The sequence below is a fragment of the Bidens hawaiensis genome, unplaced genomic scaffold (assembly GCF_021521415.1).
Source record: "Bidens hawaiensis isolate Kalapana, Puna unplaced genomic scaffold, B.hawaiensis_p1.1 tig00004003_1, whole genome shotgun sequence".
Lineage (NCBI taxonomy): Eukaryota > Viridiplantae > Streptophyta > Magnoliopsida > Asterales > Asteraceae > Bidens > Bidens hawaiensis.
Window position 1 is genome coordinate 1,944,794 of NW_027491234.1, and position 72,089 is coordinate 2,016,882.

Sequence of the window (72,089 nt, forward strand, 5' to 3'; positions counted from 1 at the left end):
GAAAGGTGGACAACTCAGCAAAACCCATGTGCTACCACGTGATTATAACCAATGAAAAAGCACCAGGTGTCCCAAGGACACGTGGCGCAAAGCAATTGGAGGAGGCCAACAAGGCCCTAATTAGGTCTGAGCCCAATCATGGGAAACCCTAGCACTATAAATACCACATCAACTCCACAAGGAGAGGACATCCAATTACAGAGTATTCAGCTATATTAAGCAATACACTCCAAATTCCTTACTCTCATATTATTATCTTCTCCTACAAACACTTATTCTCACACCGGAGGGTTACCCCAAAGAGGACCCCTCTGTCCCTTTCTGAGGGGTAAGTTTACGGTGCTGTTCATTTTGTAGGTGGAAGAATCCAGATCCCAGAGAACCATCGGTGAAATAGCATAATCACACCCGAGGAAAGTAGATCGTCTACCAGTGAGTCGATCCACGTTTCTCCATCACCTGTTACAACGGCAACAAGATCTCATCAGATCTCTAAAAAAAAATTTTCACCATGGTTTCTGGCGTTCGTAACGTTGATCAAGTTCTGGAGGATATTGAACGTGAGGATGTTAATGAGGGACAGCAGTTTCAGAGGGTGCCGCGTGATTCTACGCGCGCCACCAGTAACCGTCCCTTCATCACAACTCCTCATGGCCAGACTGAAACTCCTCCAGACGATCTCACGTTACAAAATCTTACCGGCGCGAAACAAAAAGGACCAATGGGTCCATAAGATGAAACCAATGACCCCAAAGAATGGCTCATAAATGAGCAACGACGTCTAATGGACAAGTACAATGAGCTGGTCAAACACAAAAAGTCAGCCGACTTAACACAAAGGCTAGCGTTTGACAAGCAAAACGTTCATGCAACAAAAAGGGCGCGCGCGCCGGAAGATGGTCATTCTGTTCACACTGCACACACTGAGTTTAGTGATGAAGAAGTGCACAGCATGAGGAAGACGCGAGATACTCATGCAGGAGGCTCACAGCTCCGCGCGCATGTGAACATGGCGCTTGGAGCCAAAGCCGATCTGGATATGCACATACCGTACAGCCCACCAGTTAGAGGGCAAGTGGACGTAACCACACCGTACAGGCCAGCCATCTTGGTGAAACATTCAAAATTCACTGAGCGCATCGCGAAGGCCCCCATTCAGCACAAAACCAAGATGCCAAGTGGTTTGGGCAAATATGACGGCACAACAGATCCAGACGATTTATTACAAGGTTTTTACAACACTGGAAACCTAGAAAGCTGGACGATGCCAACATGGTGTCACATGTTTGCTCGCTGCCTTACGGGCGCGGCGCGTGTCTGGTTCGAGAGCTTGCCGACGGGGCAAATCGATGGGTTCGAGGAACTATTGGAAAAGTTCCAAGCCCACTTCGTACAGCAGCGCAGACACACGCGCGACCCTGATGACATCATGCACTGCGTGCGCAGGAATGATGAAACGATTGAAGACTACATAACTCGTTTCAATCAGGAGTCTCTGGCAATCGGAGGTATCACTGAGCAACTCTTGCGCGTGGCCTTTATACAAGGCGCGCGCAGTGATCAACTCCGCCGAGCTCTCGTAAGCAGAGATGGCATGCCAACCACTTGGGCCAAACTAATGGAAGCATCGCGAGTCTTCGCGAGAAATGAAAAACAAATTGCCCAAGATAGGGCAAGAGAAAGAGCGCATCAAGCTGAGACACCGCGCAGCAACGAAAGGAGGGGCAAACAGAACTCTGTATGGTCCAGGTTGCAACCAACCAGTTTTTCTTCCGCAGAAAAGCAGGCGCAACCAAGCTCACCCCAGCCCCAAAAAGACGTTCGTAATCGCGGGGAGGGTGACAAGAGGGAAGGCGGCAGAGATCCTAACAGACCTCTGCCAAGAATATGGACTCCCCTCACTAAAACGCCTTCACAGGTGTTAAGCACTGAGAATGTCCAGTTCAAAAGCCCCAAGCCACTACACTACAAGGGACCATCAGACAGTGGCAAGTACTGTGAGTTTCACAAGTCCACAGGACACAACACTGATGCATGCCACCACTTGAAGGATGCAATTGAAAAAGATGTGAAATCAGGCAAGCTGGCTCACCTGGTAAAAAACTCAAGACCAGAAAATGAACAATCAGAAGGAGCCTCAGCCAGCAAAAAGTACAAAAGAATCTGTGTAGCCGAGGGAGGAAGGCAAGGGCAAATATCAAGAAAGAGAAGCGCGCAAATCCAAGGAGATTGGCGCGAGCAACAAGTTATCTTCCCAAGAATCAGGGGAGGCCCTTCCATCAGCAGTCCTCTTGTCATCACTACACACATTGCTCATTATGAAGTGTCAAAAGTCCTGGTGGACACTGGCAGCGAATCAGACATCATGTATGAGCAATGTTTCAGGAAACTGGATCCGGCAGACCAAGCAAGGCTTGAAATTGTGAATGCACCAATCTCTGGTGTTTCAAATGAAATCATTCATCCCCTAGGTCAAATACAATTTGAACTAACCATGGGGGATGAAAAACACAAGCGAACCGAAGTTGTCAACTTCTTGGTCTTGCCCACCACTTCATGCCACAATATGATCTTGGGTAGGGGAACGATTGCCCAATTCAACGCCATACCGTCGCCAGCGCACGGCGCGTTGGGGTTCCCAACACCAACAGGTGTAACTTTTGTATACCGAGATCATTTGTGTGCAGTGACAAGTACTCCGCGGGAAGGGAGAATGAAACTTCCAATGGCAGACAACGCGCCAGAGGAATGGATTCTCAACCCAAAATTCCCGGAGCAAACAATCACAATTGGCGCTACGATATCAGACGACACGAGGTTGAGAATGAAAAGATTGCTCACAGCATATATGTCGGTCTTCGCGTGGCAACACTCTGATATGACTGGGGTTCCGCTAGACCTGGCGCAACATTCTCTCAACACGTTCAAGTCTGTAGAGCCAATTGCTCAAAAGAAGAGAGTCATGGGGGATGAGAAGGCGAGGGCCATGAATGAGCAGGTTGAGGATCTATTGCGCGCAAACATCATCCGCCCGATACGATACCAGACATGGGTAGCCAATCCTGTGATGGTAAAGAAAAGTAACGGGTCGTGGAGGATGTGCATTGACTTCAAGGACCTCAACAAAGCGTGCCCAAAAGATTGTTACCCCCTCCCAAACATCGACGCAAAGGTGGACTCCGTGGCGCCATTCAAGCTCAAATGTTTCCTGGATGCCTACAAGGGCTATCACCAGATTCAAATGGCACCACAAGACGAGGACAAGACCGCCTTCAGAACCGACAAGGGTGTTTTTTGTTACACAAAAATGCCCTTTGGTTTGAAGAATGCGGGAGCCACCTACCAAAGACTTATGGATGCCGTTTTCAGCGAGCAAATTGGAAGAAACCTAGAAGTCTATGTGGATGATTTGGTGATCAAAAGCAAGGAGGAAAAACAAATGCTCAAAGACATCGAAGAAACCCTTGGGCGCCTAAAGGAAGTTAACATGAAGCTCAATCCGAGCAAATTCACTTTCGGCGTACAAGAGGGAAAATTTTTAGGTGTAATGGTCACCAAGGATGGTTTCAAGGTGAACCCAGAAAAGGTGGAGGCCATCCTTGACATGCCCTCGCCATCCACCATGAAAGAAGTCCAGAAGCTGAATGGTAGATTGGTATCAATCAACAGGTTCCTAGCGAACCATGCAAGCAAATCTACCCCATTTGTCAATACATTGAGAAACTGCTTAAAGAAAAGCCAGTTCAAATGGACTCCTGAGGCCGAGCAAGCTTTCAGTGAGATAAAAGAATGTTTGATAAATTTGCCCGCGCTCACAGCTCCACTTCCTGGTGAAACTTTGACATTGTACCTATCAGCAGGAGAGCGCGCCATCGGCGCAGTATTATTGGTGGATCGCAAGGGAATCCAAACGCCAATATACTATGTGAGTCGGGTGTTGACAGATCCTGAGACGCGCTACTCCATCATGGAAAAGTTAGTTTTGTCACTAACACACGCGTCGCGCAAGCTTCATATATATTTCAATGGTCATCCCATTGAAGTTCTGACTGGTTACAACATCCAGCAAGTCTTGCGGCGTCCCGCGCTCTCGGGAAGGCTGACAAAATGGGCGCTGGAATTAGGAGAGCACACGATCGCCTATAAGCCCCGTCCAGCAATAAAGGGACAAGTTTTAGCTGATTTCATTGCAGAAGTCCCAGAAGGAAAAATTGAAGAGGCTCAGCGCGAGGTAGACCCTCCGCGAGCCAATGATGAAGAAAATGTTTGGAGTTTGTTCACTGACGGAGCTTCAAACAACGAAGGGTCTGGCGCAGGCCTCAAGCTGGTGGATCCAGAGAATCATGAATATACTTACGCCATCAGGTTGGACTTCAAGAGCACCAACAATGAAGCTGAGTATGAAGCCTTGCTGGCTGGCCTGCGCATCGCGCACAAATTCGGAGTTAAAAAGCTAGAGGCCCATGTTGATTCATACTTGGTAGCAGCACAGGTCAATGGCCTTTATGATGCCAAGGAGAACACCATGCCTCTGTATCTAGAGCAGGCGAAAAAGCTCATCGAGCAATTTGACTGCTTCAGAATCATTCATATCCCGCGCAGCGAAAACAAGTCTGCTGACGCGCTGAGCAAGATGGCATCAACCAGCTTCGATCACTTTGGCAAAGATGTCAGGGTGGAAGTATTGAGCAACCCGTCGGTGGGAGCGAAGTCTGTCCTTGTAACTCATACAACCCCTTCATCATGGATAACTCCAGTAATGGAATTCTTGAAGGAGGGAAAAGTACCGGACGATCGCGCACAGGCGAGGAAGATAAGACACAAGTCGCAGAACTATGAACTGCTTGATGGTACACTATATCGACGCTCTTATCTTGGACCACTCATGAAATGCCTAGATGCTGAGGAAGCAAGCTATGTGATCAGAGAGATACACGAAGGAATCTGTGGAATACATGCTGGCCCGCGCATGGTGGTTGCCAAGGCAATGAGCGCAGGTTACTATTGGCCAGGCATGTACTTGGACGCTTTAAAAGAGATCAAAAAATGCAAAGCATGTCAGAGCTATGCGCCAAACACCATGCGGCCAAAGAACAACTTGATTCCGGTGACCTCCGCATGGCCTTTCCACAAATGTGCAATCGATATTGTGGGTCCCCTACCGCAAGCGCAAGGGCGAGTAAAATTTTTGGTAGTTGCAGTAGACTATTTTACAAAATGGGTTGAAGCCAAGCCACTAGCAAAAATCACAGCCGAAGCGATGAACCAGTTTATCTGGAGCCACATCATATGCCGTTTTGGCTTGCCCATGGAAATTGTGAGCGATAATGGCAAACAATTCACTGACAGGAAGATATCCAACTGGCTCAAGGAATTGCGCATCAACCAAATCTTCACTTCGGTATACCACCCTCAGGGGAATGGCCAAGTGGAGCGCGCGAATCAAAGCTTGTTAAATGGGCTGAAGAAAAGGTTGGAGGGAGAATCCCATTCTTGGGTCGAAGAGCTACCTAATGTCCTGTGGGCACACATGACATTAAGCAAAACCAGCAATGGCGAATCCCCGTTTAGCCTAACCTATGGAACGGAGGCTATGATTCCAGCAGAAATTGGATGCCCATCCCATAGAGTGCTCATGATGAACAAGATTGATAACGAGCGCGAAAGGAGGTTGGATCTCAACTTACTTGAAGGGCGCAGAGAGGCGGCTATCATCAGTGAAGCCAAGTACAAGAAAAAACTGGAAAAATATTACAATCAGCGCGTGAAAGAATGCCAATTCAAGAAGAATGATTTTGTCCTTCGAAACAATGAAGCTAGCCGCGCGATACCACCGGGAAAGATGTCCCCCAATTGGGAGGGACCTTATCAAGTCTCGGAAGAATTTGGAAAAGGCGCATACGCTTTAAAAGATTTGAATGGAAAGAAGATCCCGCGCGCATGGAACGCGGCACAGCTTAGAAAATGTTTCATGTAAAAATTGTCAAGTTTGTAATCAAGGCTTTTTAAGCCATTATGAATAATGATACGCGCTATCTTCTCTTAATGTGGATTATATTACCTTTTGCATACATGTTTCACACTTCCCTTTATTAATTTTGAGCAATATGACAACATAGTATTGACATCAAAACGAAATAAAACGAAGTAAAACATACATGCGCGAGCTTCAAGCTCAAACGCGTTAACGAGTCTTAACTCTAAAACGTCAGGGCCTTAGCCCAATAATATGAGCCTTAGCTCAGGGCCTTAGCCCAATAATGTGAGCCTTAGCTCAAATCACTCACAACATCCATCCTACATACTGCGCAGCCTGACCATAAAAATACCTAAGTACAACTAAGGCAAAGCAAATGCCAAAACATAGTTGTTAAGGTCTCAGGTCGAGGTCGCGCATGAAATTGTAATGGATATCAGAGTAACACATATTGACACGTAAAGGCTAAAAAACTCATAATTCCCTATAAAAAATGCGCGATAACGTCGCGCAAAAGAGGAATAATGAAAACGCCAAGGCACGTGTCAACATAATCAAGATATGGCAAAATCACTTACAACATGACAAGGATTAAGTATAAAAATTTCTTTACAACCTTGTTCTTATTTCAACGTGCAAGCATATCTTATATTCAACAAGCAAACATGCAATATAAAGAGATGAATGGGGAATGCGCAAGATGCGAAGAAGGGAAAAACAAAATTTCATTCCAAAGCATTGAAATTTACAAGTTTACAAGATGATGAGATACAAACTACAAATAAAAATAAAAAACATGAAGGGCTTCTCAAGTCTCCACGTCGACGTCAGCCTCTTCATAGTCCTCATCACCGCCCTCAGCACCTGGCGCAGCCCGCTCCTCGTCATCTCCAAACTGACCATAGTCAAGTTGTTCGTCCTGAATGGATTCTTCTATCACAATAGTGTCAGGAGCGGATCCTTTGGCCACGCCAGAGCCGCTAGCAGGGGCAGCATGCCCCGCGCCATCATCGCCGCCACCAGCCCCTTCGCACTCGTCAAGTAATTTCTTTAGCGCGACGAGATTGGGCTGGTCAGCAAGCGCGGATATCTGCAAATCATAAGGAAAAATATGAGTACAAAAAGACTTGGAAAATAAGTCAAGGTAATCTCATTAAGGTTAAAATACCTGCGCAAGGATGGGAATGGGAGTATTCAAATACTTCTCCCCCATCTGGGCCATGTCCGCGCAGGCAACGTCGCTCTGATAAGGGTAGTCGGATGGGTTCTTCTTCAGCATGCCATATTCATAGCCATCCTTAAACCCTTCAACTCGACCCACCAAGCGCGCGGGAGCGTTGCAATCCATCACAAGGGCCTGAAACTCGTCTGAGTATTTCATCGCGTAAGCGCAACGAGTCACACCCTGTGAGATTAGCCATTGGCGATCCTGCGCGAGGGAAGCAACAGACGTCTCAAGAGCAGGAATCTGAGAGTTTAACAACTCAACAGTTTCCTTAGTCTGTTTCAGCTCCTCTTTGTCGGACGCTGCTGCCGCCAGGGCTTCTTCCTTTTCCGCTCGCGCAAGCTCGAGTGCTTCCTGGCTAGACGTTGCCGTCGCCAAGGCTTCATCTTTCTCGGCCTGCGCGGCCGCCAGCTCCTTCTTCAGGCGCGCAACCTCGCTCTCCAGTGATGATTTGTCAGTTATAGACTGGACGAGAGCTTGGTCACGTGCCTCAGCATCAAGCTCCAAGTCGCGCACTCTACGCGCGTACTTGGCAGAGTCCGCCTCGGCCGCCTGTAGCTTCTCCCGCGCAGCCTGCAGCTCATGACCGCGCTTCACGAAGGCGGTGTTCGCACTTGCTCTGTTCTCACTGAGCTCTGCTTGCAGCTTCTCAGCTCTCTCTCGAGCATCAGAAAGATGCCAAGCAGACACTTTAGCCTCTTGCTTGGCTTCCGCAAGAGCATCACGTACCTTCACGTAATCATAGCGAAGCTCTTGGGAGGCAGCAAAGAAAGCCGACCCAGCAAACAGATGATCGTTGAGCAAGTCATCGCGAGCGCGGCCCTCCTGAAACCTCCTTTCAGCTGGAGGCACAGAATGAGCCCAGAAGTCCTCACACACACCCATGAACTGAAATGAGCTGTCCTCAGTAATGTTCCATCTCGGGCGGTAAATGTGATCGGCTTCCTGCAAACACAAAGTAATGATCTAAGTCATCAAAACACTAATATGGAAGTCCGCGCAGCGGAGCAAAAACGAACTTATACCTGCGGGGATGAAGCAGAAAAGTCAGCGCCAGGCCCACTAGAAGACGGCGCCGCGAAGCCTCGTGGCGCGACAGGGCTGGCGCGGCCGCTGTCGGGACCTTCAGCTTGAACCTCCTCATCCTCCTCTGAAACAGGCCTTTTCTCCTGCGACCGAGAACCAAAATCAGTCTCGCGAGGAGGGCTGCGCGCAGGAGGAGGTGAGGGAGGTCTCGACGCCGCCAGATCGGCGCGTAAAACGGCCTCCTGCTCCTTAGTAATCCCGATGAGGGGAGATTCACCGCTTGCAGGAGCAGGAGCAGAACCAACGGCGCTGGCACCGGCGCCAGGAGTGCCGCCAGCAGCTTGTACGCCAGCAATGACTCCTACGAAAAAATCAACAAAAAGAAATGGTTCATGACTTGATCTAAAAGAAAAAAGTCAGAAAATAAAAGCACAATACGTACCTTGGCGCAACTCCGTTCGCGAGGCAAACATCGCCATGAAGTCCATTCTACCCTTTTTCGAGGGTAAAACAGGGGACTTCGAAGCGACCTCCGGCGCAGCCTCGGCATCTTGTTGCGCTTGAGGTTGGTCCACCAAGGTCGCCGGCTCTACAAGCATTTGAGAGAGCAAAGATTCATTAGTAATTCTGTCAGAATCGCGCTCATAGAACCATAAAAGATAACCAAAGGACAAGCAAAGTATACCTGTCGAAGGCGCAACGCCGCTTCCCTTTTCCACCGCGCGAAGGGAGGAGGTAGTGGCACCATACCTCGTGTGGACAGGAGGTCTGCCCACTTTTTGAGGCAGGGAGGACAAGGGAAACTTGGAGGGAAACTCCTGGGTTTTCTTAAATCCCCTAGCCTGAGTAGGAGGATCCTGAACAACAGGGGCATCATCTTTCTTCTGTTTCTTACTGGCCCCTGCGCCAGTTTTCCCTTTAGCCTTACGCTTTAGCTGGGGCGCCTCCTCCTCCTCCTCTTCCGCGAGCTCCAGCTCGTAGTTCTCAAGCGCGTCTACATTACACGCAACAGAAAGGTTAGCCAAATCTGGTATTATAAAGGCATAAGCATAAGTACAAAGGCTTACCAGGCGCATCGCTGTCAAAGAGAAATCCCAGATCAACAGGGATGAACATGTCATCAAAGCGATCGGGGAAGCCAACCTCCCCAGCGCCCAGCGCGACGGAGCCACCCTCCATATGCTCATCATAGGCGGCGTGGACATACTCCTTGCTGACTGCACAAAACAAGTCAAATGATATCAGCAAAACGAATTATATTCGCGCAGAAGTAAGGAAATGAGAATAACTTACACAAGCCGTCAACTTGGATAACGGGCTCAGTCGCGCTGTCGGCCCACCTCCTGCTCATACCAACCCCCACTAGCGCCTCCTCGCAAATGTTCTTGGCGGGGGATGGTTCGGCAGTCAACTTTTTAACCCAGGCGCCAGTTGGGTTCTTGAAGACGCCCACATCCGCAGGCGCAGAAGATATCGCGCGCATGGTCATGCGGATGGGGATCACAGCAGCCCTGATATAAAAAATCTCTCAGACCAGTCATGAAGGCTCTTAAATGAAACAGTGCAGCACTTGACCTTCTGACTGCGAGGAATAAATGAGAACCAAGAATCTTGGATCTTGGGCTTATAAAAAAACTGAAAGCGCCGAGGGGTGGGCTTCTCGCGCTGAGATTTGCACATGAACTCAAAATGAGTCATGCGCACGAGTCCAAACGGATGGACTTGGGATATATGAATCCCATAAAACCTAAGCACCGCACCCACAAACCTTGTCATCGGGAGACGAAGGTTGCATTGGGTGAAAAAATGGCAATAGAGGGATATATAGCCGGTAGGCGGGTCCGCCGCCGTTTGCCCGGCCGCCGGCAGCATGCAGCCATACTCAGGGAGAAAACCCTGAGAGGCGATAAGGCTGTCAAAATCGGCCTGCCTCAGTTTGCAGGGGATCTCATCCCACTTCTTCACTGCCTTGGTCCTCCCTACCTCCTCCGATGAGGCCTCAGCAGCCCTCTTCCCCTTGCCGGTCTTCTTCAACGTAGACATTACTAACGATTTAACACGGCGATGGATAGGGGAGATTGTGTTGTCTGAGCTATCAGACATACAACTGTAAAAACGGACAAGGATGATCTGAAGAACAGAGATCTGGAAGCAGAAGACAGCTAATCGGAATAGAATGAAAGAAAGGAAAGCTTCGAATAAACAACAAAGAAGATGAAGAATAAAAACTCTAAGGGCTTGCTTTTATAGGCACAGGAGAGAGAAATTTTGGTACTGATCGGACTTCACGCGCCCCCACTCGCAGGTGTAAGCCAACGCGAGCGCGACACGTGTCCCTGAAACTGTGTGAGGGGACACGAAAAGAAACGATACAGTAGCTGCCAGAGTTCACGCGCCACCACTCGCAGGTACGGACCAACGCGAGCGCGACACGTGTTCCTGACACTATATGAGGGGACATGAAAGGCAACTGTAGCACCTCGAGCACACGAAAGGTCTGACACGTCTCCATCACAAACGCATGTCAGCAACAACCAACCACGTACAGGGACGATTCGTTTGCAACAAAAAGGATAGAATTTCGCGCATCGATGAGTAATAAGAAGAAAAAGACAAACCCCTACTAAAAGAGCAAACTGTTAAGTCTAATATCTATCTTGCCTCGCTCGCGCGAGACAAGACACACATTAGACTGGGGGGGCTTGAAGAGGTATGTACCCGCCTCAACACCGAGCGAGGCGGGTCAACCCACAAGATATAGACAAGAGGCTTGAAATCAAGACATTATGAAGGCACAAAGCCAAAACCTATGCGCATGGCGCATATCACATATGCTCACGCATATCACATATGCTCATGCATCACATGCTCAGGCATCACATGCTCAGGCACCACAGATGCTCAGGCATCACATATGCTCACGCATCACATATGCTCACGCATCACATATGCTCACGCATATCACATATGCGCGTGGCGCATCCGCGCGTGGCGCATATCACATGCTCGTGCATATCACATTTGCGCATGAAACATCTGCGCGTGAGAATAAAGAGAAGACCTCGCGCATCCTCAGGATAGGCGCATATCACACATGCACATAATCAACCTCGTCCTTATCCAAATCAGGATTAGGGCAACCTTGATTGTGCACGTCAGACAACCTTCCAGAAGGTATCTTTTTAAGGAATAAGAATATGCTGATGTTGACAGCTGCCAATGAAAGGTGGACAACTCAGCAAAACCCATGTGCTACCACGTGATTATAACCAATGAAAAAGCACCAGGTGTCCCAAGGACACGTGGCGCAAAGCAATTGGAGGAGGCCAACAAGGCCCTAATTAGGTCTGAGCCCAATCATGGGAAACCCTAGCACTATAAATACCACATCAACTCCACAAGGAGAGGACATCCAATTACAGAGTATTCAGCTATATTAAGCAATACACTCCAAATTCCTTACTCTCATATTATTATCTTCTCCTACAAACACTTATTCTCACACCGGAGGGTTACCCCAAAGAGGACCCCTCTGTCCCTTTCTGAGGGGTAAGTTTACGGTGCTGTTCATTTTGTAGGTGGAAGAATCCAGATCCCAGAGAACCATCGGTGAAATAGCATAATCACACCCGAGGAAAGTAGATCGTCTACCAGTGAGTCGATCCACGTTTCTTCAGATAACAAACTAAAAGTTCAAAACATTAGAATTTCACCACTGTATCCACCAGGGGCGGACCTAGTACTATTGTACAAGGTCGGCCGACCCCTGTGAAATTTTTGTTTTCTGTACTATATATATGTTAAAATCCTAACCGACCCCTAAGAATTTTTCACACCGACCCCGTAACTATTTGAACTAAAGAAGGAAGAACAAGATAACATATAAGAACTATTTTTTCCGGTAACTTGAGATAGGTTTTACTTGCAGTGCTACGGTTGTATTTGTTTTTGAAGAAGATCGAGCGCACGTTAATCGAAAAAGACAGATAGGACATCTAGGTTTTCTTATTTTATTGGTCTAGTAAGTTAAAAACAATGGTGGATATAGTCAAAATACACACATGCAAAGTGGCAGAGAGTAAATTAATTTCCTTTCTGTTTTCCCATTTTATCAATTTGTTTCATTACAATGCAGTAACTTTTTTTATTGATTTAATCCCTCTATTAAAATGTTAAATAATCATATTTATAATTTTATAAGATTTAAAGTTTTATATTTTATTTTAACTTTTTGTTCTATACAAATTTCTGAGCCCTGATAAATATGTATAGCTTAATAGTATTTTACATCTTGTATAAATGCTAAAAGAACTTGAATTAGAGATTTAGACCATATGAAATCCTTTTATACTTATTAATTCAAGGACAATAAATTATTTCGCTATTCATATTTTATCCCATACGTAAATTGGTGCAATTTTACGCCTCGGCTTGAAGCCATGGTGTGTCGGTGCACCTCGTGACTGATGTAATTGTGTTATGTTTTATTTATAATTTAATTTGGTTTTTATGTGACCTGACCCGGCCGACCCAACCAACATCAACGGAACGGAAAATTTTAATATATAACGATATGCAATCGATTCCCCAAACTTTCGACCCCTGTACAAAAAATTTCTGGGTCCACCACTGGTACCCACTCTAATTAATTTAACTTCTTTGATCTTGAATTCACGCATGAAAAGCTAATGGTTTTTATGTCCTCCATGATCTTGATAATCGATATCAACAAGGCCGTCTCCAAGAATTTAAATACCCCGGCCAAACCAAAATAAAAAGGCCTGCAGACCCTAATAAGTAACGAAATATATAAGCTATTTTTTTCAAACAACAATTAGCATTAATTATTTATGGAAAATTGGAAATAGATAATCCAAATTTTTGTGTATTAGCCGATAATCTCACATTTAAAAATCACTACGAACGTTCCAACTTTTCATCTATTTTTGTTAGGGCTGTCAATTTATGACACGGACCTGTTAACACGACACGACACGACACGGGTTTTAACAAGTTTGGGTTTGAGCTTAACAGGTTTCGTGTCTTAAATAGGTCAACCTGTTTAAGACATGTTTAAATTCGTGTCTTAACGGGTTAAAGACCTGTTAACCTGCTAGTAGCCTGTGTTATACAAACACACACACACACACTCCTAAAGTCCTAAACCTAAAGTCATATTTACATACAACATTTCACTCATGCCCGTCAAAACCGGATATTACATTTTTGATGGATGTTATGATTTTTTTCTATGATTTTTTGTTTCAAGTATGTTATAGATTTGTGGTTTTTTGCTTCAAGTATGCTATTAATTTGTGGTTTTTTGTTTCAAATATGTCATGCATTATGTATTAATTAAGACTTTTATGCTCATTTTAAAAATTTTTGTTTCATTGCACATGCATTATTGATTGTCTTTAAACAGGTCCATTAATAGGTCTAACAGGTTAACCTGTTACTAAACAGGTTCGTGTTCATGTTTGAAAAAAATGACACGATTAGTTATCGTGTCGTGTTCGTGTTTAGTATCACAGGTCATCGTGTTTTATCGTGTCATGTGTTATCGTGTCGTGTCCGACATGTTATGACAGCCCTAATTTTTGTCTCAATGGACCTTTGTTAAAAAACACTTAACGTTGTTAATTTTTTTTCTAAGTTTCAAACCAATGTTTTAGGGCTTTTGATCGGAAGAAGGATATGAGCCGACTGATGTAAAACTTATCTTGAAACGGTGATTCATCTGATTTAATTTTTGTTAATTGGAAATTCAAGCACCCGAATTGAAACACGGTTTCGTCGTTAGATCACTGTTTCGAGATAAGTTTTACATTAGTCGACTCGTATCCTTCTTCAAATTAAAAGTTCTAAAACATCGGTTTGAAACTCGGAAAAAAACTTAATGACATTAAGTGTTTTTTAATGGATGTTCATCGAGACAAAAATAGTTGAAAGGTTGGACTATTGGTAGTGACTTTAAATTTGATATTATTATCAGCCAATACACAAAATGTTGGGTAATTAGTTTCAAATTTGCCATTATTTATTTAGTTTTTAAATTTAGCTTGGGCCAAATAGATTAGATGGATTATGGATAAAAAAATGTTTGGGTCCAAAATATTTAATATGATTAAGATCCATACATGTTTTATAATATTTTTTAAATATATATATAAAAAATTTGGCCCCTAAAATTTATGTGCCTCGGCCTACCCAAGGGCCGGCCATGGATATCAATGTGCTTTCAAATTCCTTTTAGGCTAATGCTACGGTTAACAAAATTGAGACAGACCATTATATTACATATTATATATCTATAATAAGAAAACAAAGAACGGTGAGAGCTTGCACCAAACCACTATAATATAAGCTGCCAAACTGAGTTTGCAGCCGGGCAAGACATAAGAAGATGTTCTCGGGATTCCTGAGCAGCCGGACAAAAGGCGCAGACATTCGAGTGAGCCTAATTATTACTTCTCGCCAAAGCGACTTGGGTTGAGATTCTTTCCATATTTGCTCTCTAGCAAAAAAGACGTCTACCTTTATTGAAATCCAATTGTTCCAATGGAACACAAAATTATTATCAATGGCGGGCACCTCATCAATCTTCTCTCGAAATGATCTAATTTTAAATGTACCTTCTTTCTCTTCGATCCAACTAATCTCAAAAATAGAAGCACGTAGCGCATTTCTAGTCGCAAAAAACACCAAACTATTTACTTATATCTCACTTCTTTACAAGTGAAGAATATTCACATTTGTTACCCCGTCACATCCTGTACCTACGAACATCAACGTAAGCCATATTTTATTTCACTTCGAGGTTTCTTTCATGTATACAAAGACCGATTTGAAAAAACATGGTGGTTGTGGGAGTTGAGACAAAGTTTAAGGGTTTATGGCTGGCTTAGGCGTCAAAATATAAAGATATGCAACTGAATGTGTTTTTCATTTACAATACAAGTATATAATACAAATACAAATACAATGCCACAAAGTAAGAATTGATTTACAGTAAACAAGGAAATAAGTAATGATAAAATTATATCTAAAATAACAATTTCATTTGATCATCTAATCGGTTGACAGGAAACTGGGTTGTTCGTTAATGCAACATGTTTCTACTTGTTATGTCTAGCTGCAACAACTGTTGGTTCAGGCGGTATTTCGTTCCAACCATCCGAAAGAAGACAAGAGTAAAGAAAATCTACAAAATCACTAAGAAGAAAAAAACTTCAATAATAGTCAAATAGCGGAATAAAAAGTTGTAAGTGTAAGAATAAATATATGGATATATATATTTATGTATGGCCATCATTATCATTTATATAATAATAGATCAAAATAATTAAATTATACCTTATTATTATATTAGCTAGGTAATTGTTAATGGACCATATTACCATTATTTGCTAATCAAGGGTTTCCCTTTGGGTGCATATAAATACATGGAAGAGATTAATTAACATCATAAGAAAAACCTAACTCTCACATTAAGTAATTCGTGACCCCTATATCTCTTCATAATTCGGTTTCCTCAAGAACCCTAATCCCCATCACTAATATACATCCTAAAGGGGAACTCGACCAAGCTGACAATCATGTCGTCTACATCCTTCTTCGGACGGTTACTACTTCCCCTACTGTAACAAGTATGTTTTACTTATGGGTTTATCATAACATTCATGTTTTTTATTACATACGTGAAGAACTGATCAACATGTGGTATCAGAGCCAGGTTGATTAATCAGTTCTTTATGTTTTCCCTAAATCTGGATCTAAACCGGAAAACATGAAACTAAAATCTGATAAACCCGAATTCTGTTTTCTTATTTTATTGTCATTAAATTCTTATAACTTATTGAAATCTGGTTATATATAAACTGTTTAAAAACAATGTTATAACCAATTTCACATTAAAAACCTATTAAAAACTGTATGGTTTTTCGGTGGTATTCTTCGTGTTCATAATGAGTTTTTCAAAAAATATTACATATTTTGGTTAAAATTTGGATTATGATTGTGTTTTTCTTAAAATAATTAAATAAATAAATCTTCAAAGATTTTAAATTTTGAATAATTATGGAATCTATAAATTTCAAAATTAAAACGAAATCTTGAAGATAAAATTAATCTCTAAAGAATTTGAACCAAAATATGTTTACCCTAAATAATTTTGATTTGGGTACCACTGAAATCTTGGTTAAAACCGAGAACTCATAATTTCTGATATCTCATTAAAACCAAAAACCCAAATAAACCGAAAACTCATGTGTTAACAGAGAACTCATAATTTCCGAGATCTCATAAAACCGAAAACACAATAAAACCGAAAACTCATGTGTTAACAGAGAACTCATAATTTCCGAGATCTCATAAAACCGAAAACACAATAAAAACCGAAAACTCATGTGTTAACAGAGAACTCATAATTTCTGAGATATCATAAAACCGAAAACACAATAAAAACCGAAAACTCAAGTGTTAACAGAGAACTCATAATTTCCGAGATCTCATAAAACCGAAAACACGAAAAATGTTTTGTAAGACACTTAAAATATAAAAGTATATTGATTAATTTTACAAAACATAGAAAGGCTTAAACTTGAATAAATTGTTGATGTAAACTTCTGCCCAAAGATGATGCATTACATCGAACATATCATTCAAGTCTTAATACAAGCCATGTTAGTTTTGCTTAACATGATTTAAATATATCGCTTCTGTCCAAAGGTGATGAGTTACATTTAAATAAAGCAAAACTAACTCGTGCATAATTAAAATGGTTGTCTCACTTCTGTCCAAAGGTGATGTATTACAATTGTTTTGCACATATACTTAAATAAATTTTAATTCTGCCCAAAGGTGATTTATTTTTTATTTAAGTAGAACTTTAATTTAAGTTGTCTATTAGTTTGATGTTAATAATAGACATATCACATCTTCAATAAAATATAATGATCCTCACAATTAATGATCCTTCATTAATCTAATGATCATTTAAATTAATCTATCTTACTTTAATATCCCATTACATTACTTACTATAATTTTCTTCCTAGAAATTACTCTCATTCAAATCATCCACTCTAATTTCAAACCCAATATGTTTGCTTCATAAAGAGTTTCATTAATTTTTAGCTCTTCTCATTTTTTATTATTCCTCAAGACATGACCATCCAATTGCTTCTTCTTATAATAGTAATAAAGAAGAAACCTAGAGCATGATAAATGAGATGAGTCAAACATAATGTCTCTTATGATAATTAATAAACTCATGCTATCAAATAGAGTTATTCTAGATTTAGTTTTCTCTAAAACTAATCTAATATCTAGAAAATAATCAAAAAAACTCCTAAGATGCATGCATTTCTTCTAAATTCTAACTATAAGGTTAAATGGCATTATTGAATACATCATAATGTACAATATCATTACATGACCCATAAAATTAAGGGCTTACACATGAAAATAAGTATAATTTTTCTAGTACATTATACACTAAATTTTTCAATAGTATAATTTGATGCCTTAAGAATCAACTATAACACTCAGAAGTACCAAAGGAAAATGAGTGTGTTGATCAGCAACATATGTACAAGAAAAGAAATATCTAGTACTGGAAAATAAGATGTTATTCCACTCACTACCACTAAAACCTAAAAGAGGATAATTCTAAGGTTCATAGACAAATACAAGTATAACTTCTAGTTTTAAGTTCTTTAAAGAGAAGGCTCACTGCAAATATATGTCATTATACTAGACATAAGCAACGTGATTTTCCATAATTTAAAAGAACTTTTAGCTAAAATCAATAGTTATATATTCATGATATTTAAGTCTACTAATTCTATATTCCAATTAACACATAATAGGTTGATTCTAGTTCTTTATATGTTTTCTTACCAAAAATCAACAAATAACTAACATGAGTGTTGGTAAAAAAAATTAAATGTTCAAGTTATCATAAACCATAATAAACTGTTCTAGTTATGCTTTAGGATACCTTATAAATTCTGGTGTTTAATCAGAATTTAGTATCAATACTTAAGCTGCGTTATGACAGTTGTGAGGTTTGCATAGCCAACATAAAGTCACTCTTACATTAAATTCTCATCTTACTTGTTATCAATATCTGGATAGAAACATTTATAAGATAGAACTAGATGATACTATATACTTTCACAACTCTTGTTATCAATTTTTTTAACAAAAGACAAATGAGACCTATAAATGCCATCCATTAAAATCAAAACTTCATGAGAAATCATGACATGGTTGATGAGGATGATTTTTCATATATCTCATTCTAAGTGATTTTAAAATCATGTGTTGGATGCCATAAAAATCACTAGGCTTAAGGAATAAGTATGGGTCCACCCAAAGTTATATTTCACTGACATTAATGGAACTTATTTCAAATGGAATATTCAGACATAAGTTATAATTTTACGACTATTTACTTGTATCTAATCTGACTTCTATGGTCCACGGTCTTAAAGAGATCCATTCATATATAACTAACATGCTTTCTTCTAAATATGTCCCTAAGTTTCATATCGACGTTAAGGAAATCAAACCAAGTCTAGTATATTAATGAAATGTTCCTACGTCACGTACATCATTGAAACTTCTCTTGTAGCTTTCAAAGAGATTCGAAGATCAGTGGGAGCATTAAGTATCTTAATCATAACTTGTAAGATTTGCAAGATGTGGGGGTGAAAAATTGATATTAACTCAATTACACCTCTTGTATAAGATATTGCTCCAACACAAAATTGTTTTATCATAACTTATTTCCTTAGAATTCAACAATACTCTTACAAAAGTTTCATTGGTACTTAAATATGGGCATAATCAGATTTCTTATCATAACTAAAGTAATCCTCAAAATAAGAGAAACTACAATGACTAGTTTCTCCATTAGAATCTACTGGTATTTAAATATTGACCCTAAGCATGCCAATTTCCTAAAGGTTTCTAAGGTCAGTGGGAGCAGTAAAAGTCCTTAAAATGACTTATCATAAGTACAAGAGGCGGGGGGGGGGGGGGGGGGGAAAGAGTCATTAAATTTTACTCCAAATTTAACTCCGATTACACCTCTTGTACACTATACTGCACCAACTCTTATACACTTAGAATCCTGAAAATGATAGCAACCTAAACAAGAGCTAATCCATAAAAACCGAAACTTCTAATAAACCAAATAATTAACTCAGGAGGTCATCTAGGTTTTAAAAACCTACTAACTTTGATGATTATATAACCTCCTTAACTAAAGTTGAAATGGATGATGAAAAGTTTACTGATCCTACATCTTCTAATTAAACCATTAATATCAATCAATCTTCTAAATGAAATAAAACTATCATTAGCAATCTAAATTAAATTCTATAAGTCAGAATAACGTTTGGGATTTGGTTGAATCACCTAAGAGCGTTCATAACTAAACTAAATCCTAAGACAAACGTAAGGCACTAAGAAGCATGATTGATTATTAAAGGTTATATTCAAGAGGGAATAAATCATCAAAGAATCTTTCCCATATTACAAAAGATTTCTTTGAGGATCATCATTGTTGTTCAAGTAGCTTATAATATTTAATAGCTACATTACATGAACATTTAAACAACTTTTCCTAACAACTGGCTTGCATATTTACATGTTCATAAAGCAACTTGAAGTTCTAAACTGAAGGTCAAAGAACACTTAGTCTGTAAGTCAATATATTCCATTTATGGGTTAATGCAAACATTAGAAATGTGATGAAACATTTATACAATAATTTTCATCAACAACTAAATGGATCAATGTACCTACCTCAAAATAAGTGGGAGCAACTAAAAACAAACTTGTCCTTATATAGATGACATTCTTTTGACAAACATATGTTACATAAGTCTAAGTATTGTTTGTACATACTTTGATATGATAAATCTCTTACGTGATAAATATCATAACATACTGAGATAGACTCGAAAGGACATTATTTTTGTTCTATAAGCATTAACTTAAAAGGGTCCTTGTACATGTAACACGCAATAACGCTCTCCTTTAGAGGATAATAGGATCACTGAGATTATTTCCTTGTGCTTCATTAAGTAGAAGCCTTATATAGGTACAAGTCTATACTCGTTCAGATATTACTCAAATTGCAACACACTAGATATGTCTAGATTAACGCGAAGCATCTAAAAGAGTATTGAAATATCTTTAAAGGAAACGAGAGACTATAATTTAAGAGAATAAGTGAGAATTCAAGCCGGTTGATTACTATAAACTTCGTCATATTCAAAAATAAGAAAATGTAATTTTCGGGATATATTCTTATGTCAGAAGATAATCTATCTTATGGAGGAGCCATAATGAACTGATAACAACAATCTAAATTTTAACGACATAATATGTTGATTAAATCTCAACGCAATTGTCAATAAATGTTGTTGAAATTTATCATTGGACTCATAAGTTTATTAACTCCATATAAATTATATATTGAAGACTTATTGTGATAAAGTCAGCTACCATGTTTTCTCAAACAGTAACAGTTCAAGAGGTGATGCATTAAATTTCGATATGAAATAAATTATTCGTTTATGAACGAAAAATTCTCATATCGAATACATTTATGATATGCTTAAGGATCCTATAACTAAAGGTCTATTACCCGTAAGTCTTATGAAAGCGCTTATAATAAAGACGGGATTATTTATGACCATGTATAATAGTATATCGTTATAATAATGACTAATTTTAATTGACTAATTATTAATTTTCCTCGCCAGTTTTGATTTTGTATGTCTCTTAATATGTTCTGCATGCCTAATGACATATAGACAAATTAGTATACAAATCAAATATTCTAAAGGGCTTACTTGAAAATTTTGATCATAACTACTTAGGTTTTAAACAAGGACTGCAGTATGATTAATGGGGGTCTTGAGCTGATGTTCAATTCAATGATTGTATTTCTCTGCTCCAGTTTGAGTTTAAAGCTAAAATGAGTGTTAAAATCTGCAGACTAATCTAACACTCATAATAAATGATTATTCGGCCAAGTGGGAGAATGTAAGAATAAATATATGGATATATATATATATATTTATGTATGGCCATCATTATCATTTATATAATAATAGATCAAAATAATTAAATTATACCTTATTATTATATTAGCTAGGTAACTGTTGATGGACCATATTACCATTACTTGCTAATCAAGGGTTTCCCCTTGGGTGTATATAAATACATGGAAGAGATTAATTAACATCATAAGAAAAACATAACTCTCACATTAAGTAATTCGTGACCCCTATATCTCTTCATAATTCGGTTTCCTCAAGAACCCTAATCCCCATCACTAATATACATCCTAAAGGGGAACTCGATCAAGCTGACAATCATGTCGTCTACATCCTTCTTCGAACGGTTACTACTTCCCCTACTGTAACAGATATGTTTTACTTATGGGTTTATCATAACATTCATGTTTTTTATTACATACGTGAAGAACTAATCAACAGTAAGAGTTTACAAAATCACAAAGGAAAATGCCGAAGTTCGTGATTCTTACTGAGTCGAGCGAGTCAGTTAACTCAACCAGGGATTGACTTTTTGGTCAACCTTCGACACGCATCGTTCCCGAAGTGATTGCAGTTCCTATAATTGATATTGTAACTACTCCCAGGATACTCTTTTGCCATCTTTTTAATGAATTCTTTGACATTCTTTTTCACTCAATTATTTTCTTCCTATTAAAATCGATTTTCTTGCATGTAAACCTTGAAAATGTGTTGGTTCTAGTTTAACAATCCCGTAAACTGGCCAAAATTAAAAAGTTATAAATTTGTAAAGGCGTATCATGACAACCAAATTACTGTCCATATATAATTAGATTTTTGGTTGACATATCTAGCCCATAAAAACAGGTTGTGTTCAGTTTTACATGTTTAATTAAACGGGTCATGATTGTGTTGACCTGTTTAACTTGTATAGTTAGACGGATCGACCCGCCAACATATTCAATTAAACAGACCGACCTAAAACCCATTTATGACAAGTTAACTGTTAACTGATCATTCTATGTCAAAAGAAAGTCAACATTTGACTTTTAGAGTGTCAAACTAGTTGGTTTAACATTTTAACCATCAAAATGAACGAGAATTAAATTGTTATAATACTAACATTATCAAAGATTATAAACCTTAAACGTGAACATCAACTCTGCATAATATTAGCAACTCCAACCAACAATACAACAAATATTTAAAACAAAAAATAGTAAAAAGAAAAATGAAAAATCAAACCTTCAACACCAGAGTGATAGAATCCAAGACCGAACCAATACGAGTATTGATTAATTGGCTTAAGATCATACAAGTTTATATACACCAGAGTCCCTGACTTCTTTTTCTTGTGAATCATCCCACACAACATCTTTCAATACTGTAAAAGAAAAAATAAACGAAGATGAACACGTGAGATTTACGTGGCTAGGTAGGCTTGCCTACATCCACGTGCTGCAACAAAGATATTTTCATTATTGTTTGCTGTCTTACTCGTGAGGAATTACAAAAGGTTAGATATAAATAAATACAAGATTAGGGGTTTCTACTTGTGCACCAAGAAAACTAATATCGGGCTATAGTTAAATAAAACGGGCCAGACCTGTCAACTAGTCTTTAATTTAATTAATCTGCCATTGAAATATCTTCTAAACCGGACCTAATTAAGCCTCCACAAACCTAACAAAAGTATGTATTATATCTACATTTTAATGACGTATACGAAGTCTTATATATTGCTAAATGCACCAAGAAAACTAATATCGGGCTATAGTTAAATAAAACGGGCCAGACCTGTCAACTAGTCTTTAATTTAATTAATCTGCCATTGAAATATCTTCTAAACCGGGCCTAATTAAGCCTCCATAAACCCAACAAAAGTATGTATTATATCTACATTTTGATGACGTATACGAAGTCTTATATATTGCTACAATATTTTTACAATTTTAGTTAAGTGAATGAAATTTTAGTTAAGCGAATGATATAACTCGGCTGTTAAGTGAATGATATAACTCGGTCGGGCCATGCGTTACATCTTGATTGAAATTAATTTGCAGCTTATAGTGGTTTGGTGCAAACTCCAGCCAAGTTTGTGTATGCTATTAATTTGTGTTTTGCAGCAGTACTAACTAAAGTTAGTTATTTAATAACAATGACTAATTTGTTATAGCAAAGTAAATAAACATGATTGAACTATGTTGTTTTATCATATATTTAAAACTAATTAAAAAACTTTAATGTATTGACAAGGCATACACATTAGACCACACGTAGTGGCAGCGTTTTCCTTTCAAAACGAGACCACAACGAAGAGCACAACCCCCCCCCCCCCCCCCCCTGTTTTCATGTTCGTTTTGGCTTGGTTCGTTGTGTAGACCACGAAAGTGGGGTGGGGGGGAAGGCTATCCGCTATCCAATCAATGCTTTTTCAATTTTAATTTATATTAGAAAATTAAAAAACTAATAATTGTGTAATGATTGAAAGGGGGTTACGAGTCATTTTACCACTCCACCACATTTTGCAAAATTAATCATTGCTAACTGGGACGCCATGTGTCCACAACCCCTTTTTGTGCTTAGTTATCATTGCACGTTGTCTTAAAAGCAAAAAGTAGTTTACTGTGAGCCTATTTTCTTGAAGAATATTCTCTTTCCTGTTTCATAAACTATGGCAATATATTGTTAACATCATAACTAATCACAAAAATAGATACATGTAACACTTTTCTAGTCACGTAAAACACCAAAATATTTAGGTATATCTCATTTCTTTACAAATGATAAATATTCACAGTTGTAACCCATCACATTCCGTTCCTACGAACATCAACGTAAGCCATTAACATGCCATAATTTATTTCACTTCACGTATACAATGACCGATCTAGCAAAAAATGGTGATTGTGGGCGTTGAGACAAAGTTTAAGGTTTAGAGCTTAGTGTTGAAAATGTTTCTACTTGTTATGTCTAGCTGCAGCAACTGCTGGTCTAGGCGGTATTTCGTTCCAACCATCGGGAAGAAGACAAGAGTAAAGAAAATCTACAAAATCGCAAAACAAAGAAAACGTCAATAGCATTCAAATAGCGGTATAAAAAGTGGTAAAAAGTTACTCAAGATTTCTTGATTAAGATTATCTTACTGAGTCGAGCGAGTCGGTTGACCCAACCTGGGATTGACTTTTTGGTCAACCTTCGACATGTATCGTTTGCGAAATGATTGCAGTTCCTATAAATGATGTTGTAACTATTCCCAGGATACTCTTTTGCCACCTTTCTTATGAACTCTTGACATTCTTTTTCACTCAATTCTGTTCTCCCTATTAAAATGGATTTTCTTACATGTAAACCTTGAAAATTTCTTGGTTCCAGTTTAACAATCCCGGGTTTTGAACTGTCACTACCCCCAAATGCATACTCGACCCCATAAACTGACCAAATACGAAAAGTTAATTAACGTGTAAACAAGTATAAAGTATCATCGAACCCATATTTGTTGGCCTTCAAATCATAATATCAGGTTCTAGGTTGGCATATATAACCCGTTGAAAAATGAGTCATGTTCAAATTGACTTGTTTAATTAAACGAGTCGTTTTTGGGTTGACCTGTTTAGCCCGTTTAGTTAAACAGGTCAATCTGCCAACATGTATAATTTAAAAGATCAGCCCACTAACAGATTTATGGCCCATTTAACCAATTTTTTACTACCCACCAACCTGATTAACACGCTTACAACTTGATTTTAAATAAATGGTTTAAACAGATTTAGTTCATGTTACATGATTTTAGTGTGTGGGATTATGGTCGATTTTTTGCCATGCGTAAAAATATAAATCACCTTCGGGTTGTGCAATTCAACGATTCAAAAAGCTTTAAGACAGGTTAACTGATAAGGAAAATAGCAAAGATCAAACCTTGAACACCAGAGTGATAGAATCCAAGACCGAACCAATACGCGTAGCGATTAACAGGCATAAGATCATACACATTTATATACACCGGAGTCCCTGTCTTCTTTTTCTCGCGGATCATCCCACACAACATCTTTCAATAATTCCAAAAATACCCTTTACAATTCACATAAAACCCATGAAAAAAATCATCAAATTCACCCTTTTTTTCTATTTGATTGATCGAATATTTATGGAATTAAAATCGATGGATTGGGTTTGGTGTTGTGGTTTATGGGAATTGAATAACTAGAAAAAAAATCCCAAACAAAGGCTCTAGAGGATGGATCATCTACCTTCATAATCTGTGTTATTGTTTCAAAAGAATCGGAGGCAGATGGGTTGTCATGTTTTTCCAAGATATTCGGTTTTTGTTCCTCATTTTCAAATATTTGAAAACTAACGTCACAACTACAGTTCTATTTTTGGAATTAGTTTATCTTTTCTTTTTAATTAAGGAAGAATTATATAAATTCAAATGTGTTATGAATGAACCATAATGTGGTGACTTTTCACATACATAACTTACATACTTAATTAAGTTTGTATTAAGTTCTAGCCTTATAAACACTGGCTATTGTATTTGGTATGACATATCATCTCAATAAAAAAGAACTTTCCTCTTTCTCTATTTCTCACTTTCTTTCTATTCTATGTTTACATGCATATTCGACGTAGTTAATAGGTCGTTGTTTTAAAACAAAATGTTAAATGTGTTTTAAGTCAAATAAATATTGGGCTTGGTTAATGAGTTAACTAAGGGCCAAAATTACTAATTATGGTATTTTGTTCCGGAGGGAATTCATATTGAGTTTTTTTATCAAAATGGGGGAGGAGGGAAAGATATTTACCAAAATGGATGATTTGAAAAGTATTTACCAAAATAGGTTTTTTCTTATAATTTATAAACCTATGATTTTCTTACTTTCATTCTTATTGAGTAAAACAATTTATATTAGAAAATTCTTATTGATTAAAATAATTTATATTAAAATAATTATATAAAAACATAGATATAGTAATGAGTTAAAAATAATTTCTACTATTTTTTATATTTTTTTTCCGTTTATAACAAAAATGTTCAAACATGTTTTTATAAATTGTTCTTATATTCATACTTTTAGTTGGTTATCAAAACAGATTAAAATAATTCTTGTGTTCATGTTTTTTTTTGGTTTGTTATTGTTTTTCTTCGAGGTTTTTCTTTCACACATATATATATAGAATTAGGTTTATTTCAGAAGTATTCTTAGTGTGAGAAGTAATTACAACCAATCATATTTTTTTTTTATTTTTCCTTTAAATTATACATAAGGGTATATTTGTAAACTATCCTAATATTATATTTGGTAACTTTTAATTGCTGGGCTGTTTCAAATATTATACTCTTTCCTAAATATTATCTGCTTATCACCAAAATCAATCGTTCAAGAACAAAAAACACCGACACTCACAATCCCAGATTTCTATAAACAAAATCGTTAGTTCGATATTCATTCCTTATTATTTGTGAAACGAAAATGCCTAATTCAATTTCAAGATTCAGTAATCGACTGTTCAGCGTAATTTTATTATGCCCTAAATCGATTTCAATTTTGATGAATTCACGCGATTCTCACAAGAAGACACATCGAATCATTATCAGTGAATTCAGGTTTCAATCTATTCCTTTCAACTTCAATTTTAAGCATTCTTTTTTGACTAATAGGATTATACTCATATGTGTATCTGCTCAATTTTAGTTTTTTATGATTAGGCTTGAGTATAACTTTTAGGATATAATTCCAGTAATTAATGGTGACTTTTATATGAGATTATGACTTACTAGACATTTAATATGCTTTATGATACATTTAATGGTTGGTTTTTATTGAATTCCAGTTGGTCTAAGTTAAGTATCTGGGTATGTCATAGATTTATTCTTTTTTAATGCAAGATCAAATTCATTAAGTTTTAGACGTTTAACTGAAAATACAGCCATAATTGGATCAATATCGTTATAAAACTCTTGGTTTCCCTTCATTCATTTACCTCACCTCCTTGTTCCCCCCTTTATCTTCCACAAACCAAGTAAACTATTATCCTTTTATAGTTTTGTTGATTTGATGATCTCATGATATTCATTGTTCATATTGATTTTCTAAATAGGTGTAATGGATAATGAATCAACTATACATCATTCTCAGTCACGCGGCACATCAACGATTTTGAAGGCAAGTTTCACATTTTGATGAAATGCTTATTTTATTATATTAAACATCCATCAGACTTTCTTTTATCCATTTTTCCATCGTAACAATTTTGTGTAGGCATTTCTGTTTTGGGCTACACGTCTTTTTTATAATGTTTAGTATTTGTTTACTGATGTGTACAACTTTTTGTTGAGGCTGATAATTATTTTTGTTAATCTATGTAGGTAGCTTGACTGTTTTTTATAACGTATAGTTCTTTAACTGGGGAGGAAGCGAAGAAGAAAGGCATAAACCAAAGAGGTTCTGTAAAAAATGTAATATACATGAACGTGGTAATGACTCCCGTAATCGTGAGAAACTTCTAAAAGAAAATGAGCGAAAGCAAAAAGAAAGGGAGCAACTTTGAAAAGAAAGGGAAAAAGATAGGGACCAAATGCGAAAGAAAAGGGCAGCATCGAGGGGTAAACAACTTATAGAAAGCGACGAAACCGAAGATTCATATGAAAGCGATGAAGTCGAAGAATCTGATGAAAACCATGAATCCTATTCGACTTCCGATGAATAAATATGTGTTGCTTATTTTATCCTATATTCTACAAATTTTACGATGTGTTCTTAATGTCTGTATTTGTATTCTATGTTGGTTTTCACAATCGAATCATCCATATAAATTTTTAACAGTTGTGCACCATTACTATTCCAATTCCTGCTTTTCATTAACAATTTTTATGCGTCATTCACATATGTATGTTTGTATGGGTTTATTTGTAGGTACATATGTATTTGTGTAGGCATGTATGTATGTCGTCATGTGCGTAGGTACATACGTATGTGTATGTATGTACGTATGTGTGTAGGTTCGTATATGTACGCTTGTTCGTACGCATATGATGACGTGCGTAACTCTGTATTTAGTTATGTATGTAGGAATGCACGTACGTATGTACATGTATGTGGGTGCGTATGTGTGTATGTATGTTGTCATGTACATAGAAACGTACATATATATATGTGGGGGCATACGTATGTTTGTAGGTTAATTAGGAATATGCAGGTTCGTATGTTTGTGTGTACATACATACGTATGAACGTACGTATTTGTGTAGATCTGTATGTATGTTTGTGCATACATATATGATGGCGTATGTAAGTATGCATTTAGCTAAGTATGTATTATGTAGGGTACGTACATACTTACGCACATGACTACGAACTTACTTATGTCTGTATGCCTTTATACAGGGACGTATGTAGGTGTGTATGTTCGCATCTTTGTATGTATGTACGCATGTAGTTATGTTTGTATATTCGTATGTATTTAGGTCTACAGGTATGCAAGTCTGACGTGTGCGAACACATTTATATTTGATTATAAATTTTTTAGGTGACAAACAACTCAAGAATCTCGAAGAATTCTTGCCCGTAAGAATTCCAAAGGTTAACAAGCTTTAAAGCGCTAAAATTTTCATTCTAAAAATCATACAAGTTTCCATGTTGACACATACGGTCAACTTTTTTTAACACAACTGTATAATGTAGTCAAATGTCACTATTATGACTAGAAACCAGGCATCTATTGATACAATTGTTATTTTTTTTAACATATATCAATCTTATTACAAATTACCAGTAACGTAGGCATATATTCAACCATATCAGAATTATTCAATCGGGAACATCAAAACAGATACCCATTATATGTAAAGTAAGCTTAGAATAAACGACGTAAAAAATACATCGGGCACCATCAAACAATGTACATAACAAAAATGTTCATTTCATAAACAAACTTAACCATTCAGTTAATACTTTCAAAAGTAACCAAGCACATAATTAAGTCAGAAAAACCAAATTTACATACATGTAGGAAACATCATACATAACTATCATGAGCTCACAACGTTTCAACCAAACAAAATAATGTTTAAAGACTAACAAAACCTAATACCATTTATTATAACTATACAAGCCTTGATCAACCAAAACGTCATTCCTTCATGAGAGCTTTCATTATTCTTTTTTTTTATGAGTGTTGTCCTGCACTCATTATTTTAGTTGTATCCATGTTCTAAACATCTATTACATACAAAACAAGAATGATATAATGTTATTAAAAATATTGATGATGCCTAAAACTATCAAGTATCTACATAAACTTTTTTAAACAAATGAAATGACCAAAATACCATTTTTTATTCGTCTAGAACCAGAGGTTACATCCATGCTCCTTTTACCTGTTACACAACATACAGCACATCCAATATTATGGTTTTTTTTTTATTTTGTTGTCAAATCCTTTGATATTTATTTATGCAACACCCTCAACTTATAACGAAACACTAATTTAAGAACAATATAATGGATTAAAAAAGGAACCATTTCTTTATGTATATTCTTGTCTTATTCATTAACTGGATTTGATGCAACATTTCTAAACCTGAAAAACGTTGTTTTCTTCGCGATCCTTTCACCCTCAAAAGTTGTACTAACTAGTTACGTGCAATACACTATGCTCAACAACCACTAACAGTGAACATAATAATAAACTTTTATTATTGGACATAGTGAAAGAACGCAATTACGAGTTTGACTGGCGAATATTAATCACAGTCAATTATTAAATGCTTGGTGTAAGCACCAATAAGTACATAATGTAATGACATCTATAGTCTTACACATAATGCATATCCTGTGCATGTGTTGAAACGTATATAAAACTCCCAAATCTTCTATTACTACTCACTACACAAAAAATATCGCATGCATAGACTTTGTAAATGAACTAGCACATGGCATCCTAAGGATACAGTAATATGTTACTCAAGTACGAATCATACACCATAAATATTACTCCTAAAACAGGGGCTCAAGCAATTACACCAACTCCTATTACTCAACTTTAATAACTACACAATCTAACAAGATGAAAACACCTGGTCGAATCATCAATATTACTAACTTCACCATACAAATAAATGTATAGACATTCAAAATAAACATAACCATGTCCTCGAAAGAGTACTGTAGCATCAACTAGTTACATTACACCACATGTCTGTTCTTCAATAATTAAGCATTCACAACATATATTACTTACTACATAGCACGATTACATTTTTTCAATCTTTGTAAAACAACACATGAACCTACTGTGAGGAATGTTTTCACTTTATATTTTATCAAAATTATATCTATCTTTAACAAACAAAAAATAAATATACCAAATTATTATGTGTAGGGCACTATGGTAAACTATAGCTAAGTTAATCGATGTGTATGCCTTGTAAGTTCATATGCTGCTTTGATTCTAAAACACACCAAAATTTTACTACATACCTTTAATCCCTTTCCTAGGATTCAGCCATTGTAGCATATGAACCCCCTGTTAAGATTCAAAACACACCAATAGAGCCAAGATGAAGGATTGCTTCTTATACATACACAAACAGAATCAACACAATTTAAACTTGTCAATGTTGTGAATCAACGCGAGGAGTGTAGGGCACTATGATAAACTACATGTAAATTATGTCGAAGTGTATGTTTTATTTCTAAAAAATAGCATAAATTTTATTACATACCTTTAATTTCTTGCCTAGGGTTTAGTCACTGTAGCATATGAAAAACCCCCAATTGAGCTTCAAAACACACCAATAAAGATCCAAGATGAAGGGTTGCTTCTGATATATACACAAACAGAATCAACAGACTTTAAAATCGTTGATTTTGTGTCAATTTCATATGATGAGACAGATTTCAGGCAAGTAGTGATGGAGCCGTTTTGGAGTGATTGTAGGAATCTAAAGACGTTACTTATTGTAAGCTACATAAAATTTACCCATTTGTCCTTTTAAGCACAAAACATCTGTACAAAGGTTCAAAATATTTACAAAAAAGCCATTGTTTATCTTAAACCATTGATTTGTGTAATGAATGGTTGAGATCCACTTCTCACGCTTCTCACTATAATATCACTTCTCGCAAGATCCATCCCCTATATATATATATATATATATATTTGGGTATAACATATTTATAAATGATAATGCAATTGTTTTATGCAAGAAAAAAAACAAACAAACTTTTAAGTTATTTTAAGATATAAAAAACATGAGAGAGAGAGAGCATACACGGTCGTGTTTAACGTTTTTCTTGGTGTTCGGGATTTAAAATTTGTTGAGTGTCACTACTTGCATGAACCTAACCAATTTTGACTGAAGATCGATACCGATGGTATCGGCATTTGTTTTTATGGTTTTTACTTATGTGTATAATTATATTTTCCGACATTTCGGCATAAATTTTGTTGAAACAAAGTTTTATTTAAAATACATTTTTTTTGATATCATAAGATTTACAGGGTCGAGTGCAAGTACCATACCAATACCGATGGCAAACCGAACCAAGTCCGACTAAATAGTATTGGTACCAATATCGATATAAATCTAACGAAATTTTTAAAAACTATTGTATAAGAAAATAACTTAAAGATATATCAATAATAAATTAATTATAAAACAAAGAGAATAAAAAACCAAAAAATAGTCTTAGTCGGATTTTTTTTTAAAAGCAAATAAAAAGATTATGAATATAAGAAACTGTTTTCAAAAACATTTTTTTAATATTTTTATTTTGTCCGAAATGAAAAACAAAAAATATAAGTTTTATTTCTATTTTATTTTTTTTATCTATGCTTCTTATATAGAACTTTTAATAGGAATTATTTTATTAAATAAAATTAAGCATGAAAAAAGTTAAGTTTATAAGAAAAAAACTATTTTGATAAATACTTTTCAAATCATCTATTTTGGTAAATACTTTTTCCCCTTCTCTATTTTGGTAAAAGACTCAATTCTTGTTACTAATCAATTGTGAGATTAATTAAGTTTAGTCACAAAATCTTAGTTCCACTCCACTCTAGGGTAGCCTCATTACACCTCTTTATGACTGTACCCAGTCTTGGGCGAGTAGGGATGATCCGGTACCATCCGGTACCGTCGTGCGTCGGTACCGAATACGTACCAAAGTTTTAAGTTTCGTATCGTTATTTCCTAAAATTTATCTTAAATACCGCTTACCGTACCGGTACCGATACCGAACCGAAAATTTCGATACCGGTACCAAGAATTTACGATTTTCGAGATCGGGATTTTTGATACCGGTATCGGTCGATACCAGTAGGGTACTGATCTCATCCCTATGTGTGAGTGCGACTCATAATTTTTTTTTTTACCTTTCTCGTCACAAATATCTTTTTTTTTCGTGTAGGTGAATTGATATCAACATAATAAACAATCATGGTATTTCTAATAAACTATCTAGTATTTTATTAATCCAAGAAAACTGACTCAAAGAATTAGATCACAACCCTTACCATAACTCGACATTTATAATCTAACTTAGACTAGTTAGACAATACATAGGATTGCTAACAAAATAATAAAAACAATAATTCAAACTTGATAATTATCTCAAACCCTTTAATTAACTATCCTCGCACTCCAAAACTCCTTCCATATACTACAAGTTACATATATAATTAAAGGATGGTTTGGTCATTAAAGTCCCACATTTTTTTATCTTAATTAATACTTATTTATCTAGAGATGAAAAAGAAACCATTTTTGTATAAATTTACTGCATAAATTTATTGTTAAAACACACGCCTCCCGTCCTTACAAGGCATTCACTATGGTGGTGTTTGTTTTTGCTTAAAACATCTGCAGGAGGCTTATGTTTGCGGGCGCGCAGACATAAGCTTTTGAAGACTGTTTATTTTTTTTTTAAATAAGATCTGCAAACTGCTTTTATGGTCTTAAAAAAGAAACTATTATTTAACTTCTTCACATATCTTCACACTTCTTAACATCCTACCAACACCCAATGTCCAACACCACCACCACCCATCGTCCGCCACCATCACCATTGTCCATCACCATCACCACCAACCATCCGCCACCACCACCATCCATCACCACCACCACCCACCGTCCGCCACAACCACCGTCCACGACCACCACCCACCACCACCACCATCCACCACCACCACCACCCACCACCACCTGTCGGCCACAACCATCGTCCACTACCACCACCCACCATCCGCCACCACCACCACCTACCATCTGCCACCAACACCGTCCACCACCCCCACCACCCACCGTCCGCCACCACCACCGCCCACCACAAACTATTTTACTAGTCTACAGACGTTAAATGACTTCTATCTACTATGATATGTATTATAGGTAACTAATTTTCAGTTTATACAGACGATACTCAGTTTATAAAACAAACAGTATTATATTTTCATATTATAGACCTTCAGACCACATCTTCAGTTACAAACATGAAATCAGATAAAATCAGATTACAGACAGTTTTTGTCTTATTATGTGTCTAATTAATCATATTGTGTGTCCAGCCTGATAAACAATATTCTTTGATAAACAATATTCATTTTTGCATAAATTTATTGTTAAAACACACGCATCCCGTCTTTACAAGGCATTCACTATGTGTCTAATTAATCATATTATGTGTCCAGCTTGATAAACTATATTCTTTCATATCCTCTTCACAATATAATTGACGTACATATATAGGAACAAGCAAAACCCTATTTACAAGGAAACATATCTCCTAAATGAATACAATATATTATGAATATTTTCATTCTAATAAACCCCCGCAGTTGGAGCATGGTTCGGCCGAACGCTCAAACAGGATCGAAAATTAAAGACTGAAACAACTCACGAGACAAGCCCTTGGTGAAAATATCAGCGTACTGATACAGAGCTGAAACATGCAATACACGAATGTGAACAAGACGAACCTTCTCCTAGACAAAATGAATATCAATATTGATGTGTTTGGTGCGCTGATGTTGCACTAGGTTCCCCAATAAGTATACAGCTGAAATATTATCACAATACACAATGGTTGCATGTTGAAGAGGCATGTGAAGTTCCAATAGCAGATTTCGTAACCGGAAGGTTTCGGCCACCGCATTTGCTATCCCCTGGTATCCAGCCTCAGCACTAGATCATGCAATTGTTGGTTGGCGTTTCGACGACCAAGAAATCAGATTGTTTCCCAAATAAAACAATAACCAGATGTGAAGCGAAGAGAATCTGGACACCCCTCCCCAGTCGATGTCGGAATAAGCCATTAACAAAAACGGGGAGGAGGCATGAAGGCGGAGACCATAGTCGAGGGTCCCTTAATGTAGCGTTGGATGCGCCGCAAAAACGCAAGATGCGGTTCGCAAGGAGCATGCATGAACAGACAAATCTGTTGAGCTGTGTATGAAATATTCGGACGAGTAAACGTCAGGTATTGTAATGTGCCAGCTATACTCCGATATGATGTGGCATCAGATATTAGTGGACCGGAATTAGTCGTTACTTAGCCCCCGTCTCGATTAGTGTATTGCATGGTTTGCATGAGGACATCTCTGCCTGAGCCAGAATGTCCGAGGCATATTGGGATTGTGACAAGAACATGCCCAAGCTATCACGAGTGACTCTAATACCTAGAAAATGATGCAGAGGTCCTAAGTCCTTCGTGGAAAATTCAGGTGATAGAGATCTGATTATGCGTTGTAAGAAAGTTGAAGATGAGGCCGTCAATGTGATGTCGTCCGCATAGAGAAGTAAATATGCCATGTTAGTACCAACCCAATAGAAAAATAGAGAATTATCACACACACTTTCTTTAAATCCTTTAGAAATAATAAATGAGGAGAACCGTTCAAACCAGTCCCGTGAAGCTTGTTTAAGACCATATAATTGATATATTTAATCTCGATTCGTTAAAGATAAAACCGAGGGTGGCTAGGTCGATCTCAAGGGGAGAATAAGGAGGAGATCAAATTCAAATATATTAAGTTTTATTTATGTTTATCTTTTATTAGTTTTCTAGTTGTAGTCAAATTAGTTTACTAGTTTTCTATTTCTAGTCATGTTAGGATTGTTAGCCTATAAATAGTTGAAGTTTTATTAAAAATAATAAGAGAGAAAGAGAAGTTGAGTTTTGAAGTTAAAAAACTCCATCTGTCCGGTTGTTCCTTCGTTCCAATTTCAATTGTCACAGAGAAAGTTGAGAAGTATAATAATAATATTTTGTTCCTTCTTAGTTCAACAATATTAAATCATCATAGCAATTATTGCTTTGATATTCTTGTTTTACCACCAACCAAAGAAGTCAACAGCAAAGAATATTTTGTTCACGTTACAATCGACTCAATCCAATTTGTTCCTCCTATCAATTGGTATCAAGAGCGTAGGCGATCTACGATTTTTGAGAAGTTCAAGAATAGTGTGGGACGACTAACCACATCAAGTCGGAAACTCGAAGACCGGCTATCATGGCGGATGAAAGACCGGTTGTGCAAGCAAGGGAACCAAGTTCAACTTCGTTGCAGTGTCCGAAGTTAACAAAAATAAACTACAACTCGTGGGTTGTAATTATGGAATCAATCCTTGATGCTCAAGGATTATGGGAGGTGGTGAACGGAGAAGCCATAGATGACAGAAAGAACAAGATGGCTAGGGCTATTATTTTCCAAGCCTTATCGGAAAACGTGTTGATGCAAGTTGCAAGAACCCGTGATGCTCAGGAGATTTGGGAATCACTACGGGTAAGATTCCTTGGGGCTGATCGTGTGCAACAAGCTCGCTTACGATGATTAAAGCGAGATTTTAATCAATTAAAGATGGGTGAAAAAGAATCCGTTGAAGACTTTGCTAGAAAGATAAAGGAATACGCCTCGCAATTTGATAGCTTGGGTAGTCCGATGGAAGATCATGAACTCGTGAAAAAACTGCTCGATAGCCTTCCGGACCGTTTTATTGCTATTATAGCAACTATCGAACAGTGGGCCGATCTTAACACTATGGTGTTTGAAGATTGTATTGCAAGATTAAAGGCTTTTGAAGAAAGAATCAAAGGCAAGGAAGCAATGGTCGAGATGGGAAAATTATTGTATGTCAAAAACGATAATCAAGGGAAAAAGGACACCGATCATGACCGGAAAAATTATGCCCGGGGTCGTGGCTCATCGGGTTATGACCAACGGGGCCGTGGAAGAGGCCGTGGTCGAGGTTCGAGTAGAGGACGGGGTCGGTTCAATCAGAACTATGATAACCAAAGAGACGGTAACCAACCGAACACGAACAACCAAGGCAGAGATGGCAATCAAGGTAATAATCATAATAATCAAAATCAAGGTAGAGATAAAAGCGGTGTTATAATTGTAATGTTTTGGGCCACTTTGCGTGGGAATGTCCGAGACCACCGACTCAAGAAGCGAATCTGAACCAAACCGAGACCAAGCCGCCGACTCTTATAATGGCCTCAGTTGAAGTTGATAAAGAACAAGTTATGTTGAACGAGGAGAAGGTTCATCCAATCTGTTATGCAAACGACTCGGTAAGCGATTCAATTTGGTATTTAGATAATGGGGCGTCTAATCACATGATCAGGTGTGAAGCCCACTTTGCCCAAATTGATTATCGAGTGAGCGGTTTGGTGAAATTTGGAGAGGGATCCAAAGTGAATATTAAAGGGAGAGGTTCCATTATTTTCGATTGCAAGAATGGTGAGCAGCGGGTTATGAATGACGTCTATTACATACCCGACTTATGTAGCAACATATTGAGCATCGGTCAGTTAACCGAAGAAGGGTCTAAGGTTTGGATAGCAAACGACCACTTGTGGCTATACGAGGAACGAGATCGCTTGTTAATGAGAGTCCCGAGAAGTCCAAACCGTCTTTATAAGATCAAGCTCAGAATTGGAACCCCGGTATGTCTTTTAGCTTCCATTAAAGACCAAGGATGGCTATGGCACGCTAGACTTGGTCATGTTAATTTTGATACATTAACTAATATGAAGTCTAAAAATATGGCGCATGGCGATATTCAAACTTTGCATGGTGAGCATGTTTGCAATGCATGTATGCTAGGCAAACATAGTAGAAACCCGTTTCCTAAAACCACCATGTTCCGTGCCATGAGACCATTCGAGTTGGTTCACACCGATTTATGTGGACCAATCTCACCTCCTACTTTGGGAGGAAACCGGTACTTTATGCTTCTTGTAGAGATCATACGAGGTACATGTGGGTTTATACTATTAAAAATAAGAATGATGCTCTGGGTATTTTCAAAAAGTTTAAACAGGAAGTAGAGTTAGAGCATTCGCTAAAGGTTAAAGCTCTAAGAAGCGATCGAGGTGGCGAGTTTCTCAACAAACTTTTCACCGAATATTGTGATCAAGAAGGAGTAAAAAGAATGTTTACCGCTCCTTAATATCCTCAACAAAACGGTGTAGTCGAAAGGCGAAACTGAACGGTCCTAATTGAAATAAGAAGCATGATGAAAGCTATGGACCTTCCACAAAACTTATGGAGAGAAACGGTGAGACACTCGCTTTACTTGTTGAATCGGGTACCTACTAAAGCATTGAAGACAGTAACCCCCTATGAAGCCTTGAAGGGCCGAAAGCCCAACATAACACACTTACGAGTGTTTGGGTGCTTAACGTACATGAAGATACCCACCGCCAACCTCCAAAAATTAGATGACCGAAGCATGGAGGTTGTACATCTTGGAACCGAACCAGGATCAAAAGCTTACAGATTGTACGACCCAGCTCAAAACCGTATTTATGTGAGCCGGGATGTCCGTTTCGAAGAAAGTCAAAAGTTTGACTGGTCCCTACATACCGACTCGTGTCAAGTCGGAACCGGACCTGAGTGGGTTGAATTTATAATCGAGCCGGTCCAAGAAGAAGTTCAACAAGAAATTCCTGTTGAAAACGAAGACCCAACTGACCTTAATGGGCCTGAATTTGAAGACCAACCAGAAGGAAATCCTGAACCTGAGCTGCGAAGAACTGGTCGTTAATCGGTCCCTCCTAAAAGGTTTGAAGATTATGTAATGTTTTGTGAAGGAGAATGTCTTCTCCTAGATGAAGAGCCAACTGCTTTTGAAGAGGCAAAGAATTTCAAAAAATGGTGAGAAGCAATGAGATCCGAATTAGTCTCAATCGAACAAAACAATACGTGGGACTTATGTAGCCTACCACTGGGTCACAAGGCGATTGGTTTGAAGTGGGTGTTTAAAACCAAACGTGATGCAGACGGGTCAATAACAAAGTACAAAGCAAGATTAGTCGCGAAGGGGTACGTGCAAGAGCACGGGGTAGACTTTGATGAGGTTTTTGCCCTGGTGGCGAGAATGGAAACCGTACGTTTGATTTTAGCAATTGCAGCGAATTATGGTTGGTTCGTTTACCATTTGGACGTTAAATCGGCGTTCTTAAACGGCGAACTGAAGGAAGAAGTATATGTGAAGCAACCTCATGGTTTTGAAGTTCCCGGGAAACACGGTATGGTTTATAAGTTACGAAAGGCTTTATATGGTCTTTGCCAAGCCCCACGGGCTTGGAACGAAAAACTCGATAAAACGTTGAAAGGTTTGGATTTTATTCGATGTCCAAGAGAACCAGCGGTGTACAAGCGGAATACAAGAACCGACATTCTCATTGTTGGTGTATATGTCGATGATCTTATCGTGACTGAGTCAAGCCGAGATTGAGAAATTTAAAAGTCAAATGAAGAATGAGTTCGATATGCAAGATCTCGAAATGCTTTCTTACTGTTTGGGCATTGAAGTAACACAAAAGAAGAATGAGATAAAGTTGAAAAAGAAGCTTATGTTAATAAAATTTTAGTGAGTGCAAGTTTAAGTGAGTGCAACCCGACTCGATTTCCTATGGAACATCGGTTGCAAGTGACTAAATATGAAGAAGGAGAACCCGTTGATGCAACCGAATATCGAAGAATAATCGGTAGCTTAAGGTATTTAACACACACGAGGCCTGATTTGAGTTACTCAGTTGGAGTTGCTAGTAGGTTCATGCGAGAACTGAAACAATCCCATATGCAGATTCTAAAGTATATATTACGATATGTACAAGGCACGAGTGGATATGGTTTAACGTATGGATGCGGTAGTAGAGAGTTGGTTGGTTTTTGTGATAGTAGTTATGGTATGGATCAAACGAATGGACGAGGTACCACCGGAATGACGTTTTATTATGGTGGTTTATTGATCTCATGGCTCTCACAAAAGCAACAAACTGTAGCCTTGTCGTTGTGTGAATCTGAGTATATGGCAGCAGCAACCACGGTTTGTCAAGCTATATGGTTAAGTGGATTGTTGAGCGAGTTGACTGGGCATGAAGAAAAGGTGGTGACGTTGCATGTGGATAATAGATCTGCTATTGATTTGATGAAGAATCCCGTGTTTCATGGAAGAAGTAAGCATATCAATATTAGATTTCACTTCATTCGTGAGTGTATTGAACGTGGTGAAGTCCAAGTTGAGCACATTAGTGGAGAGAAACAAAAGGCGGATATTTTAACAAAAGCGTTACCGAAGTTAAAGTTTGAAGAGATGAGGAAATTGCTTGGGATGAAGATCTGAAAGGAACAAATCAAGATTAAGGAGGTGAATGATATATTTAATCCCGATTCGTTAAAGATAACCCCGAGGGTGGCTAGGTCGATCTCAAGGGGAGGATAAGGAGGAGATCAAATTCAAATATATTAAGTTTTATTTATGTTTATCTTTTATTAGTTTTCTAGTTGTAGTCAAATTGGTTTACTAGTTTCCTAATTCTAGTCATGTTAGGATTGCTAGCCTATAAATAGTTGAAGTTTTATTAAAAAACTCCATCTGTTCGGTTGTTCCTTCGTTCCAATTTCAATTGTCACAGAGAAAGTTGAGAAGTATAATAATAATATTTTGTTCCTTCTTAGTTCAACAATATTAAATCATCATAGCAATTATTGCTTTGATATTCTTGTTTTACCTCCAACCAAAGAAGTCAACAGCAAAGAATATTTTGTTCACGTTACAATCGACTCAATCCAATTTGTTTCTCCAGCAATAATGGCTGTTTTAATTTGAAGACCTGGTTCGGTTTGGTTGGGTCTACAAATCTCTTGAAGATGTCCATGTAGAAAAGCATTTTTAACGTCAAGTTGATGTATCGGCTAGGAACGAGACAAACCGAGGGACAACACTATCCGAATAGTAGCCGGTTTAACAACCAGACAAAAAGTCTCATCACAATCTACACCTGGTGTTTGAGACTTTCCATCAACCACTAGTCGGGATTTATATCGATCAAGAGAGCCATCTAATTTAAATTTATGTCTAAACAACCATAAGCTACGAATAGCTGGCTATTGTACCGGGTATGGTACCAAATCCATGTATCATTATCTTTCATGGCTTTAATTTCGTCATTCATTTCCAATCGCCAATTCGGATCTATAAGGCTTGGGTGTAAGTTGTTGGAACATATGAGATGGCTGAGTTGGGTGTGATGGTGTTAAGGTGATATTTAAGATTGCGTTTGGATATTCCGGACTTTGCTCTTGTTTGCATCGGATGTGGGGTGTGAGAAATGGGTAGAGCATCATTTAAATTAGAGGTGGAAGTGGTAGCTATTGGATTTGGTGTGGGTATTGGTCTAAGATGTTGAGGGTCAGTGGTGTGGGCCTGGGTTTTGTCTGTGGTGGGTCGGGTTTGGGATGTGGTGGGCTCGGTTGTGATTTGGGAGGGGCGGGGGTTGATGGTGTTCCATCAATATGATGAGAGACCTTGTAACCTTTAGCGTGGAGGCGGAAGAGCTTTTTACAGGACGAATATGTGCCGATTCACCATCCAGGGGATGGATCTTGGTTTGAATGTTTGTTACATAGTAAACCAGATGAAGAGCCTTGGATTCTTCGGAGGAGGACGAACCTTGGCCTGCCATGGAGTTTTGTGTGAACGGCGATGAAAAAATAAATAAATTAGGATTTACAAGAGTTTTGGTTGTGATACCATGAAAAATCATATTCTTCATATCCGCTTCACAATATAATTAGCGTGCATATATAGGAACAAACAAACACCTATTTACAAGGAAACATATCATCTAAATGAATACAAATATACAATATATTCTAAATATTTCACTATAATACATCTATCTGACCTTACACAATTTAGGGGTGCGCGTGGTGCGGTTCGGTGTGGTTTTCGGCAAAAACCACACCGAGAACAAAAACTTCGGTTTTTGGAGTTTTTGAAACCGTTCAGTTTCGGTTTTGGTTTTTCGGTTTCGGATTTTCGGGTTTTGCCATTTGCGCTTGAAAATTTTTGGCCGAAAAAATAATAAATTCAGGTACAGATAGTTTTGTTAATAGTAAAATAATACACTATTTACATTTGACCAAAAATATTTGAGTCATATATTTATTAAATTCTTACAAATTACTTAATATAAAATATAAAAAAAACTAAGCATTTAGGAATTTGGTTCGATTCAATTTTTCGGATTTTGTTACATGCAATATCAAAACCTAACCGTTAGTTCGGTTTTTAGAAAAACATAAACTAAACCGCCAGTTTTGTTTTGGTTCGGTTTTCTTTATTTGAATTTTTTGGTTTTTTCGGTTTTGGATCGGCTTTTACGGTTTCCTATACACCCTATTACACATGGCCTTCCTATATAATTCATCCCCTAGATTCTAGTTTAGGTCTCAAAACTAAAAGGTAGTACCTAATTTATATAAACTCAAGCCTTGTACCAACTTGATATCAGATACTAATAAGACTGTCTACATCAGTCCATAGCAATTTTTTTCACAAGCAGTTTGGTCAGCATGCCACATCAACTTTCCATTCATTCTTTTCACAAACACTTTTTACCTACACTAATAATATATCCATTCTTTCCACAAACAATCTCATAATTTCCATATTCCCAATATGGTGGACCCACCAACTAGGGGTGTGCAATGGCTATGACCCGGACCGTTTACATGGAACCAGAACCGGAACCGGAACCATTTAAAAAAAAATTAAAAACAATAAAGAAATAAAGTTTGAATCATGAAATTTTAAAATATTACCGATTAAAGAAAGATAATAGATTAAACCAGTAAGTTTGAAATTAAAGAAAGATAAAAATTAAAAACAATAAAGAAATAAAGTTTGAACCATGAAAATTTAAAATATTACCGATTTATAAGAACCATAATATATAAAAGGTGCATATGCCTCACCAATGCATGTTTAAATTATTGAAAAACAGGTGTTTGAGAAATGCAGAGAGAAGCCGAAGACGGGTTTCACGGTTCTGATTTGGTTCGCCGGGTACGGCCCGGAACCGACCCGTTACTCGTTTCAAGCTAAATTTCAGAACCGGACCCGTACATGGTTTCAAATAACGGTTCCATTATACGGGTTTTGTAAAGCGGGTACATGGGTTTCACGGGTTGGAACCGTGACCTGCACACCCCTACCACCAACCACCCTTCTTCACCATCTATGAGAAAGGATCTTCAATGATGGATGGCCTCTACCTCAACCTCCACAATACTTTCCTTTTCTATCATTTTCACAAATCTCCTCTACATAAGCTATGGATGACCCTGATACGGAAGGTTTAAATAACACCTAGTTAGCTTAAACTCTAGCTCCGATGCCAACTTGTCACACCTTAAAACATGGACGCATGACTTTTGCTAGTCTTTCACATCATACATAACAAAAGTTCTACAAAACATAAATCTAAAACCAATCAAACCCGACATCCTACCCAACTAATCATACATTAAAGTTAAAATAACATGATTGTCGGGCATGCCCTTTTGACTTCTACCATAACTTACCCAAAAAGACGTGCTAAAAGCGTCAAATTTAGCTGGTAAAATTATCGTTCACACACTTATAAAACTGTTCACCACATATAAAACACAATTAACATGTTTATAAATATTCATAAAAAACGTTAAAAGTATGTTCACCTCCTTTCATCATATCATTTGCGGCATTCCATAAAACTGATACCAATATTCATAAAATCAGTTAATAGATTTACAAACATCTGTCACCTTCCTTGACCCCATAAAACGTTTCATAAAACACTCCATGAAGCATCCCTCTTTTTCGTACAAGCCAATGGATCATCATAGCAGTGTGATATCATACCTCTCGCCAGCACATGGTCCTTCACCACCAAATCTTTGGTATATCCAACACCAACATGAGACTCTTAGTCCAATAACAATCAATCCCGACAACATCCGTTAAAATAACACTTGATCATTACAACTTTACCCCCTTTTCATGGAAAACCGGCTTTCAAAACCCTCTAAATCCTTCAAAAACATATTTATAAACATCCAAAAAATGATAACTAATCATACCACTTACACATCCAAATATTGTGTTTGAATGTGAGGTTGATAAAAGTTTTTAAGTTCTCTTCATTATGTGAGATTCCCATGAATCGTAGTATTCATTTTAAATAAACTAGACACAAGTATTTTAGCACACACTTATATCAGTTTTCCTTAAGTGGATTCCTGTGTTTACTCGGTGTTCATAAGGGTAAGAGGGGTGGCCACTCAAGGTATCCTAATACCCACCAATTCATGTCATTTATACCATAAACCATCCTAAATTCACTTAAACAATAGGCAACACTTCTCTCAATAACTCAACTCTCACTTCTATCCACACAGGCACACGCACAACACATGCTCTCACTCTCCATCGGATAGTATTCACTCATCTCCTTCTCTCAGGTTACACAATGTTTAATTTAGGAAAACAAGGTCATGTAGTCAGATAATGTTTTAAGCTTATTCTTGCTTTGATTAAAAACTTCAGTACCACATTTTTCATTTTGAGTTGTCTATAGAATTAGTGTTCCAATATGATATCTAGCTAGCTAACATCCTCATCATTTTCAAATATTCAGCTTTGACAACCAAAGTTATATCTGAATTTATATTTTGCTAAATTGATTTTCCGGAACTCATCATACTCATCAATCCTAGCACGACCGTAAACCTGACTCATATAACTGGATCAAACAAATGTACTTACTGATAGATTATACTATAGTTGTAAATATGCTAAATAGATTTAAGACAAAACAGCAAAAGGCGTCCTTTATGTTTGGACGTTTTTTCAATAGGCGTCCTTTCGCGAAACAAATGGCAGAAAGCATACTGTATGTTTCAAATTTTTTTCACGTTAGGTCCTTTAGCCCTAACCCTGTTAAATATTTTTGTTAAATTTAGTCATGTGCAATGTACATGAGAGTACTTTTGTAACTTTACACATTATTTAATAATAAAAACTAAATAAACATTTAAATTTAAGAAAAATAAACCCCCCCCCCTCTCTCTCTCTGATTCTCCTAAAGACCACCACCCCTACCATCACCAACCAAACAAGCACCACCACCCACCATCTGTCGCCACCTCCACCCACAACCACCACGACCACTAACCGTCGGCTGCCTCCACTGTAACTCCCACTGTAAGAACCCTAAATCCCCAATACTCATCATTTACAAAATCAAAAACCCTAACTTTCGCCCTAATCCATCTCTACCCATCTCCATCTTGCCGTTAAATATATGGCCGGCCACCATCTAGCCATGACCACCACCACATTGCCGGCAACCATTACAACCATCGCCGGTGACCACCACCACATCGCCGGCAACCATTACAATTCGCCAATTGATGTTACCACTGGTCTACTCAATTTCAGATCTGTAAACATCCTTCTTATTCAATCGCAGATCTAGAACGAGTAAACGTGATAAAATCGTGTGTTTCCGGCGGCCTGCTTCATCAATCCAACCATGGTTATGGAGGTTGCAGAGAAAGTAGAGAGAGAATAGAGATGGAGATTGAATGTATCTCTTACCTGGAAGTTTACCCACTTTACCCACTTGATTTGGATCTGTAAACCTGAAACCCTAAATTTGTTCTTGAACCAGATCTTTAAACCAAAACGGATGAAGATGGTCGCCGGACGGTGGTGTGGGTGGTCGCAAGACGGTGTGGTGGCGGTGGTCAGAGAGAGAAAAAGAAAAAGAGGTGAGAGAGAGAGTGTGTGTGTGAATTTAAGATATATATATATATAGAATATTTATTTTTTCAATTATTAAATAAATATGTAAATGTACAAAACTACCCTCATGTGCCTTACGCATGACCGGATTTAACGAGAAAAGTTAGGTCAAAAGGACATAAGGTGATATAGTTTTTAAACAAAAAAGATGCTTTCTGTCATTAAGTTTGCGAAAGGATGACCATTGAAAAAACGTGCAAACATAAAGGACTAGTTTTGCTGTTTTGTCTAGATTTAATCATAATAAATATTAAGTCATAATAAATATCTTAAACGAATTCACATGTTTCTTACCTCAATATTTAATATAGTTTTGGAAGCGATCACTGGCTCAAAACTCATGATAATCAAAGACGATAAATCGAATTAAGGTTCTAAGAACAAAGTTCTTTATCATTAAAATTCAATCAAAAATTCTCATCTCTTCTCATATCTTCAAATCCAAAATTACACTAAAAATCACTATTTTTTCTCTTTCCTATTAAATTAAATAATACTTTTCTATACAATTATTATTATATTTTCTATTTTCTCCGCTTACAACCACTTTCGACAAATATTAAAAAATTATAGACGGTGAGCAGTATCCTTCAAATATACAGAAAAATCACTGCATTTTCTCTCTACTCTATTCACAACATCTTAAACCAATCCCTACATTATAAAAAACTTCTCTCACAAAAAAAAAAAAAAGAGAGAGATAGGATGTGAATACTCTAACTTATACTAAACATGAATCTTAGGAAGATTTAAAAAATAGGAAACTTGATTTTTAAACAAATATTAAAAGATAATAAGAATCTGAATTCAAATAAGAAAATAATTCGCATCAATATCACCTCATGAATGACCCTAAGAGTATGTTTGGTTGAAGGTAATGGAATGTAGAGGGAATGGAATGAGAGAAGGAATTGACAAGGTAATAAAATAGATCATCACCATTCCTTTGTCTTGTTTGGTTAACCTATAGGAATGAAATCAATTATTAATTTTTATTGTTTGGTATCCAAAAAATTTGTAGAAATGAAATAGAAATAAAAAACTCCTATCTCAAAATACTTTTTAACAAAAAAAAATGGCGACGGTGGTAGCTCCGGCAATGAAAACGGTGGTGGCGGTGGCGATGGTGGTGGTTTCGGCAGAGTTGGTGGTGGTGCCGATGGTAGTGGTGGTGGTGGTTGTTAGATGGTGGTGGTGTTAAGAAAGTAGGGTGAAGGAGGAATGAAATGAAAAAAAAGAAGGGTGGTGGGAATGAATGGTTTTGATGAAATGAGATTCCATATTTAATGAATGATTCCATTCCCTTGAGCAACCAAACACCGCTTTTTTCATTCCCACGTAATGAATCATTCCATTCCTACTGTCATTCATACATACCAAACGCTACCTAACCCTACGTACCATCTTCAAGCAAACTTATTAACTTCACAATCAGGTCATCAAAATATCTCCCCTCTATATAACAAAATATTAAAAAAAAATACTCAAAAAACAATAATTAAAACAATATTATTTGGCATATCTTCTTGGACCAAGGAGAAAATAGCAATTAATACCCCCATCACATGGAGTGTTTTCATGACCATGTAAAAATAATCAAAGCACAATATGGACCCCTTTAATCCAAATATTCAAATCAATGCACCTTAAAACAATCAATCCACACCATGCATGTTTCCCATAACCCCCCATAAAGCCTTGATTGCCATATGAATTCTGACTAGATTCACATTCACTAGTTATGGGCATCACACCAACTTCAAGATCAAATTAAATTTGTCCCCTTTTCTAAATAACCACTTGTCCACAAATCTGTCAATGCTAACACGAATTTGACTAGCTTTTGTTACACTTCTTGATTATTAACTTTTCACGTTTGTTCCCGAACACGGGCTTTTCTTGTTGACGAACTTGAAGACCGAGAAGTCGACACGGGTTGAGTTTTAGCTGCCGGTGAAAACCTGCTCGAATCACTTTTAAGTTTCGTTTCATTATTGGAACCGTCTTCTGCTTTAATTTGTCTCACTTTTGTCTCGTTTAATCCAGCCGGAAGAACACAATTGCAAAGAAAACCTATAAAGGAACAACTTATTATATATATAGCAACCAACATTGTTTATTAATCATACATAATATCTTACACTATTCATCATCATCATCATCGTACTCAGTATATCCCACCAATAGCAATGCTATGGTAGGGTTTGAGGAGGGTAAGATGTAGACAGCCTTACCTCTATCCCATAGGGATAGAGAGGCTGCTTCCGGTGAGACCCCCGGCTCGATAGTAGTTTTGCATCAAGCCTTGGACATAAGGCACATAGCACTCAATCATCAGGACACCGGCTGATCGGTGCATGTGCCCTTGTCTTTCGGCTATCAACGCCACCACATGATGCCTGATTAACCTTCCGCCACTTTTAACGTTATTTTCACGAGATTAGTAAAATAACGTCAAAATTAGTGCAATTTTACTTTTGCCCACCCGAGGGTTCACACATATATACATTATATGCGCGCACCGCAAGCAGGGCGTAACATAGTTATGAGCAACATAGTTATGAGCAAAACCAGATCCACATTTTGTGTTTATATCATAAATGCAGATGTTTCTTGTAACATAAAAAAACTAATCTTGATTCATGAGTTGCGAATTTTATTGATAATAAGCATGGGATCATGTGGGATTTTGCCTAGGTCTACTATATTCTATTCAAATTTCAAACTTGTTTCCTACACAAAGAACATCATACTTGAATCGACAAATAAATTAATCTTGTTAACCCAAAATTGACTGTAAATGTTTGAAATTTAGGGGCAAATTGTTGACTTCAGGAGTCAAACAAACACCAAAGTATGTAAATTTTATGAAAAAAATTCCATCTTTTTATAGATATTAGAACTATAATCTAACTTAAAGTTGAAGTTAACTTGTACATGTTTTAAAGGCAAGTTCAACCAAATATTGAGCAAACTTTATAAATCTTGAAATGCACTCTATCAAATAATATGTGTGACACAAATATATAACGAAAAAGATAAATGTGGGATCTTACCAAGTCGAGCAAGTCGATTGACCCAACTAGGAATCGGCCTATTGGTCAACCGAAGACACAAATCATTGCAGAAGTGATTACAATTTCTTGTAATGAGATTATAACTGTTTCCAGTATACTCTGTTGCTAATTTTTCAATAAAGGAACGAACTTCACGCGAACCAGAATCTGTCCTCCCTATTAATATCGATTTCCTAAACGTAAACCCCGGGCATTTTCTTGGCTCAACTTCAAATATACCCGTTGTCGAATGCTCATGCGCACCAAATGCGTATTCTACACCATGCGCTGCCACAAAAATAATAATTGAACTGTCACAATCTAAATATTATAATTATAATAACTATGTTTAAAACACAAAATGTAGGTTTTGAACCAACTTATCAAAACATAAAATGTGTCATCAATAAAAAAACAAACTAGTAGGATAACAATATTAAAATAAATTACTCAATAATATTGCAACAGCCCAAGTAAACCGTGTTAAGATATTTTCCACTTAGCAAAACACGTCTTTGGCACGGTTTACTTGGACTGTTACAGGTATAACCAATGACTAAAATTAAAACAAAATGGTTACAGACCTTGCACACCAGAGTGATAAACACCAAGACCAACCCAATAAGCATAACCATTGATTGGAGTGAGATCATAAACATTCAAATACACAGGAACAGTCCCTGTTTTCTTTTTTCTCGGAATAATCCTGCACAACATCCTTCCTTCTTGTGTCTGAATTTGATCCTCAAAAACTGAAACTGAACTGGGAAATCAAAGGCTCACATAAACCCCACAAAAACTCAATCAATTTCCATCTCAAATCATCAATTTCCAATTCGATTTGAACCGAATTTTATTATGTAAACAGAATCTTCAAGAATGTCAAAATTCGAACGACAGATTGATGATTTCACAATAATTTCGAATTCTGAAACAGGCCCTTTTCAATTGGGATCCAAATTAACAAAACCCAGAAAGATTTTATCTGGAATTGGAGAAATTGGAGGGTTTTGAGGGATTGAGAGGAATTGGGGTTTGATTATTATTATTTTATAATAGGAGTCGATGTGATGAGGAATTGGGGGAATAAAATTTGACCGCTTAGGTGGCATCGGCGGCTTTTTTGGTTAAACTTGAAACAACTTCTCCTTAAAGAAACTATTGTTATAATATTACTGCAAGATTAGCAATTATTCCTTAAACTTGAAGAGTTGAAGATGACAAAACAAACAAGAACATAAGAGATATACATATATATTTCTGAAGAAACACTAACCGGACCCCGGGCAGATTACTGGTAACCTGGGGGTTAGATAGATGTTTCCCACGAGGGGTTAGACCCTTGGAAGATGGTTCTTCTGATAACCTGCAAAACAGACACCGTGAGCTCGTCACTGAGAAGGGGGGGGTTCCTCCTTGTGACCACCCTCCGGCGTGAGAATCAGACTAGATTGCTCTTTAAATATAAAAGTATATTAAGAGATTGCTAGAGCAGATATCAGGTATCTATGATGATAATGTAGTAAGATATGATAAGATGAGATGATCATACCATTTGTGGTATTTATAGCCGAAGGTAGGTTTCCAAGGGGTTTAGCCGGCCCAACACGCTACCAACTGTAACCTATGCACGTGCCCTGCCTGTGAGTGGTGGATAGGTAGCGGCTGACACAGAGCAGGCGTGTCGTGCACTCTTCCTCTTCTGCCAACTACAGGCTAGGCACGTGGTATGGCAGGAGTTGGTGGGTAGGCGGCGGCTATTGGTCACAGTGCTGTGGCGTGCTGTCTGCCATGCTGCTGTCAGTGAGCTGTCGCATCTCTGATCAGATCTTTTGCCCATACCTCGTCAGGTACAGTAAAAGATCCTTCAGTATACGGACTGGCTTATTTGGGCGGGAGTATTCCCCCTCCCGCCTCTGTGCGGGATTGCTCCCGGCTTGGCTCATTCCTTCAGGTGACACTGAACGATTGAGAGCTAAGTGCCTTGTGCGTGTAGCCATGCTGCGCGGGTGGCCTTCCCTAATGGCTTGTATCCGAGGCTGCGGGGACAGGCGGAGTCCTTCACCATTGGGAGGCATTTCCTGCGGGACCAGCTTGCGTACTGCGCGTAAGGACGTCACGTCTCTGAGCATGGTTGGTCCTGCGGATCCAGTTGGTCTCTGCGCAGACGTCCCTGTTTAAGGTGAGTCTTGCGGGTCTAACTGGGCTCTGCTGGGACCTACCTCTTCAAGTCCCCCCAGTCCAATGTTCTTCTCATGAGTGTTTAATGAAGTGAGGTGAACTTTTAGACTTGAGCAAAGGGTTTTGAAAAGGGTTTTGTAAGGTTTTCCATGGGGATTCTTTCCGCGGAAGTCCTTGTCACTTGCAGAAATGCCCGAGTTTCCTGCTTGGTCTTTGGGTATGATGCGGGTAGGTCTGTAACCTCCTCGCAAGTCAGGAGCATTGAGTCCCAGTTGTATGTATTTTCCATGAGGTTTTGGTAGTTTTGAACATAGTGATCAATTATGTTAAGACCACCAATTCCATCCTGGAGCTTCAAACAACGTAGTTCTCGATGTTCCCGCTATGCGGGGATGCTATTTCCGCTTCCGTAAGCATTGCCCAGAAGATCCTTCTTGGTTTCAATTCCCAGCGGAGCGCTAGGTATGTGAAGGGTTTTGCCTTAACACTGTACCTGCGCTCGTCTTACAGTTACTTTACTCTCAAGGTATTCCTGGCGTCAATTCCCTGCGGGTGCTAGGTATGTGAAGGGCTTTGCCTTAACACTGTACCCGCATCCGTCTTACGGTTACTTGTTCACCAAGGTTCTTGGCTTCAATTCCCTGCAGGTGCTAGGTATGTGAAGGGTTTTGCCTTAACACTGTACCCGCAGCCGGCTTACGGTTACTTGTTTGCCAAGGTTTATTTGGCTTCAATTCCCTGCGGGTGCTAGGTATGTGAAGGGTTTTGCCTTTACACTGTACCCGCAGCCGGCTTACGGTTTCTTGTTTGCCAAGGTTTATTTGGCTTCAATTCCCTGCGGGTGCTAGGTATGTGAAGGGTTTTGCCTTTACACTGTACCCGCATCCGTCTTACGGTTACTTGCTTGCCAAGGGGTAAGGGGTATTCTCCCGCTTACTTTTTTAATACTTTCGAATTTTGAATTTTGAAATTCGAAGAGTTGGTGAAAAGATAAACCTCTGAAACGTCGTGCGACGGTTTCTTCTGACTGTGTCAGGACGTGCAGGAAGTTATGGTGACGTGACAGAACATGGTCATTCCAGTCGCTTTTTCAGGCGCGTGGGAGCGATTTTTCGGGCGCGTGGCCGCGAAATTACTGGTACACGTCCTTTCAACAGCTGTTGCCAGCTTGCTTTTTGCCACGTGTCATAGTTTCATTGCACATTTGATTTCTCTCTCCTCCGCATTAAATTCACCGCATTAATTGCGATTACTATATAAAGGGGGAGAGGGTTATTTGCAATTCACACTTTCCACTTTCATCTCTTCTTCTCAAGTAATTTCCGGCAAATTTTTCTGTTCAGTAAAGCATTACCCTGAAATCTCTTTTCGTCTTTCTTCCACCATGTCTTCTCATGATGCTGATGACCAGAAAACTGCTGGCGAATGCCAGTGCTCTCTTCCTGTCGATCTGTACCAGTATATCATCAGGAAGTTCATGCTCGAGTCTCTCGAGCCTGAGTTTCCTGAACCCCACCATACTGTGTACGATGCCCCTAGTGGCAAGATCGGGGTTTATGCTGCATTCTTTGTCTACGGGAACCTTAGGTTTCCGTTGACAAAGTTTGTGTACCGTGTTCTAGAGAGGCACGGTGTGCACCTGACAGAGGTGCACCCCATGGCCATTGCCAAGGTCCGGCACTTTGAGTGGGTGTGCCGGATACTGGGCCTTGAGCCCCTCGTTGATCGCCTGATGACCTTCTATACATGGAGGTGCATCCAAGGGTGGTACACTCTTACAACCCGTATCAAGGGTTTAAAGATTTGTACCACCGAGCGGAGTCTTCGCTCATGGAGAAGAGAGTTCTTCTTCATATCCGCTCGCGCCATCCCCATCGCCATGAAGTTCAAGAATGGCCAGGCGCTTCTGAACCTTCCCGCCCTCAACTACGAGGAGGCGGAATGGTTCTCGAAGATTTCCCGGGTCCAGTCCCCGGTTTTCCGTTTTCCGGAGTCGGCGATGGTGATGTTGGGGATGAGCCGGGTGTGGAAGGCGGCGAATGCGGATAAGGTTCCGATCGTCATTGAATATGGTTCGAACTCTGTCCCTTATGGTACGTTTTGTTTCATTTTGCTGACTTCGATTTTTACCAACTTTCTTGTTGATTTCAGAGGGGAACGATCTTCAGTCGCTCCTGAACCCGCGGGAGGAAGATGGTCCCGCGCGGATGGGTACTCGTGCTCTGGACGAGAACGAGTTGCCCATCTTAGAGCAGACCGCGGGTCGGTTCGTGGAGGTTTACCCGCCAGGCCAAGAGATCCTGAGCCACCGACGGCCAGGTAAGCCTATCTTCTACCCTGAACCTCTCAATGCTGTGCCTGCTGCTGGAGTTCATGACATTTCTTCTTCTGAGGAATCCGCAGAAGGTCCTCCACTGGTGCGGAAGAAAAAGGCTGCCGTCGGGAAGGGCAAGGAGAAGGTGGCCTCTACGGCCGACCCGGTAGTCCTATCTGACTCTGAGTCAGATAATGCAGAGGTGGCGGGGAAGCCCGGTGGTGAGGAGACCACCGCTCCGGAGGCTGCAGGTGTTACCTCCGGGGAGGCAGCGACGGTTACCGGTGTCAAGAGGCCGGCTCCATCGGGTTCTCCCCCGCTCGTCCGTGCGTTCAAGCTCAAGAAACCCCGTGAGTACCCCCATAATTCTTGTCTAGATTTGTTGTTTCAAATAAATTTTTCTAACACTTTTGCTTGTGCAGGTGTGGATGTTGACGCATTCCAGGGTGGAGTTGGAGCAAGTATTCCCCCGCCAATGACGGTAGGCTCGGTCAGCCTTCCCGAGGCGTCGACCCAGGCGTCTACGCCTGCTTCCGCTGGTTCCAGCCTTCCTGAGGCTGTTCCAGCTGAGGTGTCTCCGCCGGCCGTGAGTGCAATTTTTACCGCATCTTTCACGGAGCCGGCGGTTACTGTTGCTGAGGAGGTGGCGCCAAACATGGCTACCACAGCGGCTGCCACTATACCTGCGCCACCGGCACCGACGGCCGGACCATCAGGTATGCGCCAGGTTTCCCGCCGATCTATGCCACCTTCCCGTCTGCCTGACCTGTTGGATGGATTTCCTTTAGGTTCAGGTGATGGGTTTGGCGGCTATCGGCCTGTTATTGACCCTACAGGTACGTAGGGTTCTTTTTCCCTTATATATTTTTATCATCTTTTCCTAACTGCCTTTGTTTCTTTTGCAGTGTCGGATTCCAATGAAGTGTATGTTCCAAGATGGAACATACGCCGAGGAACAACCCTTCGTACCCCTGTGGAGTGCGTGGACTGGGCTCGCCACGCTGCTCCTCATGGTGCGTTGGGGGAAGCCATGGCTAGCTACCAAGAGGGTAGGCTAACCAATGAGCTTCGGGTTCTCCAGGCCCGGACGCAGCCCCGCGTCGAGCTGCTTTGTCGTGAAAACGACAAGTTAAAAGCAGCTCGCGCCAAAGATGTATCTGAAGCGCGGGCTCTTCGGGAGGAGAACCGGCAGTTGGCCGCTGCCGCAGCCGAGAAGGAGAAGGCATTCAAGGCCCTCGAGGTTGAAGTCCAGGCGCGACTCGAGGCCCGCTCCAAGGCTGCCCAAGCTGTGAATGAACAGCTTCGGCTGGCCAAGGAGACTGCGCGAAACTCAACTGAGAGGGCTACCAAGGCTGAAGCTGTTGTTGAGCCGCTTCGCGAAGAGAATGAGCAGCTTAAATGCAAATTAAAGGCTCTTCAGCATGCTCATGACGCCTTGGCAATGGAAGATGCCAAGAAGCTGCAGGAGATCCTTGACCAGAGGGGGGTGCTTGACCGCACTGAAAGGAAACTCAAAAGCGTCGAAGAGGCTGCCGCCAAGGAAGTTCAACTTGCCAACCTTGATAAAAACGGAGCCGAACGTGCTTACAAAGAAAGTCAAGCTACCCTCCAATGGCTGCTTCGAGAAGCGTTGCCTCAGGTATCTTTATCTTTTTCTTTACGCTTTCCGCTCGTAATTAAAAAATGTTCGAACTTGTATTCTTTTGTAGGTTGCGCGTCGGGTCCTTTCAGAGACCTCTTATGACGATGCGATGAGCGCAGCCCTCAACGCTTCTCATGAGGATGGGGAGAAGACTGGCTTCCTGCTTGGTCTAGGGTTTGCTGAGAGAGGCTTTCCGCCCTCCAACTTCCCTTTATTCAATGTTAATACTGAAGCTGCTTATGACCAAGCTGTGAACCAGTACGCTGCCTTCCCGCATCCAGTGGTGGAGAAGGTGAATGAGGCTGCTGCTGCTGATGATGGGCTAAACATCCTTAAGGCTTTCCTTGGGCAGCCACGCTCAGACGGTGCTGGTCCAAGCGGAGGTGGCCCTGAAGCCTGATCCTGAAGATCTCTTCCCACCGCTAGGATAGACTTAGCTTTGTATAGATTTCTTTTAGGCGGGTAGTTACCCGGCCACTGTTGTAATACATCATTGAAATATTAATCTTTTTGCGTATAAGACTGTTATTTCCTTCTTTGGGTTCCTTGCTTTATAAACTTATGACTTGCATACTTAGTTTAAATTAGCAATTTTCCAAGTGTTCAGAATAAGAACCTTTGAACGTGGTTGATAGTGGGTTAAAGTTTCGCTTCCTCCTTCGTGATTGTGCGGGTAGAACCGTCACTTGCACTTGGTAGGATGGCTAAACTTTAACTTTTATCTAACCTGCGTGCTGGTTTTTCTTACTTTTTTAGGATAAGTTAACCTTTGAACGTGGTTGATAATAGGTGTGAAGTTTTGCTTCCTCTTTCGTGATTGTGCGGGTAGAACCGTCACTTGCACTTAGTAGGATGGCAGAACTTTACCCTTATCTGACCTGCGTGTAGGTTTTTCTCATCTTTTGAGGATAAGTTAACCTTTGAACGTGGTTGATAATAGGTGAAGTTTTGCTTCCTCTTTCGTGATTGTGCGGGTAGAACCGTCACTTGCACTTAGTAGGATGGCAGAACTTTACCCTTATCTGACCTGCGTGTAGGTTTTTCTCATCTTTTGAGGATAAGTTAACCTTTGAACGTGGTTGATAATAGGTGAAGTTTTGCTTCCTCTTTCGTGATTGTGCGGGTAGAACCGTCACTTGCACTTAGTAGGATGGCAGAACTTTACCCTTATCTGACCTGCGTGTAGGTTTTTCTCATCTTTTTAAGAATTTTGTTTTGAACCGTTCGACGCGCGGTTGTCGATAGGTTAGTGTTCATTTTCCTTTCATGATTCATGCGGATAGACCGGCACTTTCATTTAATGGGATGAACTCTTTCAACTCACCTGCGTGAAGGTTTGCCACGTTATTGGGTTCGTGCGGGTAAGACCGCCTTCCCACGCAACGACTTCACGTAATGTGAATGTCGTCACCAGTGTTGGATAGTTTTAACCGTTCGACGCGCGGTTGTTGACAGGTTATTCAGTTTCCTTATTGATTCATGCGGATAGACCGGCACTTTCATTTTTGGGTGCTGAACTTTTTCCCCTTCAACTGACCTGCGTGAAGGTTTGTTACGTTATTGGGTTCGTGCGGGTAGGACCGCCTTCCCATGCAATGATTTCACGTAATTATGCGGTGAAAACCGGCATATTAGTGTCCAGAAAAGTATAAATGTAAAATCATCAGCTTCGATGTTCTAGAGAGAATCATTTCCATTAGAAGTGGCTCTTGGCCTTTTCTTTACAAATTGGAATTGATTTACATGCAAACTGTGTAATTGAACTCCCTTCCATGTTGGGATGGGAGTGCCATCGAGCCGATACGCACCTGGTTCGGGATCTCGTTCTTTACGCAGCATGTAGTCTCGTTTTTGAAGCTGGAATTGGTTCGTGTTTTCCCCAGCTGGGGTTCTATACGCACTCGCCTGCCTAGCTTTTATTTCGCCACGAGGTGCGCGAGCGTCCCATCTCTGACGAATGTTTCGACCATGTCTTTTACGTCTATGCATTCTTCAGTGTTGTGGCCTTTTGTTCTGTGATAGTCACAGTACTTGCTCCGATCAGCATCGTGACGATGCCGGATTACTGGAGGCTTTGGCCATGGGAGCTCCTCAGTAGCAAATATGTCAGTGACGCTTTTGGTAAGTGGCGTCCATCTGGAGTTCCGGTGCGGCTTTACATTATCCCTTTCACCCAATCGGTGCTGTAAGCCGGATGAGGTGTCAAAGTTTACCCTTGACTGCCAAATGCCTTGCTTCCGTTTTTTGTTCAATCGGGCGGTGAGGACGTTGTCCTCTCTCGTCTTCTGGGTGTAAAGGTTTGTGTTCTGCGGAAGGTCTCTACCCAGTTGCTTCTCCGTTTCCGCATAGCGTTTGGCTGCTGTCATGATGCCATCCCATGTGGATGGCATTCCATCTTTACCCGTTAGGGTGCGGATAAGCTCTGGGTCTTGCGCGCCCTGGATGAAGGCTGCGCGAACAAGATCCTCGCTGATATTGCCCAAACTTAACTTCTTTGAGTTGAAGCGAGTGATGAAGTTTGGCAGAGATTCATCTTCTTCCCGTGTGCATTTGAGGATTGTCCATTGCTCCTCGGTATACTTTCGCTGCTGGCTGAAGTGTTGGCTAAACTTCTGCTGGAAGTCTGCCCAGTCGTAAATGTGGTTAACCGGTAAACGATCAAACCAAGCCCTAGCAGCCCCCACCAGCGTCATTTGGAACATGTAACACCACGTGGGTTCCGTCCAATTGCTAACGGTTGCCCCCGCTATGAACCTGTTCAAATGATCGTCTGGATCAGATAGGCCGTCATATGTGCCTATGTTAGGCATTTGTTTAGCACTTTTCGGGGCAATTGCTTCAGCAATGTCCCTTGCAAATTTGGACGTTCCTGCATTTGTAACGTTTGGTCTGAACGTTTTAGAGAAGTCTCGTGGACTTCCATCTATGCTTTTTGGTTTGAAGGCTTGTCCAAAATGCCTTTTCGGTTGGGTTTCCGTTTCTTTACGCTTCCCTTTTGCCTTATGACGAGGGTTCGCGTCGGAGTCGGATTCCTCCGAGTCATCCTCCCAGTATTCGAATTCGTCGGCCTGTTGCACGGAACGCAAGCGTTCGTTCAACTCAGCCTGGAATTCCTTTTGTCGTGCCTCCGCCCATGCCTTGACTTCGTCGAGAGTCTGGCGGGGGAGTCTTCGTTTTTCAAACTGGGTATCGGTGGATCCCAGTAGGCGGTCATTTACTGCACTTGCCCCTGCTTTAGTAAGTGGGGTAGTGTTCGTAAAATTTACTTCACTTGCTCCGGCTTCGGTAGCCGGAGTAGTGTTTGTAAAAACTGTGTTGCCGGTATTCCCCCCAATAGCTGGGGTTGTGGTTACCGGAATTTCTCTAACCATCTTTTGTATAAAGTTTTGAAAAAACTGGAGAAAATTGTAGTTCTAGCTTTATGCACGGATGGCGCCAATGAAGAAACACTAACCGGACCCCGGGCAGATTACTGGTAACCTGGGGGTTAGATAGATGTTTCCCACGAGGGGTTAGACCCTTGGAAGATGGTTCTTCTGATAACCTGCAAAACAGACACCGTGAGCTCGTCACTGAGAAGGGGGGGGTTCCTCCTTGAATGAAGAAACACTAACCGGACCCCGGGCAGATTACTGGTAACCTGGGGGTTAGATAGATGTTTCCCACGAGGGGTTAGACCCTTGGAAGATGGTTCTTCTGATAACCTGCAAAACAGACACCGTGAGCTCGTCACTGAGAAGGGGGGGGTTCCTCCTTGTGACCACCCTCCGGCGTGAGAATCAGACTAGATTGCTCTTTAAATACAAAAGTATATTAAGAGATTGCTAGAGCAGATATCAGGTATCTATGATGATAATGTAGTAAGATATGATAAGATGAGATGATCATACCATTTGTGGTATTTATAGCCGAAGGTAGGTTTCCAAGGGGTTTAGCCGGCCCAACACGCTACCAACTGTAACCTATGCACGTGCCCTGCCTGTGAGTGGTGGATAGGTAGCGGCTGACACAGAGCAGGCGTGTCGTGCACTCTTCCTCTTCTGCCAACTACAGGCTAGGCACGTGGTATGGCAGGAGTTGGTGGGTAGGCGGCGGCTATTGGTCACAGTGCTGTGGCGTGCTGTCTGCCATGCTGCTGTCAGTGAGCTGTCGCATCTCTGATCAGATCTTTTGCCCATACCTCGTCAGGTACAGTAAAAGATCCTTCAGTATACGGACTGGCTTATTTGGGCGGGAGTATTCCCCCTCCCGCCTCTGTGCGGGATTGCTCCCGGCTTGGCTCATTCCTTCAGGTGACTGAACGATTGAGAGCTAAGTGCCTTGTGCGTGTAGCCATGCTGCGCGGGTGGCCTTCCCTAATGGCTTGTATCCGAGGCTGCGGGGACAGGCGGAGTCCTTCACCATTGGGAGGCATTTCCTGCGGGACCAGCTTGCGTACTGCGCGTAAGGACGTCACGTCTCTGAGCATGGTTGGTCCTGCGGATCCAGTTGGTCTCTGCGCAGACGTCCCTGTTTAAGGTGAGTCTTGCGGGTCTAACTGGGCTCTGCTGGGACCTACCTCTTCATATGAACATAAGAGATATACATATATATTTCGTAACTCCTTTTGATTGTCTGTATCACTTATTGTTACAAATATAAGATATATATACACACTTTACATTCACTATTTGGGGGACATAAGCTAATAATTTGATTGAAGACTTTCACCATCCACATTTTTACCCACACGTTAGTTGAAGACTTTCACATGCAAATGTTTCCATCCATTCACATGGATGTTTTACCCACACGTTAGTTGAAGACTTTCACATGCAAATATTTCCATCCATTCACATGGATGTTTTACCCACACGTTATAACGCTCCCCCTTGGATGAAACATTTTCAAACTTCGGGATATTGAATTACTGCCTCATTAAAAACCTTGCTAAAGAAAAACCCAATGGGAAAAAAACTTTAGCTAAGGGAAAAAGAGTGCAGTATATAGCTCCCCCTCAAATTGCAGGTCGTTACATTGTTCGTACATGGCGCATGCCAATATCATGAACATGTTTCCTGAATGTTGCTGTGGGAAGTGCTTTTGTGAAAAGATCAGCTGAGTTGTTGCTGGACTGGACATATCTCATTTCAACCTGATTGTCTTTAATAAGGTCTCGAGTATACTCAAAGTATCTTGGTGGTATATGCTTTGTTCTGTCACTTTTGATATATCCTTCCTTCATTTGCGAGACACAAGCTGCATTATCTTCATAGATAGGAGTTGGAATTCGATCTTTCTCTAGTCCACAAGAAATCAATATGTGTCGTGACATAGATCTTAACCATACACATTCTCTTGAAGCTTCATGCAATGCAATGACTTCAGCATGATTTGAAGATGTTGCAATGAGTGTTTGTTTCTGAGAACGCCATGAAATCGCAGTTCCTCCATTCTTAAATATGTATCCAGTTTGAGATTTTGCTTTATGGGGATCAGATAAATAACCTGCATCTGCATAACCAACTAACCCTTCTTTTGAATCGTTAGGATAAAATAAACCTAAATCAGCAGTTCCTTTTAGATACCGAAAAATATGTTTAATGCCATTCCAATGTCTTTTAGTAGGGGATGAACTGAATCTTGCCAATAAGTTAACTGCAAAAGAAATGTCAGGTCTTGTACAGTTAGTAAGATACATAAGTGCTCCAATTGCACTGAGGTATGGTACTTCGGGACCAAGAATCTCTTCATTATCTTCGCAAGGACGAAATGGATCATTGTCAACATTGAGTGATCTAACAACCATCGGTGTGCTTAAAGGATTTGTTTTGTCCATATTGAAATGTTTTAAGAGTTTCTCAGTATAAGTTGACTGATGCACAAGTATCCCATTATGCATATGCTCAATTTGTAAACCAAGACAATATTTGGTTTTTCCAAGATCTTTCATTTCGAATTCTTTCTTTAAAAGAGCAATTGCTTCATTAATTTCCTTTTGTGTCCCAATTAAATTTAGATCGTCAACATACACAGCTATGATCACATATCCTGATGTTGTCTTCTTGATGAAGACACATGGACAAATAAGATTATTTGTGTATCCTTTGCTTATCAAATAATCACTCAAACGATTGTACCACATCCTTCCAGATTGTTTCAGTCCATACAAGGATCTTTGTAATTTGATGGAATACATTTCCTTAGGCTTTGAGCTTATTGCATCGGGGAGTTTAAATCCTTCAGGAATTTTCATATAGATGTCACTATCTAGTGATCCATACAAGTAAGCTGTGACAACATCCATAAGGCGCATCTCTAAATTTTTAGAGACTGCTAAGCTGATTAAATATCTAAACGTAATAGCATCCATGACAGGAGAATACGTTTCTTCATAGTCAATTCCTGGCCTCTGAGAAAAACCTTGAGCTACAAGTCTTGCTTTATATCTTGTAACTTCATTTTTCTCATTTCGTTTTCTCACAAAAACCCATTTATATCCTACAGGTTTCATTGACTTTGGTGTAATGACAATAGGTCCAAAAACCTTTCGATTGTTTAGTGAGTTTAATTCAGCTTGCATAGCATCTTTCCATTTGTTCCAATCTTGTCGATTTTTACAATCATCTACAGATTTTGGTTCAGGGTCATCATTTTCTTCCATGATATCGCTTGCCACAGAATAAGAAAATATATCATCAATATTTTCCATTTCATCTCGATCCCACATTATATGTGATTTACCATAGTTTATTGACAATTCTTTATTGGAATCATTTATTTCTTCCTGAGGAAATGTTATATCATTTATTCTTTCCTGAGGGAAGGTTTTGTCAATCATTCCTTCCTTAGGGTCAGTATCCTTCTCAGAACCCTTTCTTTTTCGAGGATTTTTATCCTTTGAACCGATTGGCCTTCCACGTTTTAAACGTTTTTGAGATTCATGAGGCGCATTATTATGGTTTTGCTTGCTTGGAATCTCAACTCGAGCTGGAGCATTAGCAGCTGGTATATGAGATTTAGTGACCCTGTTTATATCAGTAAATGCATCAGGTAACTGATTTGCAATTTCTTGTAGATGTATTATTTTTTGAACCTCTGTCTCACTTTGTTTTGATCTTGGGTCTAGGTGTAACAATGATGGCACACACCATGATATATCTCTTTCTTGCCTTTTCATTTCTCCCCCTAATGCTGGGAACATTGTCTCGTTAAAATGACAATCAGCAAAACGTGCTGTAAATACATCACCTGTTAAAGGTTCAAGGTATCTTATGATGGAAGATGTTTCATATCCAACATATATTCCCAACCTTCTTTGGGGACCCATTTTTGTGCGTTGTGGTGGTGCAATAGGAACATACATAGCACAACCAAAAATTCTAAGATGAGAGATATTTGGCTCATTTCCAGAAACAAGTTGTGTGGGAGAGTATTTATGATTTGCACTTGGTCTCATGCGGATTAATGATCCAGCATGCATAATTGCATGACCCCAAATAGAAACAGGGAGTTTTGTCCTCATTATTAATGGTCTAGCTATTAGCTGAAGGCGTTTGATCAACGACTCGGCTAAGCCATTTTGTGTGTGTACATGAGCAACAGGGTGTTCTACAACAATTCCCACAGACATGCAATAATCATCAAAAGCATGTGATGTAAATTCTCCCGCATTATCAAGCCTTACTCTTTTAATGGTATAATCCGGAAAATGTGCACGTAATTTGATAATTTGAGCAAGAAATTTTGCAAAAGCAACATTACGAGTCGATAATAAAGAGATATTAGACCATCTGCTGGATGCGTCTATTAAGACCATGAAGTATCTAAATGGTCCACATGGTGGATGAATTGGTCCACATATGTCACCTTGAATTCGTTCAAGAAACATTGGTGTTTCTTTATCGACTTTTAATGGCGAAGGCCTTGTAATTAATTTTCCAAGAGAACAAGATGTACATTGAGGCATTTTATCTATTTTATGGATCTTTTGACCTTTCAGTGGATGCCCATGTGTATTTTCAATGATCCTTTTCATCATTGTGGATCCTGGATGGCCTAATCTGTCATGCCATAAGTTTATGATACCAGAATCGCAACAATTTTCTTTGACTGCCATATGTGCTTGAGGCACATTTATATATGTATAATGCAAACCAGAATGGAGCATTGGCAATTTTTCCAATATTTGATCTTTGCTTATGATATGCAAATATTTTTCATTACTAACAGTCCTTGACTGAGTATCATATCCATTATGATATATGTTTCTGAAACTCAACAAATTTCTTGTTGATTTTGGGGAAAATAAAGCATTTTCTATTTTGAGCTTTGTACCATTTGGTAATGCTAAATTAGCTTTTCCCACTCCTTCTATCAAGTTTGTAGGACCTGATATTGTATTGATGATCCCTTTTGTTGGTTTCAGTTCATAAAAATATTTTTTAGATCTAAGTATAGTATGCGTGGCTCCACTATCCGCTATACATATATCTTCTTCATTTGTTTGATCTTGTGCTCCGGTGATTTTCATTTTAAATCTTGAAAAATATTAAGAGAAAAAAAATAAGTGTATAACGAAGACATATGATATTTTAATAAGAACTTTAATTGAAACACAAGTAGTACATGGAAGAGAAACTACATAATTAAAGATAATGAGAACACACTTAATAATTGCATCTAATTATAGTAGTCAAGCAACTTTGTTTCAAAGTTCCATCCCAAAGTCTTCAACGCTCAGCTCAGCATTGATATTATTAAAGTTATCAACATGGTTCACTTCTTTCTCTTTTCCTTTTAGAGAGGCTTGGTACAGTTCACACAGATGTGGAGCTGTGCGACAAGCCTTTGCCCAGTGGTTTGTACTTCCACATCTAAAACATGAAGTGCCATTGTTTTCGGACCTACCAGCTTCATTCCATTTATTTTGGTGGTTGGAATTAGTATTGTGTGGGACATGATAATTATTGGCTCTCTGGTTACGACCACGACCACGGCCACGACCACGACCGTAAGAGTTATTGTTCCATTTGAATGGATGCTTACGATCATTAAAATGCCTTTTGTCAAAATGACCACGTCCACGTCCACGGCCTCGTCCTCGACTTTGTTCCCATTTATGATCAGAATTTTTATGAGAACTTTTGTGAGCAACATGTGCTTCTGGTATTGCTAATGAACCCGTGGGACGAGATTGATGATTTTTCATCAATAATTCATTATTTTTCTTGGCTACAAGGAGTAATGCATTTAGATCAGAGTATCTCTTAAAATTCTGCAAACGATAATGTGTTTGCAAGTTTATATTTGATGCATGAAACGTGGAGAAAGTTTTCTCTAACTTTTCTTCCTCTGTTACGGGATACCCACAAAATTCTAGCTTTGAACAAATTCGGTATAAAGCAGAGGTGTAATCATTTACCCTCTTAAAATCTTGGAACCTAAGACTGTTCCATTCATCTCTAGAAGTAGGAAGTAAAACTTCCTTTAGATGACCGAATCTGCTTTTCAAATCTTCCCATATCATATATGGGTTATCATAATTAAAATACTCATGCTGTAGCAATTCATCAATATGTTTATGGATGAAAACATCAGCTCTTGCTTTATCCTGGTCAGAGCAATCATTGTATTCTTGGATTGCGTCTAACACATCCATAGATTTTAAATGTCTTTTGACATTTGCTGTCCAAGACATATAATTTTCTCCAAAAATGTTGAGTGCTGGGAATTCGAGTTTTGCTATATTTGACATTTTGTTGCTAAACATAATAGAGCAAATAATAAGATAAATATTAGAATCCATATATATCAATCAACAATGAGATACAATACATTGGTAGAGCTATAAACATATAAAAGAAAAAGAACATGCCGAACTCTTCAGATGGGAGATTAAAAATTAGAATGAGAAGTAGTATAAGCATTATAGTGACCAACATCAAAACCGGGTGAATCATTTTGAGAATTTTATCTTGGATAAATTTAATAAGAAGAATGTTTGTTGTAAATGAAATGGGGTTAATGATTGGTTATTTATAGTGGAGGTTTATAACCCATTTATAACGGTTATATTACCGTTTATAACGGTAATATTACCGTTTGTGTGTGTGTGTATATATATAATATATAATATTAATTATTTTAAAGTAAGATAATAAATAAGATATTAAATACAGTTTATTTTATAAAATATATATATAATTAGTATGCACAATAATAAGAATAAAATTGTTAGTGTAAATAAATCTAACTTCTAAAATAGTTATCAAATTTTAATAACAATGTTTATACACATTATTGCTATTACTCAGTATATTAGTTAGTATATGTATATGCATAGATATATATCTAATGTACATAATTAAAGAAGTGTTTATGATGCTTATGTAGATACCTTTGTGTCTATTACCTTTCTTGATTAGGATATAAGCGGCTCGTGCTGATAACGTGTTATAATATTACTACAAGATTAGCAATTATTCCTTAAACTTGAAGAGTTGAAGATGACAAAACAAACAAGAACATAAGAGATATACATATATATTTCGTAACTCCTTTTGATTGTCTGTATCACTTATTGTTACAAATATAAGATATATATACACACTTTACATTCACTATTTGGGGGACATAAGCTAATAATTTGATTGAAGACTTTCACCATCCACATTTTTACCCACACGTTAGTTGAAGACTTTCACATGCAAATGTTTCCATCCATTCACATGGATGTTTTACCCACACGTTATAACAACTATATGCTTTTGCTTTGGTTTTTGACTTTTTGGGAATAATATCCTTAAAAAAAAAGAAAAAGAAAAAACAGACTTATAAGAGAAGATTAGTTTGCATATTAAACTTTTATTTAAAATTTGAAACTTTACACATAATTTACTTATACAACTTAAATTCAATTCAAAATATGCATCACTAATTTTTTTTTATAAATATGGTACATCATCGTAAGGTTGCTCAAAGTCGAATATTCGGAGTTTCGGATATCTTAACATTTGATTTCACTATCCAAAATTTAGATATCCGAAATTTCGGATGCGGATATACAAATTGATATTCGAACTAAAAAATTATTATAAAAAAAATTAAATAACTACTTTTAAAAATATTTCAGATATTCGAAAAGTTGTCCGAAAAATCCAAATAAAATTATCAAAAAATTATTCGAGAAGTTATCTGAAAGTCCTAAAATATCTGAAAAGTTATCCGAAATATCCAAAAGTTATCCAAAATTTATAAAAAAATATTATTATTTAATAATTAAAAATATATTCCGGATATTCGAAACATCCGAAAACTTTCAGAATCACTATCCGAATCCGAAAATTAGATATTTGAGATTCGGATATCCGAATTTTCAGATATCCGAATTTTCGGATAATTCGGATTCGGGTTTTCGAATGTTTCGGGTACGAATTTGGATTCAGCTTTTTTTTTAACACCCCTACTTGCATGCATATATATCTTTTTAAGTTAATAATTAAAATGTCACTTATATCCTGTTTAATTAATGTGATTTCTTAAAACACCTATAGTATAATTATTTTATCCTAATTTTTGTTAGAAAAAAAAAACCTTAAAATTTAACTGAACTCTTTTAATACAAATATTTATAGAGATTTTCTAACATGTATTATATTGCATTTTTCATAGGTGTGCAAGTGAGAAAAATTAGTTCGGGAGCTCAAGCTAAATCGTTTTAGCTTTAACATGAGTCTGAAGTTAATTCGCTTAGCTTAACATGAGTTTAGCTCAATTTTTAAATGGTAACAACCTTTGCAAAGTTGACAAAATCATTTAGGCTTAATTCAGTCGTTTTTGTTAATTTTTCCAATAAAGATATGATCATGTATGATATATTGATAATCTGGGGATGCGGTAATCGATTCCCCAATCGAGGGACTCTTGGCTAATAATGAATCGAACTTCATCGTCATTCTTTCCTAAGAACGGTCGAACAGATGGACAAGAAGTTTTAATTATAGTGTACAACTGTGCATAAATAATGTTGCTGAACAAACTGGGCTTAAACAATTTGGGCCTTAATGGCTTCAAGTTACGTTCATATTGGGCCTTAAATATGTTAACATTGGAAATTTGGAACTAAAAGTTTGTCAGGTATTACTAACAATGTTTTAAAAACCGATATTTTATTCGTACCGGATTAGACTAAAAAAATAGTATAACCGGTTGAACAGGTTTGTACCGTGATATTCAACTGGGTTACATAGTTTACCTTATTATTTCATATAAATGCAACTTTTGTTCAAAAAACCCAAAAAAACATATGATTCCATAATAAATATCATTTAAAAGTTAATTCATGTTCAAAAAACAATATAAAAGCACTTGACTTTCAAACAAAGTTCTTTTAAAATAAAGGTGCACAATAGATTTATGCCATCGAAGTGTTGCATGCATTGAGTTCACGATCGCTTAAAAGATGAAATTTACTCTCATCGTCATCCTCATTAACAAGAGTAAGTACTTTTATTTTCAACAATAATAAATATGAAGTTTTAGTTACCTATAATCATAATATACAAAATAGACATGAAATACGTAAAATATACAAAAAAATGGGCCCGAAACATAAAAATTTGGTAGGCTTTTAAACTGGTATAAATCGGTTTTTTTATGAAAACCGGCCAGTTTAATGTTCCATAAAACTGCTCAAATATACTGGGTACAAAATACGGGTTGCTCACCGAAATCCGGTTCAACCGGCTGGTTTAAACCGGTTTTTAAAACACTGATTACTAGAATAATATCTATATCATCTTATGCCAGTCGTTCGTACATAATAAGATACTATCTAATGAATTATTTTGTGTTTCTAAAATGGAAATTCCCAAAATAAGCATTTATGAAAACAAATTTCTATTTTTAGGTACCATTTGAAAAAAATTTCAAAAGTAGGTATTATAAACTAATTGTGACGATTATTGTAGAACCAATTAAAACTTGTCGCGTGTCCTTAAACTAACTGTAACGAGTACGCTCACTAATCATTTACTCGTCATAACTAAATAAGTTTCATGCCTCGTAATCAACGCCCACGAGTATTCTTATGTCCTTTAGTCGCGACGACTAGTTTACCCGGTTTACATCCCCTACACGAGTAGTTTATTAGTAGTTAACTCGTCACGACTAGTTTAACCTTATACCTCGTCGCGATTAAAGGACTTATGAATTATTCGTGGGCGTTGATTACGAGGCATGAAACTTATTTAGTTATGGTGAGTAAATGATTAATGAACATGCTCGTTATGGTTAGTTTAAGGACACGTGGCAAGTTCTAATTGGCTTCTACAAACTACTCGTTACGAGTAGTTTATAATACCTATTTCTGGATCTTTTTGCAAATGGTACCTAAAACTAGAAATTCGTTTTCATGAATGTTTATTTTGGGAATTTTCCCTTCTAAAATCGGTGTTTAGGAAGAAATTATGGGAGCAACTGCCACATTTCTCTTCAACAATCTTTAAAGGATAATTCCCTTATAAGAGAGGTCTTAGGTTCGAATTTTGCATTCTTACTTCTAATTTGCTCAGCACAAATTGCAGCTTATCAAATCTCATTGGTTAGTTTTGTAAGGATGAGGTCCTAAGACTTTACAAGTAACCAGTCCTTATGGTTAAAGAAAATCTTCATGACCTTTTATGGCCGTAAAACCTTCGTTGTAGTTGTTATTGTAGTCTGATTCCAGTCATCACAGTTGAGGTCAACTGTCAAGATCTTGATGATTTAAGAATGTGCATCTTGGATTCTTTTATTCAAATCGTGTCATTAAATCGTACTTAACCAGCCTTTGATTCATGTAATTTGCCTTCAATTGAGAATCAGAGACATTTTAGTTCACTTATTGCCTCTAGTGGGGGATCATGGACATCGATTCATGCAACTAGCTCCCAATAGGGGGATCATCAATATCAGGGCTGGCCCTTGGGGGTGGGGCTGGGTGGTCGATGGCCACATGCCTGACACCCCGTTAGGCCCGGAATTTAGAAAAAAAGTTATATGTATTTTTATTAAAAATATTATGTATATTTAACGTTTAAACACAATTGCATAACCATTAGCTTAGTCCAGTGGCAAATGAGTATTACTCATAATCAGGTAGGTGTGGGTTCTAGCCCCACTTAAGACATGTTTTATCTTTTTTTATATACTAAAGTTTTTTCCATAACCCAAATTATAACCAAGTAAGTCCATATAAAAATTAAACTGCTTAAATCTAACAAAATACTTCTTTTACTTAAGGCTCAAAAAAATTTTCACCTTCAGCCTAAAAATGTTATTGCTTTCTCGGAGCCGACCCTGATCGATAATCCAATTAATAGAATATCGAATTTTGAAAAGGTCGTCAGTGCGGTGAGAAAATAGTTTTATGTACCCTAATATCTCATGCAGTATCTATTTTAATGGTTGTTTTTCAACCCATAGCTTTGAGGTTTGGTTATTGATCAAGCATGGATATATATGTTTTTCGAGCTATACTATCTATTTAAATTGAACCATATTAATCTACGTGTATAATGAAATCATCATTATTATAAAACTAGGATTTTATCCGAGGCATCATTATTATAAAACTAGTATTTTATCCGGCGCATTGCGTCAGGACAGATTGGTAACATTCGGGCGGTGGTAAAACCCAAGCGTTGCTAGTCTCAAGTGTTGAGATGATAAGTCGACACGAATTCGGTCGGTTTCGGTTAGGTGTGTTATTTACTGGAACTATAACAAAAAAAAATAATAATAAAATCGTGGACCAATGGAGTGGAGTCGATCGGTAAAAATTGATCGTTAGTAAAACCCAACCTTTGTCGATCCGAGGTGTTGAAGCTGTCAGCCTACACAAATTAGGTCGGTTTCCGTCACGTTCGTTACGGTACAAAAACTAAAAAAATAGCGTTCAGTTGGTTTTCGTTACGCTCGCGATGGTCCTAGAACTAACACAAGATGCGGTGGGTTTACGCGAATCCGGCCGTTTTCCGTAATGTTTGTTACGATACCATAACCAAAACAAAACATAAACAAAATTGATTTTCAATCGATTTTTGTTATGTATGTTATGAACTTGAACTAAATCAAAAAAACAAATACCACTAGTAAGTTCCAAATTATTATATATAATAATTGTATTGTACCCGGTGGTAAAACCTTCATGTTGAAACCGGGTGCTGGTAAAACCCAAGCGTTACGTTGGTGAGTTGACGGGAATTAAGTTGGCATCGTTTACGTTCGTTATGGTATAGATACCATTGGTAAAACCTTAGCGTTAAACCCAAAAAATATATTTGTCAAATTACGTATAAAAAATAAATTATTTAAAATGATGTTTGTTTGGTTGGTAAACCTGGGTGGTGGTAAAACCCAACGCTGTCAGTCCCATGCATTGAGATGGTAATTGGACACGAATTCGGTCGGTTTTGTTATGGTACTGGAGCTACAAAAGGGAAAATATAAAAATTGACTGGACCAAAGGGTGGTGTCGATCGGTAAACCCAGGTGTTGGTAAACCCGAGTGTTGTCGGTCCCGGGCGATAAGGTAGTAAGTCTATGCGAGTTCGGTTAGTTTCCTTCACGTCTGTTACATTATTGAAATTAAAACAAACAAAAAAAATTGTCGTTTAGTCGATACCGAAACGAAAAAAAATTGCTGTAGACAAGTAAGGTGCCGCCATTTGGTCGGCTTCCATTATGCTCGTTACGATACCGAACGAAGAAAAAAACAATTACTATGAACAAGTAAGATATATACAAGTCGTCCAATGACTACTTTAGCGGCACCAAACTTTACATTTATATATATATTAGATAATTGCGAAACATCGATATATTACCACATGTTTTAAATTTGCTTATCATTGTTTACTTTTTAGATATCATTATAATATTTTGTTGTATCCCGTTTATCTTTTTCAATATATAACTAACATTTAAATATACATAATAATGGGAGATTTACGCATCATCACCATTCTTTATTTTACGTTTTTTTTACTCTTGACCCAACACCTTTCATAATTTATAAATATGTCATAAAATATTTTTTAGTTTTAACCTTTAACATTTTGTCATTTTTAATTTTGTTCTCATATATTTTTCATCTTTTACAATTTTTTTTAAGGATTCGGTCTAAATTTAACGAGTTAATACGTTTCAATGCGTACGTATGGTTCAACGTTTTTTTATGTCTATTTTTTCCCCTTTAATGATCTCATCGCGACACTTAGATGTGAAGTTGACTTGGTTATTTTTATTCTGTATTTTACATTTCGGTTTAATATATGTGTGTTAACATGATGCAACAAGCATGTATGATTCAATGTTTTTAGGTCTACCTTTTGTTTGATTTTCTTAATGGTTAACGAAAGTTACTGATCGTGGGTGAGGGATGGTAATTGAAGACGGTGGCGGCGGTGGTCATACTTTCAAACGGAATGGACGTGTAAATATATGATCTTACACCCCTGCCGCAACGCGGGGGTGTTAATAATGTTTTATATATAAAATTAAGTTCTTGGCATGTGATAGGGTTTTGGAAAATAAATAACAAATATTGAAAATAGATATTATTAAATTTATACATAAAATTATTTGTTTATATATGAAATTAAAATTTTTTTTAATCAAAACCTACTTTTGATTTTTTTGAACGACTAATTTAGATAACTAACGGGCCATTGGTCATCTGATCATCTTCATTTCCCGTGCATCAAAGACCACACTTAGGAAGAAAACACATCCTAACTAAGAAAACATTATAACCAACCAAAACCCCAATCTTTAAATATTTTGATAACGTAACGGAGCACAATAAATAATTCCATTGAAATATAAAAAGATAAATAAGAAAAAATGTGTCATCTATTTAGAACCAATAAGAAAATATAGAACTAGTTTATATATAATAAAAAAACGTGTAAGTTTAAATATTAGATAACATGCAGTTCAAAAAAATATATATATTAGATAACATAATCTTGAAGTAAACCAAGTTATTTGGATCTTAACAAATGCAACCAAATCTTTCTTAGATTTTATTATCATATTATTATAATGCAATGCTACCACTTTATGCAAGAAGACAAAGCCTACTTGATTAATTATGCATCATACCTTAATTAAATAAATCTTAAGTACAAATGATTAAACTATACTTTCGTTTAAACAATAATCTTTTTTTTAAAGCTAATATTATTAAAATGAAAAAGGAAACCACTGACTCAAGATAAGCAGCCCAAACAATACAAATGAAAATATATAACATTAACAAAACATGCAATCGCGTATAGTGTAAAATTAACAAAACTAAACCCATACTACTCCAATCTAGACTCGTTCTTTTGCTTCTTTGTTTCAACCATAAGGAGGCCGACTTAATGTCATTCACTAATTTCGTCATCACTAAAGAAGCGCTATTAAAAATAACATCATTCATCGTCAACCATATCG

General features: G+C 38.4%; 2 protein-coding genes and 2 pseudogenes across 2 annotated transcripts; 1 reads left to right on the forward strand and 3 right to left on the reverse strand.

The window, feature by feature from the left end:
* Positions 1–15,346: 15,346 nt before the first annotated feature.
* On the reverse strand, positions 15,347–22,660 carry LOC143624966 (deSI-like protein At4g17486; annotated as a pseudogene).
* A 1,585-nt stretch (positions 22,661–24,245) lies between these two features.
* LOC143624967 (deSI-like protein At4g17486) lies at positions 24,246–25,364 on the reverse strand. Its single transcript, XM_077095452.1, has 3 exons — positions 25,204–25,364; positions 24,432–24,719; positions 24,246–24,331 (listed from the first exon to the last, which is right to left on the reverse strand). The coding sequence occupies exons 1-3, from the start codon at positions 25,331–25,333 to the stop codon at positions 24,246–24,248; spliced, it is 504 nt and encodes a 167-aa protein (XP_076951567.1). The 5' UTR covers positions 25,334–25,364.
* A 13,847-nt stretch (positions 25,365–39,211) lies between these two features.
* On the forward strand, positions 39,212–39,925 carry LOC143624940 (secreted RxLR effector protein 161 pseudogene; annotated as a pseudogene).
* Positions 39,926–46,990: 7,065 nt separating this feature from the next.
* On the reverse strand, positions 46,991–49,206 carry LOC143624968 (deSI-like protein At4g17486). Its single transcript, XM_077095453.1, has 3 exons — positions 49,074–49,206; positions 48,490–48,777; positions 46,991–47,506 (listed from the first exon to the last, which is right to left on the reverse strand). The coding sequence occupies exons 1-3, from the start codon at positions 49,204–49,206 to the stop codon at positions 47,304–47,306; spliced, it is 624 nt and encodes a 207-aa protein (XP_076951568.1). The 3' UTR covers positions 46,991–47,303.
* Positions 49,207–72,089: the final 22,883 nt, after the last annotated feature.

Coding starts and splice junctions, on each gene's coding strand:
- LOC143624967 (XM_077095452.1), bottom strand. CDS start 25,333: ATGTTGTGTGGGATGATCCGCGAGAAAAAGAAGACAGGGACTCCGGTG. Junction 24,720..25,203: donor CTATCACTCTGGTGTTCAAG/GTTTGATCTTTG, acceptor GTATTTGGTCAG/TTTATGGGGTCGAGTATGCA. Junction 24,332..24,431: donor CAACCGACTCGCTCGACTCA/GTAAGATAATCT, acceptor GCGATTTTGTAG/ATTTTCTTTACTCTTGTCTT.
- LOC143624968 (XM_077095453.1), bottom strand. CDS start 49,206: ATGTTGTGCAGGATTATTCCGAGAAAAAAGAAAACAGGGACTGTTCCT. Junction 48,778..49,073: donor TTATCACTCTGGTGTGCAAG/GTCTGTAACCAT, acceptor TTTTTGTGGCAG/CGCATGGTGTAGAATACGCA. Junction 47,507..48,489: donor CAATCGACTTGCTCGACTTG/GTAAGATCCCAC, acceptor GTTCCTTTATAG/GTTTTCTTTGCAATTGTGTT.